The sequence below is a fragment of the Pleurodeles waltl genome, chromosome 12 (genome assembly GCF_031143425.1).
Source record: "Pleurodeles waltl isolate 20211129_DDA chromosome 12, aPleWal1.hap1.20221129, whole genome shotgun sequence".
Taxonomy (NCBI): Eukaryota; Metazoa; Chordata; class Amphibia; order Caudata; family Salamandridae; genus Pleurodeles; species Pleurodeles waltl.
Window position 1 is genome coordinate 285912833 of NC_090451.1, and position 72089 is coordinate 285984921.

General features: G+C 44.0%; 1 protein-coding gene across 1 annotated transcript; it reads left to right on the top strand.

The window, feature by feature from the left end:
- Positions 1-13417: 13417 nt before the first annotated feature.
- SMCO3 (single-pass membrane protein with coiled-coil domains 3) lies at positions 13418-58754 on the top strand. The gene is made up of 2 exons (XM_069216250.1): positions 13418-13456; positions 53729-58754. Exon 2 carries the CDS (start codon positions 53744-53746, stop codon positions 54419-54421), a length of 678 nt encoding a protein of 225 aa, XP_069072351.1. The 5' UTR covers positions 13418-13456; positions 53729-53743; the 3' UTR covers positions 54422-58754.
- The last annotated feature ends 13335 nt before the right edge of the window (positions 58755-72089 follow it).

The window sequence follows — 72089 nt, forward strand, 5'->3', positions numbered from 1 at the left end:
TACTGCATATTTTTGCTATTGTGTATATATATCTTGTGTATATTTCCTATCCTCTCACTGAGGGTACACTCTAAGATACTTTAGCATATTGTCATAAAAATAAAGTACCTTTATTTTTAGTATAACTGTGTATTGTGTTTTCTTATGATATTGTGCATATGACACTAAGTGGTACTGTAGTAGCTTCACACGTCTCCTAGTTCAGCCTAAGCTGCTCTGCTAAGCTACCATTATCTATCAGCCTAAGCTGCTAGACACCCTATACACTAATAAGGGATAACTGGGCCTGGTGCAAGGTGCAAGTACCCCTTGGTACTCACTACAAGCCAGTCCAGCCTCCTACACTTGCCAATAACTCTCAGAAAGGAAAACAATGAGGAATTGCAGGTCAGAGAGGTGTCACCTCCCTACTGCAAGAAGCCACTAGGGTTTAGCCCCAAAATGCAGGCTTCAAAGGAGAAGGCGTCATTGAAGGACAGATGTGCAACACCGGGGGGGGGGCTGCCTCATTGTTTAGGTGGACAAACTGGCATGGGAAGCAGAGAGGGGAAACCAGTTGCCAAACCGGTTTCCCCATGGGCATGTAGCCCTGAGGTAGCCACACCCTCGCCGTGGACTAGTAAGGTCCAAACACTGAGAGAGGGCTCTCGCCATCTTGGGAGAGGGCAGAATGCTACATCCTGGAAAAGCCAGATGCTACACTTCCCAGAAAGCACTCACCAGGTGTGAGGGAACCTGTTAACCCATTGGCTACTTATTACATCCTGCCCTAAGGGAACTTTCCAAGCATAAAGGAAGCACCCTTGGCAAGTAGACCTCAGATCTCAACCAACTTGGAAGAAGGACCGGAGAAGGACTTGCCTACTGCAACGAGGGACCAGCAAAGAGGGGCTACACCTTTGAAGACTGCACCTGCTGCAGCAGGTGACTGGTGAAGAGAAGGATTGTGCCTGCCATGTCCGGGTCAAGGAGAAGCTATCTCCAGAGCTCAGTCAAGCCAAGAGACTCCAAGGGCTAGCCGACTAGCCTTCTGTATGCAGCACAGGGACACAACAGCTGAAGAAGCCTGATGGGGCAAGTCAGTAGCCCAAAGACTTCAAGTCACCACCACCACCACAGTGCAGCAGCAAGGACCAAGACTCAATGTTGGGAGTTGCACCTGAATTAACTGAACACGAAAGTACTGTCAAAGAGTTGCTGGGACCCTCAGAATGTGAGTTGTTCACCCAGGAAGGATTGGCCTATGACCATGGCACTGGGGGGTGACTGGTAGTCCAGTGGTGACTGGACTTCTGCCAGACCTGAGAGGACTTTGTGGCATGTTAACCCTGTAACCATGACCCTCATCACCATCGTGGCATGCAGAAGAGACTCTGCAGGAAGACCCCATCAACTGCATCACATCCACAACATTCTTCAAGCATCTTCAACTTCCTTCATCCCTTGCATCAGGGCCACTCCATAGGAATCCACTGTTATGCTGATAAAGAGCCTAGAACTGCTGGAGGACAGTTTCTTCTGTTAAAGTAGCTGTTCTTGAGAAGCATGCTGGTCCCCCTGACTAGCTCCCTGCCAGAGGTGGTCACCCCAAGTACTTATAACTGACTACACTGACGTTTTTCCAAGCTTTACTTAAAAAAGTTTCTAAGTGTCAAAATTATTGAATTTGCTAAAGCGTGGTTGAGTGAAAATGCTTTGATTTCTTAATTCTTGTAAAATCCATATCTCAGGAACCCTCTGGTGGATCTTTTTCATTCTAGTGTCTACATTCTTATTAAAACACATTTTATTTTTATAAATTGGTGCCGGATTTTTCAAGTGTTGTGTTGACTTCTTAATCAATTGTTTTGGTGCTGTTTAAATGCTTTACACTTGTTTATCTGTGTAAGCCTTGCTGCTCAGTGCCACAGCTAACCTGCAACCCAGGGTTGAGTTGAGGGTTTGACCAACAAAACCTAAGGGTCCAAATGGGGTTGGTAAGTTTATTACATGGTGAGGTTGCACAGTTACACTATATAATATATCTCATTTCTTCAAAAACCTCCTAGTAGCTCAAAGTATATTTAAGAGTATTCTCCATGTTGATTGTGGAAAAATACAGTGTTTATATAATAATGCCCCATGGTCTCTGGTACAGATGTCTACGACCGACATGGTAAAAAGATGAGGACAACAGGTACTGTGCAAAACTTGCCAATGGGATCTACCTATGTTAACCCCAATAACCTGTCCTCTTCTATGTATAGTACTTATAATTTTTACAGTAAGATGGTACCTGAAAGAACCTCCCTGCTAGGCCCTGGTTCAAGGCTGGGTTTGGAAAGATTTGCTATGTGGAACGTTTTCACTAACTGGGGTGCATTAATCTGTAATGCTGTTTTCCCATAATTATTCTTTAGGGACTTGAAACAATCCAGTCTATATTCTACAATGTGCCTCCAAGCTTATGAAAGCCAAGGATTGCTTGTACTTCATTACTGATTTCAGAACCAGAGACTGCAGGTAGAGGAGGCAGCACCAGGCAAGTTCCTGATGGGCTGGTTTAATCAATCAATCATTGGCATTTATAAAGCGCGCTACTCACCCGAAAGGGTCTCAAGGCGCTGGGGGGGATGGGGTTATTGCTCGAACAACCAGGTCTTGAGCTGCCTTCTGAAGGAGAGGTGGTCCTGTGTTGAGCGGAGATGGCTGGGGAGAGAGTTCCAGGTCTTCGCTGCGAGGTAAGAAAAAGATTTGCCTCCGGCGGTGGCTTTGCGGATGCGGGGGACGGCTGCCAGGGCATGTCCGGTCGATCGCAGGGTGCGGGTGGGTACGTAGAAGGAGACGCAGTGGTTGATGAGTTTGGGTCCTTGGTTGTGAAGGGCTTTGTGTGCGTGGGTGAGGAGTCTGAACGTGATCCTCTTGCTGACTGAGAGCCAGTGAAGCTTTTTCAGGTGTCCGGAGATGTGGTGGTGGCTCGGGACGTCCAGGATGAGGCGTGCAGCGGCGTTCTGGATTCGTTGGAGTTTCTTCTGTAGTTTGATCGTGGTGCCGGCGTAGAGGGTGTTGCCGTAGTCCAGGCGGCTGGTGACGAGGGCGTGGGTGACGGTCTTCCTTGTGTCGGTGGGGATCCAGCGGAAGATCTTGCGGAGCATGCGAAGGGTGTTGAAGCATGCCGATGTGACCGCGTTGACTTGTCTGGTCATGGAGAGGGAGGAGTCCAGGATGAAGCCCAGGTTGCGGGCGTGGTTGGTGGGTTGGGGAGTGCTGCCTAGGGCGGGGGGCCACCAGGAGTCGTCCCATGCGGTGGGAGTAGGGCCTAGGATGAGGACTTCTGTCTTGTCGGTGTTGAGTTTAAGCCGGCTGTCCGTCATCCAGTCCGCTACTTCCTTCATTCCTTCGTGTAGTCTGGTTCTAGCAGAGGAAGGGTCGTTGGTGAGGGAGAGGATGAGTTGAGTGTCGTCTGCGTAGGAGATGAGGTTGAGTCCGTGTTTGCGTGCGATGTTTGCCAGGGGCGTCATGTAGATGTTGAAGAGGGTGGGGCTGAGGGAGGATCCTTGTGGGACGCCGCAGATGACCTCGGTAGCTGTTGATCTGAAGGGGGGAGGCGGACTCTCTGAGTTCTTCCGGTGAGGAACGAGATGATCCAGTCCAAGGCCTTGCCTCGGATGCCGGCGTTGTTGAGGCGCTGTATCAGGGTGCGGTGGCATACCGTGTCGAAGGCTGCGGAGAGGTCAAGGAGTATGAGGGCCACGGTCTCTCCCTTGTCGGTCAAGGAACTGATGTCGTCCGTGGCTGCGATGAGGGCGGTCTCGGTGCTGTGGTTGGCCCTGAAACCGAACTGCGAGGGGTCGAGTGATTCGTTGGTTTCGAGGAAGGTTGTCAGTTGAGTGTTGACGGTTTTCTCGATAACCTTTGCTGGGAACGGGAGGAGAGAGATGGGTCGGAAGTTCTTGAGGTCTGTGGGGTCTGCTGTCGGCTTCTTGAGGAGGGCGTTGAGTTTGGCGTGTTTCCAGCTCTCGGGGAAGGTGGCGGTGGTGAAGGATGTGTTGATGACGTCTCGGAGATGGGGGGGCGATGATGTTGTCGGCTTTGTTGAAGATGTGGTGGGGTCATGGGTCGGCGGGTGATCCTGAGTGGATGGAGTTCATCGTGCTGGTGGTTTCCTCGGTGGTGATCGGGTTCCAGGCGTGGATGGTGGTGCTGTGGGTGGTGGGTTCTGGTGGTGGGTTCACGTTTGTTGTGGTGAAGCTGTTGTAGATGTCGGTGATTTTGTGGTGGAAGAAGGCTGCGAGGGAGTCGCAGAGGTCTTGTGAGGGGGTGATGGCGTTGTTTTCGGCGTCGGGGTTGGAGAGTTCTCTGACGATGCCGAAAAGTTATTTGCTGTTGTGGGAGTTGTTGTCAAGTCTGTCTTTGAAGGATGATTTTCTTGCGGTGCGGAGGAGTTGGTGGTGTTTCCGGGTGGCGTTTTTGAGGGCTGACATGTTCTTGTCGGTCTGGTCGAGGAGCCAGGTTTTCTCGAAGGTGCGGCATTGTTTTTTGGAGTCCTTGAGGGTGGAGTTAAACCAGGAGCTTCTTTTGTGGTTGGCTCCGTTCGCTCGGGTCTTCAGGGGAGCCAGGATGTTAGCGCAGTCGGAGATCCAGCTCCTGAGGTTGTTGGCTGCTTCGTTGGGGTCTGAGGTGCTGGTGGGCGGGTTCTGGGCGAGAGCTGATGTGAGTTGGTCGGCGGTGATTTGGTTCCATTGTCTTCTTGGTGGTTGTTGAGCGTGGTGGTGGGTTGTGGTTTTCCTGTAGCTGAAGTGGATGCAGCTGTGGTCCGTCCAGGAAAGTTTGGTGGTGTGGTTGAAGGAGATGTGTTTGCTGGAGGAGAAGATGGGGTTGAGCGTGTGTCCGGCGTAGTGGGTGGGGGTGTTGACCAGTTGTTTGAGTCCAAGGTTGGAGAGGTTGTCCAGTAGGGTGGTGGTGTTGTTGTCGTTGTAGTTCTCCAGGTGGAAGTTGAGGTCTCCTAGGAGGATGTAGTCGGCGGAGGGGAGGGTGTGTCTGCTGACGAAGTCTGCGATGTCTTCGCTGAATTTGGTGCGTGGTCCGGGGGGTCTGTAGATGAGGGTTCCTCTGAGGGTGGTTTTGGGGTCGCTGTGGATTTGGAAGTGGAGGTGTTCAGCGTCGGAGAGTGTGTGGTCGGCGTTGGTTGTGATGCGGATGGAGCTCTTGTGGACGATGGCGATGCCGCCTCCGGTGCGGTTGGTGCAGTCTTTCCTGATGATTTTGTATCCGTCAGGGATGGCTATGGCGATGTCGGGTGCTGAGGAGGGGTTCATCCAGGTCTCAGTGAGGAAGGCGATGTCCGGGGCTGTTGAGTCGATGAGGTTCCACAGTTCGATGGCGTGTCTGTGGATGGATCGCGTGTTGATCAGGATGCATTCGAGGTTGTGTCCGGGGGTGTTGTTCTTGTGGGGTGCGTTGGGGGTCCGTAGGCAGGTGAATCGGCAGTTGCGGCAGGTAAAAGGACCGTGGGTGCATCTCGGGGTGGTGCGGCAGCAGCCCGGCGCTCTGCCGGTGTTGAGTTTGGTCAGGGCGGCGGTGTCGTAGGTCAGGCGTGGGAGGTGGGGGTCGCGGGGGCCAGGGGTCGTGGCGCTGGGCGCGGTCCAGGCGCGGACAGGCGCAGACGGGCTTGCCTTAGGCGCGCCTTCGGGGGCATATGAAAAACTGACTGCACAGTCATGAAGGATTGAAGTGCAGCTTTTACTGTGGTATTATGAATGACTTTAGAATAGTGGACAGCTGGTGAAACAGGGCTGAAATATTTGCTTGCCATCTAGGCGTAGATGTTTGGTCAATAGAAAAACTGTCTCTAGACTTGTAAGTGGGAGTAGTATGTAAGTGTTCATCTGCATATTTCTTGTATAATTCTTTTGCTGTTGAGTGAGGATTTTTTACTTCTCTTTGTACAGCTGTGACAGAATACATTCTTTCATCTACTGAGGGTATAGGGCAGCAGCAATCTGAATCCCAACAAGAAAGCAAGGAGAATCGACTTGTACACAGAAGAACAGTGATACAGCTGTTGAAGAAGGTAAGACTTTTTGTGATTGAAATTTAGTAGGCCATACATGTTGCATACCAGTGTTTGATCCTGTATATGACAATGTAAAAAGTGATCTGTGAGTTTGATTCATTTGTTCTATTTTCCAAATCGGCTGTGAATAGTAAACTGTTGACAGACGTCAGAGACTATCAAATCTTATGATATGCTGGCTGCTGTGCTGGATTGGGAATAAAACCTCATATGGACATAAGATATACAACAAAGCACCCTACATGGTGGTGCAGAAATCAACAGTGTGGATGTCATAGGGCTTCATTGTCATCTGCTGCTGATATCTGCTATAAATCAAGTGAAAAGAGGAGGTCATCAGGTACTTTGGAACAATGGCTAATATCTGTTCAGGTTACTCCTGTAACCGCTTATTAGACTTGGCACCCTTGGCGTGGTCTCCCCTAACTTTATGCCTCTGTTTCCCAGGTTGTTGATGTGTGCTGGACTCTGTTTTGCTGTTTTTGTTACTCTGGGCACCTTTCCACTGCTATTCAGTGCTAAAGTGCAAGTGCTCCTATGTAAAATGTATGTGTAATAGGATTTCCATGATTGGCATATTTATTTACTGGTAAGTCCCTAGTACAGTACCCTAGAGGTGCCCAGGGCCTAAAAATCAAATGCTACTAGTGGGCCTGCAGCACTGGTTGTGCCACCCACATTAGTAGCCCTGTAAACATGGCTCAGACCTGCCACTGCAGTGTCTGTGTGTGCAGTTTTAAACTGCCAATTCGACTTGGCAGTACCCACTTGCCAGGCCTAAACCTTCCATTTTCTTACATGTAAGCCACCCCTACGGTAGGCCCTAGGTAGCACCATGGGCAGGGTGCAGTGTATGTTTAAAGTAGGACATGTACTAATGTGTTTTATATGTCCTGACAGTGAAATACTTCCAAATTTTGTTTTTTAAGGCCTATCTCTCGCATAGGTTAACATGGGGGCTACGTTTAAATGTGATTAAAGTCTAGATTCCCTTTGGGAGCAGACGGATATATGGCATTTGGGGTTTCTGAACTCACAATTTAGAAATACATCTTTTAGTAAAGTTGGTTTTGAGATTGTGTGTTTGAAAATGCCACTTTTAGAAAGTAGGCATTTTCTTGCTTAAACCATTCTGTAACTCTGCCTGTTTCTGGATTCTCTGTCTGAGTTAGTTTGACAGTTGGGCTGTTTTGCACCTCTTTCTAGACAGTGACACAAAGGGCGCTGGGGTGTATAGCCTGCATATCCTCATGAGCCATCTGTGCTAGGAGGGAGGGAAGGAGTGGTCACTCACACCTGAAAGGGCTGTGCCTGCCCTCACACAATGCAGTCTCCGACCCCCTGGTGTGTGTCTGGTGCCTGGCCTAGGCAAGGCAGGATCTAACAAACAAGAGAGACTTTCCTTTGAAGTAGGCCCACTTCAAAGGCAGAAAGGGGTATAAGAAGGGCACCCAAAACCCTGAAAAATTAGATCAGTTCTGGAAATCAAGAGGAATCTCTGCCAAGGACAAGAGCTGAAGAGCTGAGGAGGAGTGCTTCCCTGTCTGTGACTGTGCTTTGTGGACCTACCCTGCAGTTGCTGCTTCTGCCTGTGAAGGGGGACAAAGACTGGGCTTTGTTGTGCATTCCTACTTGTGAAGAAATCTCCAAGGGCTTGACCTGAGCTTGCCTCCTGTTGTTGAAGTCTCAGGGCCATCAAAGACTTCACCTGCCAGCACCTGGACTCCCTGCTGAGACTCCTGCCATGCCAAGTTGTGCCCTATTTAGTTCCTGGGCCCTTGAAAGGTGAAGCTGGAAGACAAAGACTGAAAATCCATGCACAGACTGCCGTGCGGGTAAATGTTCAACGCAGCTTCCGAGACGTGGCTGCGAAACGACTCGCCGCCGGCTTCGCAGCTGAAATCTATGCTCCACCTGCATCATGGCTGGAAGATCGACGCAACGCGGCTGGAGAAACGATGCACCACACCCGCTGGCAGAGGCTGTTAACGTCACAACCCCACATAGCGTGGTTTTCTGATACCGTGCAACTGGAGTTTTGATGCAAACCTTGCTGGGTGTGGAAAACCAACGCAAAGCCTGCTCGGACCTGAGGTGCCTGTCCGGATCGACGTATCGCTCTCTTGCAGAGAGGAAAAATGACGCACACCGACCTGACCGGAGGAGGAACGACGCACGGTCTCACTTGTGAGTGAGAAATCGATGCATCATTGGCCTTTTCCGATGCACACTCACCTGTATGGTGATATTTTGACGCTACCCAGGTACTTTTGCACGCTAACAGTGTTAGCACCGTTTTCTAAAGGATTAAAGACTCTTTTTGCTTTTTAATTCATAACTTGACTTGTGTATGGTGGATTTTTTATGTTTTGGTCTTGTTTAGTTTAGATAAATATTGCCTATTTTTCTAAATCTGTGTTGTGTCCTTTTGTAGTGTTTTCACTGAGTTACTGTGTGTGTTGGTACAAATACTTTACACCTAGACTCTGAACTTAAGCTTGCCTGCTCATGCCAAGCTACCAAGGGTATGAGTGGGGGTTAGCTCAGGGTGATTCTCCTTTACCCTGACTAGAGTGAGGATCCTTGCTTGGACAGGGGTTAACCTGACTGCCAACCAAAGACCCCATTTCTAACACTGCTTCTCTTCTGTGTGTAGTAACAGCCTTAACAATGGATGGTGTCTGACTCTGTCTCCATATCCAAGCAATGAAGTTCCAGGTTCTAAACAAGCTAACAAAGAAACTGAACCCGGATCTAATTTAGGAGCTTGCTTCTTCTTGCTTTACATTGTGTGAGTATTCTGTTGCCCTTTATACTGTCTGAACTGGGTTTCTGCCACAAGACTTGGTACAAAGATTCTTTGCAGTTGCTCCAAAAATTATTTAGTCAACGTAGGGTTGAGATTGGATGGAAAGTCAAGCATATTATAGTCTCTCTCCTAGACTGCCTGTAAAGTCTCTAATGGCTAAGGTTATCTATGTCTTGTAGCTTAATTCAAACACAAATTTACAAACCCAAATGTTCTGGCTATCTTTAGGTAAAAAAGTTTCTTCTGTCATTGGTGATTTTGGTTGTTTGGAAGTGAGAGATGGTAAACGTGAAAATGCATCATCAATAACAGAGTCCATGATAAATGGGTGACTCATGAAATAGATGATTAAGAGATGACTGAAGACATAAAAGGATCAATGAATGAGTGAGTGCACGGATGAATGGATGAATTAGTGGGCTCTGAGTGACATCATTCACTCTTGTTGACTGTTTGATGTCACTCAGAACCCTTTAGTGAAAAACATCCCTGTTAATCAGTTATTGATCTATAATTCCCTATAATCTAATAGGCAGCAAGAATGGGTCAAATGTTAGATAAAAAAGATGGGCAAAGCTGTAACAGATGTCCAGCAAATGATATAAAAATAGGTACTATTGGAAATTGGGTTACTGGTTGGGGGGTGAAACCGTATTCGAGCAGCAACCCCAATCTCTGTCAAGGTAAACACATGCAAACCCCAAATTAACCTGTGCTTAACTCTCCAGTAACTTGCCATGAAGCAGTTATGCTTAATTTAGGCGCAATGTGTAAAGTATGCAGCACTTCAAACAGTAATAAAGTGAAAACACAACAGAAGATAAATCCCATGGCAATTCAGAAAAATAGAGTGACATTTAATAAATTATTTGAGATTAAAAGATGGCATGGCCAAACAAAATGGCCGCTTAAATGCTCCTCTCGGCACTACCACTGGCATATAAGTAATCCTGACATAATTCTGTGCTATCCTTTTTTAAATCCTCACCCAATGGCTTCCCGCTGCATTGCTGACACAACACATTGTGCCATAGACTTTCTGAAGGGTCCTTGAGCCACCCTGTGGAACAGAGTCAGGTGTGCCCCTCGAGGCTTGGGCCAGTGCCATCTTCTTCATGGAGGCAAAACGGGCCTGGCGTACAGTGAGGAGGAGATACCCATAAGTTGTGGATCCTTGCCAGATTTAGACCCTTGGAAAGAAACTGGATTGCCTCTGGAATCTGACTGCAAGACCTGAGACCCGGATTGCCAGTTTGCTGTGAAGTTCTTCTCAACTGGTCAACCCCCATTGTGGCACCATAGGAGGTGAGGAGGCCTGTAGGCAGTGCTGCTGATGAAACTGAGAGAGGGGAGGACATGTAAACCCCTGGGGCGTCTATGACTGGCTGCCGCCAGAGCTGGGCTGTGTGGTGAGCTGCATACGCTGCACCGCAGTTCCTGGGAATACCCCAAGGGTGCCATCCTGTGGCCTGTGGGGACTGCCTCATGGCATGTCGTGGAGTGGCTGGCATGGTGTTCAGTGTGCGCTACAGCCCCCGCTGCCGACCTAAGAGAAGAGAAGCTGGTGGTGAATTGGGGGCCCCTTTACGCAGATACTGAGGCCTTCTGAACATTTATTTAACTCTGGCTCACGTGCTCCAATAATCGTAAGGTACCCAGATACTTACCACGTGCACATGTTTGACTGCCATGAACTCCTACACTCCTGGCCATTCTCGTATTCTGCCTGCTGCTGCTATTGCTTAATAATGTGCTGCTGCTGCAAGGCTCCCAGCGGAGGAGTGCAGGGATGGCCCTGAATATTGACTGTGGGAGACTGGATAGCACTGAGGGGCCCTTGCCCCGGAGGGAACATTACTGACTGGTGCCCCATTTGCTAACACATGTTGTCGTGTGCAGACTTGGACATCGACAGAGCTGGCTCTCTCTGGGTTGCCTGCAGTGATCCCTCTGTGAAGTCACGGATCCAAGGACCTGAGATCAGTGGACTGTTTTGTGAAACTCCGTTTCGAACTAGGGGTTGTTCAACCTCTGTGGGGAAATACTGCTGGATTCCAGGGACCCTTGCTTTGTGCACAAAGTACCTGGTTTGAATCAAAATTACATGCACAGAAACCGTAGAGGAGGAGATGCGTGGAAAAATAAGGTGTGCATTGGATTTTCCTACGCGGCACAGACTATGCGTTGTTTCTTTCCACGCTGCAAGGGGCTTTGCGTTGATTTCTGGCATGCAGTCTTTGGTCCTCACTGCAGGGTTCTTTTCACACCCAGGGACGATGTGTGGAAATCCTGGGCTTGCGGAACACCACATCGACTTAGCATTTAAAGGTACTTGCGAAGCCTTAAACTCCACTTTTTCTACATATAAGTCACCCCTAAGCTAGGCCCTAGATAACCCATAGGGCAGGGTCCTATGTAGACGAAAGGCAGGACATGTACCTTTGTGTTTTATATGTCCTGGTAGTGGAAAACTCCTAAATTTGTAATCCAATACTGTTGATCTGCTCCTTTCATAGGCTAGCATTAGGGCTACCCTCATATACTGTTTGAGTGGTAGATTCTGATCAGAAAGGGGTAAACAGGTCATATTTAGTGTGGCCAGAATGAAAATAGAAAATCCTGCTTATTGGTGAAGTTGGTTTGTATATTTCTATTTTAGAAATGCCACTTTTAGAAAGTTAGCATTTCTCTGCACTTAAAATCCATCTGTGCCTTACAGCCTGTCTCCAATCAACGTCTGGTGCTGGGCTGGTTGACATCTCCCTTGTGCGTTCCACTCAGACAACCACAAACACAGGACACTCAGTCACACCTGCACTCCTCTGCATACTGAATCGGTCTTCCTGGGCTGGAAGGGTGGAGGGGCCTGACACTTACATTTCAAAGGCTAGTGGCCTGCCCTCACTCAATAGAATGCCAAACCCCCTACTGGGACCTTGGCAGGCAGACTGTTACTGAAAGGGGAATGTGTGCACTTCAAAACCACTCCATGAAGTTTCCCCCACTTCAAAGGCATTTTTGGGAATATAACTGGGACCCTGACCCCACCAACTCAGACACTTCTGGACCAGATCCTGCAACCTGTCAAGAGTAACTGCCTGGCTGCCCAAAGGACTCACCTGGGCTGCTTTGCGGTGAAGGACTGCTGCCTTGCTGTTGCCCTGCTGCCTTGCTGGCCTCTGACTTTGCTGAGAAGTGCTCTCCAAGGGCTTGGATTGAGCTTGCCTCCTGTTTTCTAAAGTCTCAGGGCCAAAAAAGACTTAATCTCTTCAAGGAAATTCCTTGTGCACCAAACATTGACGCACGCCCTGCCGGAAACGACCCACAGCCTGTCCTGCGATGAGAAAATTGCTTCATAGCCGAACCGGAACAACACAGCCCACCTTCCAGAGTGAAGATTGACGCAGTGCCTGCATTGCAACCAGAAATTCGACGCACAGCCCTACCGGATGGACGCACAGCCGAGCCAGAATGATGCAGCCCGACTTCCTGAGTGAAGAATCAATGCAACACCTACCGGATTGTCACAACGCCTGTGACTTCGTCCCGCACGCCCAGGATTTACACGCATCGTCCCTGGGTGTCAAAAGAACCCCGCATCGCAGTAAAGACCCATGACTACGTTCCGAAAATTGACGCAAAGCCCCTTGAAGCGTGGGAAGAAACGACGCATCATCTGTGCTGCATCGGAAAATCCGACGCACACCTTATTTTTCTACGCATCTCCTCCTCTGCGGTCCCTGTGCGTGTAATTTTGACGCACACCAGGTACTTTGAGCACACAAGAGACAACTGTAGATTTTTTAGATCTAAGACTCTTTTTAATCTTGCAAAAGTGATATTTCAACTTGTGCTTATTGAATCTTTATTGTGTTTTACCTTAATTTTACTAGATAAATATCACATATTTTTCTAAACCTGTATGGTGTATTTTTGTGATGTTTTCACTGTTATTGCATGATTTATTGCACAAATTCTTTACACATTGCCTTCTACGTTAATCCTGACCAGAGGGTGGGGACAGGATAATTTGGATTGTGTGTGACTTACCCTGATTAGGATTGTGGTTCCTATTTGGGCAACGGTGAATACCTCTGTCAAATAGAAACCACATTTCTAACAGCTGTTCTTTGTCTTTTATGTCCTTACTAGTATTTTGAGTCCCCTACACTCACTTGACAAAAAGTGCATAAGAGCTGACAGGCCACTTGTAAAATTACAAACTAACAACAGTTAAATCATAGATATTAGTCACCGCTTCCCACTCAGGCGTAGAAGTGTGATAAAGAAGATAACAGATTCTGTTCACATATACTTTTATCCAACTTTTCTCATGGTTTTCTTTGAATTCATGGGATTTCGAGAATTACTTTTCCTTAGTCATTCTGAATTAGTTGATTTAAATTTGGCACCGGTTTTCCTACAGTAGATCTGGCAGGCAGCAGGACCCAGCACCAAAGAGAAAATGCTCCAACAGCCTGAATGGTCAGCAATATCGCAGCACAATGAGCACAAAAAACAACAGAACGCCAGGATACGCCTGGAGCCATTTATGCCTGGGCTGATGCTGAGCTGGCGTTGAAGCGCATAAGGTAGGACATGTTGTATTATTTTGCAAACATGTGAATCTGGAAATCGTAATTTTAGGTACCACAGAGTAAAAGCCAGAGGCCACTTGCTCTAAATAGATTCAATTTCACAATTTGCCTATTAATTTCGATGTTTAATTTTCAGAAACGGTAATTTCCACGGATTTTACGTATTTATTTTTGATTTACAGATTGATGTATTTAGTTGAACTTCTGTAGCGCTTTAAATAAAACTAAATAATTTATATTCGTGTGGAGCGCAAAGACACAATTAAGTTATAGTTTACATGAATACTATTAGCACTGTTTACACGCCTTCTTATCAAATGTCAAAATACACATTGAACAAGTTCGTAGACAATGCATGTCAATACACAATGTTGGGATATACAGTATTTTCCAGACTTGTTTTATACACATTACAATCTGCTAATGCAAATACAAGTGCAAACAAAACTGGGAACACGGTGACAGCGTTTGTTGTTCACAACTAAAGCTCTCTGCAAACAAAAACACATTTCCTAAAATATACCAACAAACACGAATATTATTTTCTCTGAAAAAAATAGTATTCGAACAAAATAGTCCTGATTTGTCATTGTGTTTCAGTCTTTTTTTGCGCACCTTGTAATCAAGATATATTTTTATTATGTTTATCCAGTCCCTGCTGTGCTCTCAACATCGTTGTTTTGTTCAACAGAAACCTAATAATAGTGTTAAAAGGCTAAGATTAAAACGCATAACCGCTGATGAACATCTGCTGCCCATTAAAGTTTTAATAATGTGGTACTGGTATCATAGTAAGCAAGTTAATCCATCTCTGAGCAGCTGTTCTGTTTCCCAGTCACCGTGAGGCATGCTGTGCAGGAGGCTTCTACCAGACACGGGACCGGTTAGTTAATTCAAGAAGAGAGACTGCACAAGCCCAGCTCCTCGAAACGGAGTTAAGCAGTTAGCACCTGTATCCACTTTTGATGTTTATAATCTCGGAACCTTCAGCGCCAAATGTATTCATGAAATGTTACCTATGGGTGTGTAGAAAATATGAATTGTTAAACATACTTATTCGAAAAAAGTTACAGCTTCACAATTAATTTGAGAACTGCAGTAAAAGTGGTAATAAATCAAAAATCTACCCCAACATATTTGAAGAAATTTTGAAAATGTCCTTTTTTTTTTTTTTTAAATCTGTTTATTAAACTTAATACAAAACAAGGCACAAAAGTAGCAGTACATTACGTATGATTTGGTGAGAAAACACCTAGTTTCTCTCCATATGCTTTTCTTAACATTTGTACATTACACTGCACAACACTGCTGTATTTTAGTGTACTGGGAAAATGTACTTAAGTAACACCCTTAGGATTCATGGCTCAAATGAGGGAATACAGAGGTTAGGACATAATTGCACAATAAATTCCAACATCGAAGCACACTTCTATGGTCACCAAAAATTTGAGCTTGTCCAGTACTGGTCCAGTCATGTTTCTACAATTCTAGTCAGATTCATATGGCTAAAAACAGGACTAATGCATTTATCAAACAATAACATAAAATAGTGGGCACAATGTGTAAAGCACAGTAAGTGACACATGATCAATTTAAAGAGATCCAGATCTCTGCAGATGAAAAGCAGTCCCCATCTACGTTGAATTTAAATGTAATAAATGCTATATCCCCCTTGTCAAAGGTGAGAACAGGGGACTTGAGAAAGGAAATACAAAACCAGAAGGGAAGGAAAGAATGGTATGGCTCAAGCACAGAATTTTGTACTAAACTTTCGGTATGAAGACAGAAAAGATAGTTTCAATAAGTTCAATATCTGATTGTTGGTGAAGAGAGTAGTTTCAATGAAAAAAGTGTTTGAGCTGTGACATTTTCAAGATCCTCCTGAGATTTGTTTTGTTTATTTGCCACATAATGGGAATGACCAGAATGTAGATAATTTGTGTACTAAACTGACAAGATTCTAACTAGAACTGAACTTACGCAGCTCAGATTGATCTACAAAGGAGTAATGAAACTAAAGTGGCCTTTCCCAGAGTTAATCAATCTGCATGAAGAAGTGCTTCGAAAGGAGTTCCATGTACGTTTTTGGAATGCTAATTTGAACTGGAATTTGCTTAGTCCTATCAGGAAGACCATAGTTTCCACATCTTCCTATATGCCCTGTCAAGTAACAAAGGGCTACTCTGATGGGACAGGCTGGGCTAATAATGGTGCTTTTGGCCATGTTGTTAACATGTTTATGAAGGTTGAGGGATTATGTAAGTATAAAAATAGATGTGTTAGGTGGTTGGAGAGCAGTCTATGATCTTTGTAGGGCTCAGTGAGTTCTGGAAAAGTATAAAGGATAGTTGGGGCAAAGGGAGTAAGAATTCCGTTTTGCTGGGATTGAGTTTGAGATGATATTCAGAAAGAAGGTATGAGTTGGAAAGAGGAACCTGTGGCTGGCGAGAAACTTTATTGATATCCCTCGGGGTTCAAAATATATGGTGAATGTATGGGCTAGGACAGATTCATGAGGCTCTCACTGTAATATTGATACACAGTTAGAAAAAGAAGTGCCTGCTTTGATCTGTTGTGACTGATTTGTGAAGAAATATTCAAATCAATTCAGAACCTTGTATTTGAGACCCATGCAGTTTCTTACATTTTTAACTAGAATGTCATGATCAATAGTATAAATAGCTACCAGCAAGTAGAAACAATGTAATGGAATCATCAGCATACACAAGGCATCATCAATGATTTGCAAGATAGTTGTTTTAGTGATAGAGCCTGTTCTGAAACCTGACTGGAAACACTGAAAAAGGGTATTTTCATTGCAAAACTATTTCAGATTCGTGTTAATGCAGCTTTCAAGACTATCAAGGAAAGGAAAGGTAGACCAACCAAATACTGGAGGAAAACTATTATGATTACCCAGGACAGAATTGTTTTTTAAAGAGATAAATTTTACCAAAGTTCAGGTAGGTCAGAATCAATTCCTGAGACAGAGAGTGATAAAAATAGATTGGTGTGGCAGTTGAGTATGCAAGCTTGGTAATGGTAAACAGTGTATAATCTGCAAAATGATTGGAGTGTTTCAGTGAATTTTGTGAATTTGGTGATAGTATTAAGAAATGCTGGGCTTGCTGTAGAAGTTTGCAGGCGTTTTACTCCATCACAACATTGACGGATGTCCTGTCTGCCAAAATTGGACATAATGGGATATAGATTTCGGCGGACAGGACGTCCGTCAATCTTGTGATGTAGTAATCCATCCGCCAAATTCTAAATCAGGCCCTCAGTCTGGGATAGGTAAGGATTCACCAAACATATAGTAGATAAATATTCAAGTTTATTCTGTACATTAGATTACCTACAGTTTACAGCTGTCCAATTCACTCCTGCCTTAATCCACTAGAGAATCCATTCCTCCTACATTCTAAATTCTATATTACATATGCAAAGTTCTACCAACTCTACACATCTCCCCCCTTACACATACACATCTCAATTGTCAACAAGAAGGAACAAATAGAGCTTATGTTCTTACAACTCAAATGCATTACTACATAAATATCTCTAAGAACATATGGAATATATAAGACATCATAATGACATGTAAAGACGCAGCAATGCATGCACATAGCAAATCATCCATAGCCACAAATACAAGTGCAAAAGAATTATATAATGACAACTAGTACTATTATTCTTCTTCATCATCCATAACGCTTTTTAGACACTTGCACACATTCCCCAAACTCCACACAGATCCATCCTCCAGAATCACAACACTGCATTTTACCTCTTTCACCTTGATTGGTTGGGAAAACTTACTTTCCCCTTTCCTGTCAATTTTTCATTTTCTCACTGCCACCCAATCACCCTTCTTTATGTCCACTCTTTATGCCCTTCTTTATGTCCACTCATTTGACACCTTTCTTAGTGTCATAATATTTCTTAGGTTTTTGTTGTTTTTCTGTCACACTGTCTTTTACAGTACGGAGGTCAACCAATGCACACTCTTTACTTTTTAACCATTCTGGAATTTCCTTCCTCCCTGTTTCCCTTCCTTTAAGGGAAATGAAAGGTGATACCCACGTCATTGAGTGAGGCAAAACTCTACATGCCCAAATCAATTTCCCTAACTGCTCTTTCCATGGTAACTCATTATCTAAGGATAGTTGGATGTTCCCCATAATTAGGTGATGGACTCGCTCAACTGATTTGCATATGGCCTAACTGGGGTGGTGTTGTGGGCAAAAAAACACTGGATTAAAGCCAGATCTTTGTGACTGGGGGTGAATGTTTGCATTGTTAGGCATTCCATCTATCATCTGTTCGTTTCTGCTTTTGCATCATTCTTTGGAACACCACTGAGGCCGATGATAAAACGAAAGCCATCTTGCAATAACAATAGGCCCCCATCAGTGTAACAAATGATGTAAGATGTCTGAACTTTCTTGAGGATCAATCTGATGATAGGCAGCAGACACATTGATGGCACTGAAAATGTCACCACCTCCCATTGCTGTCAACATCTCTCAAATATTCAGAAGCAGTTTCCTATCAACCCACATGTTTCTATTGAAGTCACGTAAGTCAGTGCACAGGCAAATCTTCCCCCCCTCCTTAGGGGCCTTTACAATGGGTGCTAGCCACTTTGAGGACCCAATTAGCTCAATTATCCTTTGTTCCAATAATTTATTAAGTTATTTTTGCTAAGGCTCTCTCATCAGGTGTGGGATATTCCTCACTTTGTGAATAATTGGAACAGCACCTTACTTAAGCACAATTTTATGTGAGAAGCATTTCAATTTGCCTAGACCCTCCACGGGTACTTCAGAATAGCTTTTCACTATACGACTCATTAGTTTCTATCACTGTGGTCATACCATATATTTTTGCGGGCAATACTGGTTGTTTGACATTAGGGTCTAGTATTATATTAAGATCCTTTTGATGACGCCAGCCAACAGATGTGAACCCTGCTTAGGGTCTGAATGTTGTAATCAAATATTCCTTGTTGGCAAGTAGGAGTCAGGTAGCCAGTTCAAGTAGGATAGAGGTTGTAGATTTTTTTAAACGGTTACTGGATAAGTAACAAGTTACTTAATAAGGAAACCCTACCAGGAACATCATCCTCTCTGCCCAGCCCACTTTCTCTCTAACTGTCAGTCCTCCAGTCACTCACCAACATTCCATGACATCAAACATTGCCTGATCAGAGCAGAAAACAATGGAGGTGTTCAAAGAATGCATCACAAGCAGAGAAGATTATAATACATCTCCTCCCTTTAGAAAATAATAAAATGCAAACATGAAACAGAAGATAGAAAATAATAAAGCACAAGAAGAAAACATAGGAGACTCTATCTTTGATAATACCTATAAATTATTCAACTCAATAAATGTATTCACACAATGGTTGCACCTGACCACATCCACATAAAACCAAAAGCCCATCTATATACATTTCCACTGGACCCATAGAACACCAGCTATTACTCAACCAGGCAGAAACAGTCAAATGAAATATTAAAGCCACAAAATGGGTATCTTTAAACCCTCACTCAACCCAGAACAGGGCAAATTCTGCATACCACAATGGGTTTCTTCCAACCCTCACTGTAGCTTTAGGCAAAGGTGTCTTTGAACCCTCATTCTAGAAATTTGCAATGGATATCTTTCAACCCTCTTCCAATCTGTGGCAATAAAGAACTTCATGAATTTATCAAATGGGTCTCTTTCAACCTACACAACACCGAACAGTGGGTATCATGTAAACTTAGCAACAGGTCTCGTTCAACCCACACTAAATCCCACAAAAAGGGCATATCATGAATTTATCATGGATCTATTTCAACCCACAGGCATTCCAAACAACAGGGCATCTTGTGAACTTAGTAATGGACTAGCACTACACATTGTTGCAGGCTTAGGAACGATCACCCTCTACTGCATACTCTCACAGAGCTAGAGACTTAAATAACACAATACATCTATCATATGCATGCATAACATGGATGTCTTTTACTTAGCACTATCGCAGGATCAAGGTCACATTTCATACGCTCACTCTTTACTGCTAACCATCCACAGAATCAGGGGCACAAAACCCTGACTCAACCGTAGTCACTTCCACTCCACAAACTCCTGCACGATCTTACAGGAGCACAAACGCAAAATTAAAAAATAGTTTTGGCAAATGACAACATCAGTAACACTTCAGCATAACTTTGCACAAAATTGTTACAATATGACTAGACTTAATATGTAACCATTCATCATTGCATGCAACACATATTTAAAACATTGTCCTGACAATTTCACTCAAAGTAGCACAAATGAAAACATATAGGGGGTTATTCCAACTTTGGAGGAGGTGGTAATCCGTCCCAAATGTGACGGATTTACCACCAGCCGTATTACGAGTTCCATAGGATATAATGGACTCGTAATACGGCTGGTGGTATATCCGTCACTTTACCGTCACTTTTGGGACGGATTACCACTTCCTCCAAAGTTGGAATAACCCCCATAATTTGGAAGCAAAATCAGCATGACATTTGTTTTAGAAAAGAAATGGCAAACCCAAAGTCCTCCACAATGGTGATCGATATCTCACCCGAATATGCAACACAGAGCCCATGAAAGTATATGGGGCAGCAAAATCAGCATGACAAAAAAAAATTACCATGGCAGGTACTCAAAGTTCTCCACTCTGGTGAGCAACATCTCACCCAGACTACATAGAATACCCTGGGTAAAGATCCAATACTTAAAGACACATTACAGTTCCTTAGATGCTCAGTTTACCCAAAGTTCTCCACTCCAGTGAGCCACATCTCTTCCAAACTACACACAATTCCCTGGGTGTAGACACATTGCAGCTCCTTAGGTGCTCAGTTGAATACAGTGCTAAAGTTGTGAATAAAAACGTGCCGGTGTCCAAACCTCTTCCCTTAAACACGTGGCTACTGCAATTACATTTGCGAACATGGAATACTAAACCAGCGTATTCCTGAACCCATCTCAGGCCCCTTTAATCCATTTACAGCCACTCCCTGTTCCTCCAGCTCACTCCTGCAGCTTTCTTCTTTCTCACTTTGTGGCCCTTTTTCGTTTTTCTCTCCTCCATCTTTCCCATGTGTCTTTTGCTTGCAGTAAATGCTAGAGGCAGAAAAATAAGTGCCAGCCCTCAAAAATAAGTGATGGTGCTCCACACTGGAAACAACAAGCACAAATTAAGCTCTAGTTGAATGTCACAAATGTATACATCACACATCCCACCAGAAATGCTGACTGCAAGTCATTCCACTCTACAGATTAGATCAACTCTGTATTATGTCCAATTGTGTGCATGCAACGTTCAGCAGGCCACTTCTTAGGTATTCATAGTCAGTTTAGTATCAAACCAATTAAATACACATCTGACTCAGTTTCCACCAGGCACAGCAGGCTTGGCTCAAAAACAGTGACTGCTTAACAGTGTCTTTGTTCATCTGTGCACAGTTAAGTAGAGCACCCTCTCAGTCTGCAGGCTGTCTGATGAGAAAGACACTGGTGGGTTTCAGGGTGTCTTCTTTTCCTCTTCAAGCAGCTCTTTTCTTCTCCTGCATCTTCAATGTTCCTTCACTTCTTTGTGTCATGAGTTAGAGGGTAAATAACAAGTTACTTAGTAAGGAAACCCCACCATGAGCAGCATCCTCTCTGCTCAGCCCACTCTCTCTCTAACTGTCAGTCACCCAGTCACTCACCAACATTCCATGGCATCACACACTGGCTGAGCAGAGCAGAGAACAATGGAGGTGTGCACAGAATGCATCACAAGCAGAGCAGATTATAACATTGTGCTTTGCACGTGTGGCTTCAAATCCCATCCTCGTCACCAGTTATGTAAGGATTCACCAAACATATAGTAGATAAATGTCCAACGTTTTTCTGCCCATTAGGTTACCTCCAGTTTACAGCCTTCCAATCCACTTTTGTCTCAATCCACCAGAGAATCTATTTCTCATACTTTCTAAATTATATATTACATATGCAAAGTTCTACCAACTCTACACATACTTCTTTGGCACACAATTGCTGGGAGTGCAGGATTGGAAATGTTAGAAGGTAACTTTAAGTACAGGCCATAATTCTTCACTTTCAGGTTAGAGAAGCAGGCAAGTCCTCAGATTTCTTTTCAGATCATATCCTCTGAGGCTGTGAGAGGGAAGAGAAATGTCCATTAAAGGCACCTGTGATGTATAGACAGATGCAGACAAAGGGCTCTCTATGGGTTCAATTGAACTGGTCTCATCTCTGACATCAGCAACTGATGTATGATGAGGAAGATGCCTAAAGTGCAAAGAGTCTTGCATAATTTACTTTCCAGGACAGTGAGCAGCCACCATGTGTCCTTTGCTAGTTACAACTTCGAAAGGTTCAGCATCAGAGGGAGCATCAGATTTGTGTTTTCTCTGTTGTCACACCAATACTCGATCTTCATTGAAAACAATGTTCTTGGCACAGCGACACTTGTCGGCATACGCTTTCATCTTTTGTTCATGACACTAGTCTGCTTGGCGAAGTTCACCATCTGTTCTAGATCTTCTGTTGGTTCATCATGGTAACTTGATCATCATGGCTCCCCTGAACATCAGGATGGCAGGAACTTCGTCTGTCATTGAACGTGGAGTTGATCGATAAGTTTGAAGAGTAACATGGAGAGCTCATTGCAGATCAAGCTTCTCCAAATTAGCACGCTGGCTAGTCTTACTGAGTGTGCTCTTAAAGCGTTTGTCAATGCCATTTGCTTGTGACCAAAGAAGAGTGCTTTTCTTATACTTCACAAAGCATCATCGATGCACTGGAAGAAACAGAGAATAAAAAGATTTTCAAATATCTCAAAAATCTTTCTGGAGATGATATGAAAGTCTCTGAATTCTCAATAGTTGAAAGGAGGGCTGTTGTCAGACTTCAGAATTGAAGGAACATCCAATATTGCAAAAATGCCATCTAACCTCTCAATGACTCTTTCTTGAGTAATAGGTGAGAGATCTTCTACTAGTGGAAAAAGGGAGTATTCATTAATAATAAACCATCAGGTGATGTCCACTGACAAGTGGACCAAAGAAATCAATAGTGATTTTTTTCCACACATGTTTTGGTAAATCTGACATCTTCAAGGAATGTTGAGTGATTTTGGAAGATAAGGAATTGCACAAATGACAGGCCATTGACTCTCTTTCAGCTCTCTTGTCAAGATGAGGAAATCAAATTTTATCCCAAATAGCGCGTTTTAGTGGCATCAATTCCAAAATGTCCTTCAGGGGCTAAAGAACCTTCCAGAACCTGGTAAGACAATACCTTCTTGAGTAACAGACAGTTTGTCTTCCATGTTTTTGAACTTCTAATATTTACTGTCACATGTGAGAAGTCTAGTGTGCTGTTTCCAGGATTGATGTGCAATAATGACTTTTAGCATCAACATGTTACTATCTTTACTTGTTGCAGTAATACTTTGTTCCACAGAAATAGTATCAGCAGAGATGGACTTTACAGTAAAGTTCATTTAGCCTTCAGCGGCTTTGGAATAGGAACCATGATACTGTACTGGCACTCATAAAAAGTAGTTAGCAGTGTTTTGATCTTTCCCTACTTGGTGCACAATAGTATAGTCATATTCCTGTGGGTGTAAACCCCAATGTTCATTTCTAGGAGGTATCTTGGCTTTTGAATTGCCAAAGATGGTAAGCAATGCTTGATGATCAGTTACAACAGTGAAAGGTTTTCCATAGAAGAGTATGTGGAAATGTTCACAAGCCCACACCACTGCTAAAATGTATTTCTCAGGTTGTGACGAGATCCAGTTGAGTGCCTTGTCGCGGATTCCAGCGTTGTGGAGGCGTGTGCGGAGAGTGTGATGACATACCGTGTCGAAAGCTGCGGAGAGGTCCAGGAGGATGATTGCTGCTGTTTCTCCTTCGTCAAGCATGGTCCTAATGTCATCTGTGGCAGCAATGAGTGCAGTCTCGGTGCTGTGGTTTCTGCGGAATCTGGATTGGGAGATGTCGAGTACCTTGCTGTCTTCCAGGAACCGGGATAGTTGGCTGTTTACGATTTTTTTGATGACCTTGGCTGGGAAAGGAAGGTGGGAGATCGGGCAGTAGTTCTTGGGGTCATCTGGGTCTTCCTTTGGTTTCTTCAGCAGGGCGTTGATTTCTGCGTGCTTCCATCTTTCTGGGAAGGTGGCTGACTCGAAGGAGCTGTTGATGGTTTTGCAGAGGTGGGGGGCGATGATGATGTTTGCCTTATTGAAGATATGGGGTGGGCAGGTGTCCGATGGTGATCCGGAGTGGATGGAGACCATGGTGGTGGCGGTGTCCTCTATGTTGACGGGGGTCCAGGTGTGGAGGAGGTGGGTGTTGTTTGGACCGTTGGGTATGGGTGTTTGTAGTCAGCTGGTGGGTCTGGTGTTTGAAGCTATTGTGGATTTCTTCTATCTTTCGACGGAAGTGAGTTGCAGAACTCCTGTGATGGCGGAGGTTCGTTGGAGCAGGTCCTGGGGGTGGAGAGCTCATTGACGATGCCGAAGAGCTCTTTACTGTTATGAGCGTTGGCGTCAATGCTGGGTTCTGGGGTGAACCAGCTGGCCTTGATTCTGTGGGAGGTGCTTGAGGGTTTTTTGAGCGGTGCGAGGGTGTTGGCGCAATCTTCTATCCAGCGATGCAGGTTGGTGGTGGCTGTGTTGGGGTCAGGGGTCCCAGGGGGTGGGGCCCGGGCGAGAGTGGAGATCAGTTGATCCGTTGATATTTTGCTCCAGTTGCGTCGGGGGGTTGTGTGCGGTGGTGGTGAGTGACTGGTTTTTGGTAGGAGAAGTGGATGCAGCGGTGGTCTGTCCAGCTGAGTTCAGTGGTGTGGCTGAAAGAGACGTGGTTGCTGGCTGAGAAGATGGGGTCAAGTGTGTGGCCTGCAGAGTGGGTAGGTGTAGTGACGAGTTGCTTGAGGCCGAAGTTGGCGAGGTTGTCGATTAGGTTGGTGGTGTTGATATCGTTGTTATTTTCTAGGTAGAAGTTTAGGTCACCAAGGAGGATGTAGTCTGTAGAGGCAAGGGCTTGGGAGCTGATGGCGTCAGCGATGTCGTTGCAGAACTGCGGTCTGGGTCCAGGGGGTGTGTAGACCAGTGTTCCTCTGAGTGTGTTGTTGGCGTTGATGTGGATTTTGAAGTGAAGGTGCTCGGCGGAGTTGATGGTGTCGTGGGAGTTGGTGGAGACTCTTATGGTTTTTTTGTGGACTATGGCGATTCCTCCTCCTGGTCTGTTGATTCGGTCTCTTCTGGTGATCTTGTAGTTTTTCTGGTATGGCTATGGCTACGTCTGGTTCTGAGGCCGAATTCATCCAGGTTTCGGTGAGGAATGCGACGTCGGGCGAGTATGTGGTCAGGAGGTCCCAGAGTTCAATTGCATGTTTGTGGACGGAGCTGCAGCACAGATGCCCTGAAAAACACAGATTTACAAACGTTTTCTCTTTAATGTTGTTTGTAAGGCAGAAGGTGAACAGTTGCAGTGAAGAGGCCCTGAACCAAAAGGGGAATGGCCTTGTGACTTTAATGCAGCCCAGTGCATCCAGCATTAGTCCTAGTGAGCTAAGTGTGAGTCAGATCCTGCGCACCAATACATGCATTCACAGAGTGAAGTTTACACTGCTGCCTGTGATGTGTCTGGTGAAGCATGTTAAAAACCTTTTCAATGTGCTTGAGCGAATGTCGTGAGTGAAAAATAAATGAGGGTGATATACGTCTACTGCGCCGCCCAAGGCACCTCGAGCTCCGCTTGAGAGCATGCGAACCCACGCACTTCCTCTGGCTTTTTTTTTTTAGCTGCGCTGTCTTATGCCTTACAGTACCTATGGTTCGCAGCATCCCACAATCTCCGTTGTAAAAGGGGCATGGAAACAAGAACTCATGAGTACAGCACCAGGCAGTTTCACTTTATGTGAATATTTCCCTGAAGCTTACCAAATCCGTCAAAAGCTGCGCTCAATATAGTTAGAGGGTGCACCTTTTATTTACATTTGTAAAGATGGAATAACTCATGTGAGTTAATGATGAGCACAGAGTGCACTGTGTAGCAGGGGGCGAACCAAGCAGAAAGGCAGAGGACAAGACCGACTCTCCATTTTCTAGTGGGCAATTTTCTCTCTGGTGGTCATTACAACATTGGCGGTAAAAGGCGCTTACCGCCGTGCAGAAGACCGCCAATACACCGCCGCAGCCGCGGTAGACCGCCACAGCTATTATGACCCACATCTCGGAATCCGCCGAAATTCAGACACCCACACAACACCGCCACACCAAAGGTCAGTGATAAACATGCGGAAACAAATCCTCCACCTCCACGCCAACAGAAACACGCCCATGCTATTACGACTCACCAATCCACGTGGCGGTCTTTCAACCGCAGTATTCCATTGGCGGTACACATCGCCGCGCTCAAAATACACACACATCTCCAAAACACCGCCACATTGGACAATTCAAAATACACACACCTGATACACATACAAACAACACTCCCACACACCCAACACTATATAAAACACACACCCACATCACCCACAAACCCCTACGACCACAAATTCTGAAAGAAGGCCAGAGAGACAGCACAGCAATTGACAACCCCATCACACAGAGGCACACAACACCATCACCCACTCAACTTCCAGGCACAAAACACCACACACCACTACACTCACCACACTCATCAACACATACACCACCCCACACATCACACACACCACCCCATGGCACGCCAAAGACACCCCCGCTTCTCCGAGGAGGAGCTCAGGGCCATGGTGGAGGAAATCGTACGGGTAGAGCCACAGCTATTTGGCTCACAGGTACAGCACACATCAATAGCCAGGAAGATGGAGTTATGGCGCAGAATAGTTGACAGGGTCAACGCTGTGGGACAGCACCCAAGAAATTGGGAGGACATCAGGAAGAGGTGGAATGACCTACGGGGGAAGGTGCGTTCCACGGTCTCCAGGCATAACATCGCGGTACAGCGGACTGGCGGCGGACCCCCACCTCCTCCCCCACAACTAACAACATGGGAGGAGCAAGTCTTGACCATCCTGCATCCTGAGGGCCCCCACCCTACCTGCATGCTATCACACACCCCCACCCTCACACCCACCCTTTCACTACAACTCATCACTAATGTACCCATAACACAAACCACACATCCCAACACCAAGCCCTGCATGACACAACTAAGCATGGTCACCCCTCACCAAAGCATGCTCACTGCACATACCCAGAACACCCCCCCAACCATCATCACACAAGCCCCCACACAGGAATGCTTGCACTGGGGTTCACGCACAGCCACCCATTGCACACCATTACACACACACATGCAATAATCATGATCTTATGCCCCTGCAGGAACACGAAGGACCATCACCACACCAGAGGGTCCAGACAACACCACTCCACCCCCAGAAGAGGCCCACAGTGACGAGAGCAGCTCTGCCCTACTGGATCTTGATGACCAGCCCGGACCATCGTGGGCCTCAGGACAGTCAGTTCCCCTTGCACAGGCACAGCCGAACACCTACCTTCCACCCTCTGGTAACACCAGCACAGCACCCACCCAACGGGCCCAAACCTCCCTACCCAGGAAAGGTCAATCAGCGGTGTGTCCACCACTACAGGGCACCCAGGGTAACCCACCCTCCCAACAACAACAGGGACCTGGGGGCAGTGGTAGTGGGCACACGGTCCAGGGGACGGAGGCCCAGGAACACAGGGGAACTGGGAGGGCTGCTGTGCGACAGGGGGAGGACAGGCCAAGGGAACCAACTCTCCACGAGGCCCTCTCCTCCATCATGGGAGCGTACCACCTCTCACAGGAAAAGATGGCGACGGTCCTGGACAAGTTGCAGGAGACCCTTCGGCTGCAGGTGGAGCAGTATTTGGGGTTCAGGGAGGAGCTCAGAACCATCAGCTCTGCCCTGGGCACCATCGTAGGGGTGCTGAAGGACATACAGCAGACCTTGAGGGACACCTTGGTACTCCAAGGGGCCCCTGACACTAGCCAGGACGATGAACTGCCCACCACCTCCGCCGGTGCTAGTGGACAGGACGCCCCGCCACAGGACCACCACACCAGCACCCCACCCCCTGCAGACGGACAACCACCACGCAAGCGGTCCCTGAGATCCAGGAACAGGACAGAGCAAGATGGCAAGACCCCCGCCAGGAAATGAGACCACCCTGATTGTCCTCCCACTGTCCCACTTTGTTACCCTGTCCATATTCGAACTGCCCCAGCTCCACTTCCTATGCCAAGATGGGCAGTGCACCTGTGAGACTAATAGACTGGACTCTGCGATGGACATTCCTCCACCATCCCCCCTCTCCATTTTACCACCCCTCCAATAATTAGCACTTAAATAAACACCCTTGAAACACAAAACAATCTGGAGTCAGTCTATGATTTCGTACTTTGTTTTATCAATGACAGTGTCATAATGGCTGTACCATTGTAAGGCTAACATACCTATGTCACAAATCACAAGCCCTTGAAGGATGCAAGCAGTTGACACGTAGGTTACCACACCTGTGATACCGTAATGGAAGGGTACAGCTCAGTTAACAAATTGTGATTGAAATAGACAAACAGGATAGAGGTAGACGTGTGACAGTGAATGTAATGTAAAATCTGAAAATGTTCTCACCTGTGTGTCACTGGAAATATTGCTGTATGACTGACTCCCTGTTGTCGTTTTCTTCTTCCTCAGCTTCATCCTCATCACCGTCCACAGGCTCCACAGACTCCACAGCTGCTACAACACCGTCATCTGGATCATCCTCCTGCAGAAAAGGCACCTGGCGTCGCAAAGCCAAATTATGGAGCAGGCGATGATGATGTCGCACACCTTCTTCGTTGAGTAGAATAGGGATCCACCTGTCATATGGAGGCACCTGAACCTGGCCTTCAGGAGTCCGAAGGTGCGATCGAGCACCCTCCTAGTCCACCCATGGGCATCATTGTACCGTTCCTCTGCCCTGGTCCTGGGATTCCTCACTGGGGTCAATAGCCAGGACAGGTTGGGGTAACCAGAGTCCCCCAATAGCCATACCCGGTGCCTCTGGAGTTGACCCATCATATCAGGGATGCTACTATTCCGCAGGATGTAGGCGTCATGCACTGAGCCAGGGAACATAGCATTTACCTGCGAGATGTACTGGTCTGCCAAACAGACCATCTGGACATTCATGGAATGATAACTCTTCCTGTTCCTGTACACCTGTTCAATCCTGCGGGGGGGGACCAGAGCTACATGGGTCCTATCAATAGCACCTATGACGTTGGGGATATGTCCAAGGGAATAGAAGTCACCCTTCACTGAAGGCAAATCCTCCACCTGAGGGAAAATGATGTAGCTCCTTACGTGTTTCAGCAGGGCAGACAGCACTCTGGACAGCACGTTGGAAAACATAGGCTGGGACATCCCTGATGACATGGCCACTGTTGTCTGAAAAGACCCACTTGCAAGGAAATGGAGCACTGACAGCACCTGCACGTCAGCGGGGATTCCAGTCGGATGGCGGATCGGTGACATCAGGTCTGGCTCCAACTGGGTACATAGTTCCTGGATAGTGGCACGGTCAAACCGGTAGGTGACGATGATATGTCTTTCTTCCATTGTCAACAGGTCCACCAGTGGTCGGTACACCGGAGGATTCCGCCATCTTCTCATATGTCCCAGCTGACTGTGCCTACGAAGGACAACAGCGAAGAACCAGTCACTATTCCTCCAGGTATGTACCCACAGTTACACACAAGACTACACCACTCACGAAACCCTTCCTGTATGTGTGTTGAGTGTAGGCCTAGCTATGTGTGACGCAGTAGTAAATGAAGCCATGTGGGCCCCTGAAATGGCGGCTGCCTGACCTCTAAACTGGGACAATGGGATTGTGGGGTAACTGCGCTGGCGTTGCACACCGTCGCGGTAGGCGGTCGTAGACCACGGCGCAATGCTGTATTGGTTAACAGTGGACCCTATGGGTCCCAGGAGCCAATGAACAGGTGCGCCGGCGGTGATGATGCGCACCGCCGCGGACGTCACCACCGCGGACGTCACCGCCATTTTCTAACTGTTCAATCACTAGATACCTGACCTTCGACAGGAGAGGACCTACACTGCTAGTGCTGCTGTGTCCTCGGTCTGGAAGCGACGATGGCTGCTGCGTCTGGGGAAAGGGCCCCTGCCTTCACTGCACAGGAGTTGGAGAAACTTGTGGATGGGGTCCTCCCCCAGTACACGCTACTCTACGGTCCTCCAGACCAACAGGTTAGAATACAGGGAGCACGTTGTATGGGCTAGGCCTGGGTGGAGAGGGCTGGGTGGAAGAGGGAATTGGGCAGAGTTGATTGAACATTAATGCATGCAAATGAATGGGCCACATGGCCAGAGTAGGGAGGGGGCCCCTCACAACGACGGTGCAGTTGGTAATGACTGTTCCTCTTCCCTTGTGCATGTCATGTAGGTCAGCGCCCACCAGAAGAGGGACATCTGGCGTGAAATCGCCAAGGAGGTCCGGACCCTGGGGGCCCACCACAGACGGGGCACCCACTGCCGGAAGAGATGGGAGGACATTCGCCGCTGCAGCAAGAAGACGGCGGAGGCTCAGCTGGGGATGGCCTCCCAACGTGGGAGGGGTGCCCGTCGCACCATGACCCCCCTGATGTTCCGGATCCTGGCGGTGGCCTACCCGGAGTTGGATGGGCGCTTGAGGACATCACAGCAGACACAAGAGGGTACAACCTCATTCTGTGGACTTTGCGTGCAGTGGAGGTGTCTGGGTGGGGGAGGTGGGCTGTGGGTGTCCCTAGGCCAGGGCGAGTTAGGTAGGCAAGGCCCCTCCGTTATGTAGGCCATGTGGCACTCAACCCCACCTCAGCAGAGTGCCAAGTCGAGGTATATTTGCCCCTGTGGCATCCATGTGCGCAGACGTCCACCATTGCTATGTAGGCCATAACCCAAAAATTGCGTGTGCAGAGTGCAGGATCACGGCATAATGCAGGGTGCTGCTGCGTCTGTCTTGTCCGCCAACGGCAGCGGAATACCATGCACTAAAACTCTCGTTCTTCTGTCTCCCCCCCTTTTCCTGCTCTCCCTGTCCTTTTGTACATCAGCATCAACAGGCGGAGGTACAGTGGCACCAGAGCACGAGGGAGCTGCATCCCACATGGCCATGGAGGGCCACACCACGGACTCTGAATGCACCAGTGGGACGGAGGGCGAGGGGAGCTTCACGTCGGCCACCGGATCACCAACCAGCGACACGGACTCGTCCGCCAATGGGAGCTCCTCTGTGGTGGCAGCACCATCTGTGCGCACCACTTTTCCAGGTACAGCCGCCACCTCCCCTACCAGCAGCCCCTCAGCGTTCGCCCCGTGCCCGCTCACCCAGGAGGGTGGGCATCACCTTCGCCCCAGGCACCTCAGGCCCTGCCCCAGTCACCCTGCTGCCCTCAGTGAGGAGGCCATTGACCTCCTCAGGTCACTCACTGTTGGGCAGTCTACCATTGTGAATGCCATCCAGGGTGTAGAACGAGAGTTACAACACAGTAATGCATTCCTGGAGGGCATTCATTCTGGTCAGGCTGTCCATCAGCGAACCCTGCAATCTCTGGCCTCAGCACTGATGGCAGCCATTGTCCCTGTGTCGAGCCTCCCCCCTCCAACTTCCTCCACCCAGACCCAATCCCCTGTACCCCAGCCCATCCCAAGCACACCTACAGACCAGCATGCACACAAGTCAACACCCAAAAGTAGCTCAAGCAAACATAGGCACCACACATACCACAGGCACTCACACAAGCATCACACCCATACAGACACAGCAACATCCACTGTCTCCACTGTGTCCCCCTCCTCCTCTTCTCCCTCCTCCCTCCCAGTCTCGTCTACACACACACCTGCATGCACCACATCTACAGGCACCAGGAATCGCACCAGCACACCCAGAACCACAAGCCACTCACCTGCACTCACCACCTCCACTGCCATTTACACGTCCCCTGTGTCCTCTCCCAGTGTGTCTGTGACGCCCCCTCCCAAAGTACCCAAACGCCGGCAATCACTCACCCAACATCCATCCACCTCACGACAGCCTCCTGTACCTGCACCTGCACCCAAAACAGCTAAAGTAACACCTCCTACAACCACCTCCTCTTCCTCCACTCCCAGACACCCTCCAGCTACCCATCCGAGTGTTCGTCAGAAACTGTCCCTGTGTAAAATTGACCTTTTTGTCCCCCCCCCCAATTCATCAGTCCCGTCGTAGCGCCTCAGCCAAAAAGCCTCCAATACCAGTGGTGCAAGTTCAGGGATTGTGGAGTGCACCAGCCACTAGGGCAGGCAGTAGGACCCGGAGCCAAGGCACTGGCAGCCCACCCCCTGTAAAGGCTCTAAAATTGGAGAGTGGACGACGGGACCGTGTTAAGACTCCTGGTGGGACAACAACTGACCTGTGTTCGGAGGGGATTGGAGAGTCAACTGTAACTCCACCAAAGGTGGGGAAGGTCCACAGGAAGTCTTGCCAGCCTGTTGTGAGTGTCACGGCGTAGAAGTGCGCCATCATTTCCGGCGGTCCAGACACAACCGCCAGCACCGTCGTCACTGGTCCAGAGACCACCACCAGAGTCACAGCCCAGGAGGGCCCAAGTATCGTCACTGGTCTAGAGACCACCGCCAGAGTCACAGGCCAGGAGGGCCCAAGTATCGTCACTGGTCCAGAGACCACCGCCGGAGTCACAGCCCAGGAGGGCCCAAGTATCGTCACTGGTCCAGAGACCACCGCCAGAGTCACAGCCCAGGAGGGCCCAAGTATCGTCACTGGTCCTGAGTCCACCGCCGGAGTCACAGCCCAGGAGGGCCCAAGTATCGTCACTGGTCCAGAGACCACCGCCAGAGTCACAGCCCAGGAGGGCCCAAATATCGTCACTGGTCCTGAGTCCATCGCCGGAGTCACAGCCCAGGAAGGCCCAAGTATCGTCACTGGTCCAGAGACCACCGCCAGAGTCACAGCCCAGGAGGGCCCAAGTATCGTTACTGGTCCAGAGACCACCACCAGAGTCACAGCCCAGGAGGGCCCCGGCTGCCACAGCCCCGCTGGGCAATGATGGAACGTCATGCCACACACCAATGCCCAGTGTAGGGAAAGTCATGCCACACACCAATGTCCGTACCAGAACCGCTATGGCAAAGCACCGCTGAACAGGGCAAAGACCGCCATGGTGAAGACCACTGAACAGGGCAAAGACCGCCATGGTGAAGACCGCTGAACAGGGCAAAGACCGCTATGGCAAAGCACCGCTGAACAGGGCAAAGACCGCTATGGCAAAGCACCGCTGAACAGGGCAAAGACCGCCATGGTGAAGACCGCTGAACAGGGCAAAGACCGCTATGGCAAAGCACAGCTGAACAGGGCAAAGGCCGCCATGGTGAAGACCGCTGAACAAGGCAAAGACCTCTATGGCAAAGCACAGCTGAACAGGGCAAAGGCCGCCATGGTGAAGACCGCTGAACAGGGCAAAGACCGCGATGGCAAAGCACCGCTGAACAGGGCAAAGACCGCCATGGTGAAGACCGCTGAACAGGGCAAAGACCGCTATGGCAAAGCACTGCTGAACAGGGCAAAGACCGCCATGGTGAAGACCGCTGAACAGGGCAAAGACCGCCATGGTGAAGACCGCTGAACAGGGCAAAGACCGCTATGGCAAAGCACCGCTGAACAGGGCAAAGACCGCTATGGCAAAGCACCGCTGAACAGGGCAAAGACCGCCATGGTGAAGACCGCTGAACAGGGCAAAGACCGCTATGGCAAAGCACCGCTGAACAGGGCAAAGACCGCCATGGTGAAGACCGCTGAACAGGGCAAAGACCGCTATGGCAAAGCACCGCTGAACAGGGCAAAGACCTCCATGGTGAAGACCGCTGAACAGGGCAAAGACCGCTATGGCAAAGCACCGCTGAACAGGGCAAAGACCGCCATGGCAAAGCACCGCTGAACAGGGCAGGCACCATGTAGGAATGAATGGACCGCCACATCAGGCATCCTTATCCCATGTGCAGCTGGGACAGTGACAGGACAAGAACTTTCACATGGAGACTCATCCAGTCTGGGCACCAGTCCCACCCAGTACCAGTAGAGAACTGCATCTACTTGAGAGACTGTAGCTTTGCACTCCCCAGGATAGCACCGTGGGCAACCCACCCACTGTAGAGACTTGAGAGACTGTGGCTTTGCACTCCCCAGGATGGCACAGTGGGCAACCCACCCACTGTAGAGACTTGAGAGACTGTGGCTTTGCACTCCCCAGGATGGCACAGTGGGCAAACCACCCACTGTAGAGACTTGAGAGACTGTGGCTTTGCACTCCCCAGGATGGCACAGTGGGCAAACCACCCACTGTAGAGACTTGAGAGACTGTGGCTTTGCACTCCCCAGGATACGTCAATGGGCATGGTGCCCCGTCGTGGATCTGGCTTCGCATTCATCTGGCTGAGGTGCCCCCCCTTCCCTTCCCCCTGAGGTGCCTGTAGTATTTCTATCTGATGCCCCGGCAGTGTTCTCTCCGATTGTGGTCAGGTGTCGTTTGTGGACCTCGGCCATGCATTTTTGGACTGTTGGTGTACGGACATTGTTGTGTACATATCTGCACTACTTCTCGTATTGTATATAATTATGAGTGATTTTCTAATATATATCAGTATATTTTTGTATGACATGTATATTGGCACATTATAATGTTTGACCGAATTTCGCATTGTGTTTTCATTCTTCCGGGGGGATTGTGGGTTGTTCTTGTGATTTTTGTGAATGCATTGGTGTGTATGTTGTGATATGCGAGGGTGGGGGTATTTGGTGGGTGTCCCCCTAACTTTTGCCTCCCCCCTCCCCGTGTCGTAGGTGCAGTACTCACCAGTGTCTTCTGCGCCTACGTAGCTGTTGTTCGTAGAGGAGCAGAAAGACAAGGGCAGGGAGTATTTGCAGCTCTGGTTCCATGGAGTCGTCGTTCCTCGTGGGATGTGTTCAGGTGAGCATTTTCCCATAGCAAAAGCTGTTTCTGCCGTGTTTTTATCCACAGTGAATCCGCCCCGGAAAAGGTGGCGGATTGGCGGGTTGTAATAGTGTGGGCGGTACATTGTCTCCCGCCTGTCTGTTGGCGGTAACCGCTGCGCTGTTTATCTGTACCGCCGTGGCGGTCGGAGTGTTAAAGTGGCTGTCTTTGTTGGCGGTTTCCGCCAGGGTCATAATTACCTTTTTTGGTCCGCCGGCCTGTTTGCGGTATTTCCGCAGCTTTAACACCGTCCGCCAGGGTTGTAATGACCACCTCTGTTTTGAACAATAGGAAGTACCTTACACAATGGCTTTTCTTGCTGAAGCTGAGAAACATTATCGAAAGCAGAATACTAGTGGTGTAATCTCAACATTCAGCTAATCTTTATTATATCTTACAATAATTTTCCTACTCGGGTTATTCTACTAAGGAATGCTGTTTTCAATCTTTCATTAGTTCACAATGATCAAATTTGTGATATTTCATCTGCAACCATTTTTATTTATTTTTAAGATGGTTTTTATTGAGTCAAATACAAGAACATTAACTTAATATTGCCAGGACAGAGATATGCAGTTGTGAATATATATGCATAAAGAATATTGTACTTATAAATGCATATTAAACATGTAAATAAATTAGGCTTATACAGCAATATGGTATCAAAGACTCCAAGTTTGAATGAAGAAAGAAGAAAGAGAAAGGGAGAGGGAGAAGAGCTATAGGGATAGAAAAGGGAATCAAGTGATAGCCATGTGGAGAGAGAGGTAATAGACATTAGTTACAGCGAATGTAAGATGAAATAAATATATATAAGAAGAAAAACAGGAAATATATTGACATTTTTAAAAAGGAGGAGAAAAATCAATTTCCTTCGCAGTGCGTGAGAGATAGTTACTTAATGGTAACCATAGCTGATGATGTTTGAAGAAAGTTCCTTTTGAATCAAGCTTGTAGCTGTCAAGTCTATGATGATAACATACAGAATTCCACCACTGTCTGAGAGTTCTCCGCAGATTTACAGTTAGAAGTAATAATAGAGATTGCAATAGAAAGCACAAGGTCCACCAATTTTCCAAGAGGCCTGAATGAACTCCAGATATCGTGTATGCCACCCAAAAACAGTAATTCATATGACATTGGTAAGGAGATCTGAGCTATTGCTGAAATGCAAGACCATATTGAGGACCAAAAAGTAAATAGGGATTGGCAAGAAAAAAACATGTGAAAGTCAGTACCCTGTTGAGTGTGGCAGTGCCAACGATTGTCATTTTGTGCAAGTTTGAGTTTGTAAAGGTGTACAGGAGTGAAGAAAAGTCTATTATCAAAAAAATATAGGGTCTGCGTGAGGCTTGCAGTGCGTGCAGTGGAATGTATCTTATACCATATTCTATCCCATAAAAAAGTTGGCCAAACAGCACCAAGATCTGATTCCCACAATGTCTCAATAGGTGATTTGAGTCTAGGTGAAACAGATGTTCTTAAAAGTTTATAAATTCCAGCTGCCCTAGGACAGTTAGAAGTTACAATCGGGTGTGGAGATGATGCAAGAGAAGAATGATTATGATGTATAAGTTTATTGAGGGCCTCTTGGACCAGAGTAGAAAGAATGATATATTGGGATTTCATGCGAATAGGGAGAGTATAAATGTCTGAGAGAGTTGTAAAAGGGATGAGAGATTCTTTATGATATAATTGGGAAATGAGAAGAATACCTTTAGTCATCCAAGCCTTCCAACACAAGGTTTTACCTTGTTTCCTAAGAGAACTATTATGCCAAATAGGACTGTTAAGGAATTCATTAATGGGAGTAAGATGTGAAATAAAAAAAGGTCTCAGTAAATTGACTGAATGGGAGATAGTGCTGGGCAACCAGAACTTTGGGGGGTTAGACATAAATATAATGTGTTTATGGGAAAAGGGAGAAATAAATGTTTCTTCCAAAGAGAACCATAGCTTTTGAGGGGCATCATTGAGTGTAGATAAATAGGGAAGTATTTGCTTAATGCCAAAAGATTTGTGAGAAGTTAAAAAGTCAGGAAAATTAACTCCACCTTGTACTTTAGGAAGTTTTAATTTCGAGAGAGAGATTCGGGATTGTTTACTGTTCCACAGGAACTTGGATAGAATTTTATCAATTGAACTAAAAAATTGTTTAGGTATTTTAATAGGAAGCATCATAAGGAAGAAGTTAATGATAGGGAGAAGCGTCATCTTAATGGTGTCCAAGTGGCCCCACCACATGAGATATAACGGAGACCATTTCTGTGTGAGATCTACAAGCTTTGCAGATAAGATTTCTAAATTAGTCTTTAATGTATCCTTGAGAGTAGTGCAGTACCATACCCCCAGGCATTTAATCTTAGAAGAATTCCAAGATAATCCTGCATCAAGGAATACAGAGCCAGTGCAATGAGCATTAAGTGGTAAGACCACTATTTTGTCTCTATTAAGTTTATAGCCAGATACATCAGAATATAAGTTGAGCTCATGCAGGAATGCAGGAAGAGAAGTGTCAGGGTGAGACATGAACAAAAGAATATAATCAGCATATGCCATATATTTGATGTGTGCGTTATTAATTTAAAACCCCGTAAATTGTTCAGACGTTTTTAATTGGTATAGAAAAGGTTCAAGATCCAAAATAAATAGTAAAGGAGATAATGGGCATCCCTGACGAGTACCCCTTTTAAGAGGGAAAAAGGAGATCGGATACCATTTGTTATAACCGAGGAACATGGTGAGGAATAAAGAATGGATATAAAATGTCGGAATTTAGTACCTAGTCCATGCCATTCCAATGACTTCGACAAGAAACCCCAGTAGACCCTATCGAAGGCCTTTTCCGAATCCAGTGATAAAGCTGCCAGAGGAATCTTAAGTTTAGATGCCTCGTTAATAATATTTTAAAAAGTACAGGGATTATCTGCTACATTTCTATTAGGGATAAAACCAGATTGATGAGAATCAATAAGGTCAGGTATATATGGGAGTAAACGGAGAGCTAAAACTTTGGCATAGACTTTACAATCAGTATTAATTAAAGATATGGGTCTCTACTTTTTACAGTCAGTCGCATCCCGATCTTTTTTGGGAATAAGACAAATCATGGCCTCCGTAAATGAGCCAGATGCAGAATCTGACATTATAAAGTGATTAAGTAATTGAAAGAGTTTGGGGAAGAGAGACTTAGAAAACTGAATAAAAATTCTACTGTGAAGCCATCTGGGCCTGGAGCCTTACCCTTGGGGAGAGATTGTAAAGCTGTATATAGTCAGTAAGTTGTAGGGGTTTGTCTAAAGATGAGAGGTCAATCTGCAATGGGTCTCTTGGTTTGAGATTAGAGAAATATTTGTTGAGAGATTCAACTGTTGGTGTGTGTTCTGGAGTGTATGGGTCCTTATAGTAAGAAATGAAACACAATGCTATATCTTTATCTCTAAAGTGTTTAACACCATTGTTATCTGTGATAGATTTAATAGTTGTTTTTTCTTTTCTTTGTTTCAAATATTGAGCTAGAAGAGAACCAGCTTTATTGTTACCACCACAATATCTGGCATTTATTTTCAGGAGGGTGGCACATGCTTGTTTAGTGGTATATTGGTTAAACTCCATTTTAGCTGAGACTAGTGCTTCAAGATGTGATTTACTAGTTTTGTGAGTATAGTATTCATGTGCTAGGGACTTTATATTTTCAAGGATGGAAGTCGATTTTTGTTGAGCAGACATTTTTTTTGAGTGAGCGTAACTTATGATAAAACCCCTAGAGGCTGATTTGAATGCATCCCACACAAAATGAAATGACAGTTGATCACTATCATTGATGTGGAAGTATTCTTCTATAAACTTACTGTAGGAAGCGATAAAAGTAACATCTGAAAGTAGAGAGTTATTAAACCTCCATGAAGATGTTTTAGAACCATTAAGAAAAAGATCAAGGTCAGTAATCACAGGTGCGTGATCTGAGATCAAAATAGCACCTATTTCAGAGTTGACCATATGTTGCAATAGACCTTTACTCAAAAAGATATAATCAAGCCTAGAATGGGACTGGTGGGTAGGAGAATAAAAAGAGTATTCCAAGAGGTCAGGATTGCATATTCTCCAGGAATCAGAGAGAGAATGCTGTAAAATAAAGTTTTTAAAAGCTTTGTGGGAGGCATGTGGAACGAAACGTGACGTGGAACGTCTGTCCAAAAATGGATTGAGAATTTGGTTGCAGTCACCACCTATTAGTAAATTGTTTGAGGAATGTTCAGAGACAATATGTGAAAGATTCTTCCAAAAATTTGGATCGGGATGTGTGGGGCGGTATGTATTTAGGATAGTAAGAGAAATATTGTCAATTGTAAATGTAACAAGTACCCAGCGACCTTCTGTATCTTGATGCTGAGAAATTATGGTGGGTTTGAGAGATTTATGACAGAGTATAATTACCCCATTTTTGTTTGTGGTGGAAGGGGAGTAGAAAATGTCCCACATCCATTGTTTTTTAAGCTTAATTGCCTCAGAGTCGTTGAGGTGAGTCTCTTGCAACAAAGCAATGTGGCATTTCAAACAAGCTAGGTGAGATAAGACACGCTGATGTTTAATGAGGTGTTTAAGCCCCTTAACATTCCAAGTAACAGTTCTAAGTTGCATAACAAGAACTATTAATAAACAACTGCTGTAACAAGGATAAAACTAGGCATATCAATTTTGCAAAAGCTAAGAAATGGAAAAGAAACAAGATAGTAAAGAAAAAGAAAAGGAGTAAGATGACCTCCAGAAGTTGTATATACATGGATGTGGCAATATAGGGACTGAGGTCTACGAAAGCTAAAGAAGACAAGATAGAAAGTGAATACCCCAAAAGATAGAGGGACAGCGGAGAACCTGAAAAGACAGGCAAGAGTGGCTTCAGCACAAGACAAGTGATATTAGATATTAAAACATATGAAGGCGAGTTTCATGGAAGAAAAGAAAAACATACAAACGAAAAATGTACCATTCAGGAGACCAAATAACGTAATAACTACAGTAAAAGAGTATGACATGAAGAACAATAAAAATCAAACCTTACCAGTGGAACGTGTAGGAGAACAATTTGGATGGTGAGAAAGGGATATGGTTGGGAAAGGAACATGAGGAGTGCACAAAGAACACTATCAAAAAAGAAAATAAGAAAATAAGAAGATGCAGAGAAGGAAAACCATGGATATAAATACTAAACATAACCATTACTATTAAACTGTCCAGAAAAAAAAAAGAAAGGACATTAAAGACAAATTAAATTCTATCTTCAAGTAATTGCAGATGCTCCTAGTTCCATTGCTTCTGTTTTGTGTTAGTTAATAAAAGTTTGTAGTGCCGAAGGTTCCTCAAACGAGTAAGATTTGTCCTTGAATGTAATTTTGAAAAGGCATGGGTGAAGAAGACCATATTGAATATTCAAGGATTTGAGTTGTGGATGTAAGTCCAAAAACTGTTTGCGACGTGCAGCTGTAGCAGGAGAGAAGTCTTGTGTGAAAAACACTTTATGACCTGACCATAGCAAAGAGCCCATCTTTTTGGCTTCCGAGAGTACTTGCATCAAGTCAGTAAATTGGAGAAAGAGAATAATAATGCCTCTAGGATGTGCACGAGGGCCAGTTGAAGTATGTGGACCTAAACAATGGGCCCGTTGGATAGAGAGGGGAGAGGTAGAAGGCAAGCGAAGAATTTAAGGTATTGTTGTTTGAAGGAATGCAACCATGTTAGAGCCTTCCAAACCTTCTGGAATCCCAAAAAGGCGAAGATTATTTCTCCTATTTCTATTTTCTAAGTTTTCAGTAAGCCTTTTAAGTTGAGCTATGTCCTTGGAGATCTGAGGATTGACAGTGTTACAATCTTCAAGGTTACTGACTCTCTGTTCCAGAGTACAAATTTGTTGTTCGTCTTGGGACCATTTCTCCTCAATACGTTGCAAAGAGGCATTAGCGTCCATCATAAAGGGCTTTAATGCACGCAATTCCTCCATGACATCATCTAGAGTAAGATGTGTAGGTGATTTTGAGGGAGAATCAAGGTCTTTTTTTGGGCGCTTGACAGAGGAGGTATTAGATGTTTTTTTTGCAATTGCGCCAGCAGCATGAGATGAAGAGGCGCTATCCTTGAAAAAGTCTGTAGCACTATCCATTGGTAAAGCTGATGGTAGAGAAGATTTAGTTATATGTGTGCGCACCACTCGAAGAGGATTATTAGACTTGGAGGAAGAGGATGACTGGCTGCTCTGAGAATTATGTGGTCTCCCCATAAAAGCCAGCAGCAATTTGGTAATAGGAAGCCAGTAATGTGGAGGTGATGATGAAAATATATTACGATGAGAAGCTGCTGCGAGAAGTTTCCAACAACAGAGCAAAATATAATAAAAAATATATAAATAGAAAATTATTCTCTCAGAACAGGCATGACAGAATGCCACAAGAGCAAAGCACTTTACTGCACATAGTCAAACAATTGGTGACTAGTTTTAAGGGAACCTTCTGAAAAGGAAAAATCCCCTCCGTCAAAGGAAAGCATTTACCATGTTATGAAGAGCAATTTGAAAGAGCTCCTTGACAACAAGAGCTGCCAGTGAATACTGAAAGTTGAAAACCTCAACTAAATGTGTTTGAAGAGAGAGGTCAAAAGTTCAGCTGGCTGTCAGAAGGTAATAAATATTCCATTGCAGAGGTAATTAGATTTGTAGAATTACATCCAGGCAAGCAGTTAAAAGTCAAATAGAAACATCTCTGTGAAAGTTTAGGTTTGTGCAGAGGCATATGGAGTGAAATGCAAATGATGCAGATAAATAATTACCTCAGGCCCTCACATGAAGTCTCTGAAAAGACTGGATGTCTCTGTAAGATAAAGGCATATTTATATAGCAGTGCTAGAGTGCTCAAAAATGCTGAAGAAATTAATCATTTTGAAGTGAAAACATCTTCTCCTTCCAGGAAGTGCTGAAGCCTTAGGAGCTCTAAAGAGCAGTGCTATCTTGCGTGACCTCCAGCCACACCCCCCACAATTCTGTTTTTATGCCTTCTATTTGCACTCTTACTCTTCCTCTTCTTCAGAACTGACAACAGCAGATATTATTTTTATTTTATAACTAAAATTGACCCATGCCCCTTCCACACCGTCAGTATTTCATTATCTGCCCACTACTTCTCTATTGTATGTTACCAATTCAATCTACATCTCTTATCACTAAGCTTTCTCACTTCCATGCAATCACTTTCACTTCCTTGCCACTTCCTCAGTCCTCTAACTGTGAGGTTGAGCATGCCAGCAGACAGGCACCTTCATATCCTCCTTAGAATACATAGGGCCCGATTTAAGAAAAGTGGCGCTGCACCCAAAGCTGCGCCACTTTTCTCGCAGCCCTTAGCACCCCCCTAACACCATCATGTGTGCACTGTATTTAGCATATAGCATACGGCGCACCATGGTGGTAGTTAGGGAGCTAGCGTAAAAGTGTTGATGCTAGTTTGGTGCTTTGCAGGATTAGCGTAATTTATTTTTACACTAATTCTGTAAAGCACATTAAGGCCCATTGAAAACAATGGTGTGCCTCCTTTTAACGCCTGCTGTTTACAGGCATTAAAAATGCAGCTAAAAATGGTGCAAAGAAATCTTTCAGATTTCATTGCACCATCTTTTCACCCCCCCTAATGGGGGAGCACCCACCTTGCATATATTATGCCTGGTGCAGGCATAATGTGGCGCAAGGGGTTACAAAGTGCATGCATTGCGCCACTTTGTAAATATGATGCAGTGTTTTTGCAATAATATTGCCACATTAGCATTAAAAAAATAATAATAATAATTTGGCGATATATGGTGCTAGGCCCTCTTAAATCTGTGCCATAATTTTAGGGTTATCCCCATACCATCCCGGGAGGTGCTACAATTGGGTCACAGCATCCTGACCATGCTCTGTTCCGTTCAAACCCTTTTGGTTTTAAAGTAAGATAGGATTTTTCCTTTTTATCTGGGGCTCACCTTATTTGCCCACAGTAGCTACTAAATGTAGAGGCATACAGAAGCAGTCTAGTCAGCAAGCGCAATGGTGTAATATGCTGTGCTTGAGAGGACCTCAATTTACATGGCTGTTTTCCTGTAAGGAGCTCAACATTTTAATTGCACACATCCAGCTCTGCCGAAAATCAGGCAGCCTACCCTTGAGAGCAGCGAGTTGTAGACAGGAGGGGGAAGCACAATTTAAACCAGTTGTGTTTTGTGCTGGAGACATGCTCAATAAAAATGTGATAATCAGTCTTTGTAGAGGGGTGGAGGAAGTTCTGTGAGTGCCTAACTCCAATAGCGACAGGCATGCTGCTGCACTAGGCACTTCAATGTGTGAATAACAGGAAAAGGCAAAGATATGGATTCTGCTTTTCCTGGGCAACAACATCCAGTGAAATGTTCTGTTTCTGAGTAAATTAATGCTAAAAACTGAGGTCCAGGTTTGATGCAGTGGCATTAAAAGTGTTGAGGGTAATTGCCCTGACCTCTTTCAACAGTGGTGGTATGTGAGTTCTATTGGTATTACCCTTTAATTGCAAAAAGGGCACAGACTATAGTTCTGCTTTGGGTTCCCTTCATTGTACAAAAAGGACCAGGTTCTTTAGGCCCTGCATTCACCAAATTTTCTACTAAGCATGTTGCCATCAATGTGTTCATCCGTTTAGTGAGTTAGAAATTAAAAAGGCGAGGAGGTTCCACTATTCCAGTATATCACACTCGAGTTGGTATTACTGCCTGGTGTGAATTTAAAGGTTGGGGGTTGGATGCTATATTTTTGTAATTTTAATAAAGTCTGTTTCTGGACAATATACAACATGACTACTTGGTTGAATTTTCCCACCTGCCTTCAAAGCCTAGGGCGTTGAAGACTTCATTACCCAAGCATCCCAAAAGTGCCTGGCTCTTCATCAAAGGAATCAAAACGTTCTCGAGAATCTGGTGTGCTGGTCCCTCCAAAAACAGAAGGATAGGACAGTTTTCAATTCTTTCAAAGTTGTGGTCATGAATGAGTCTGAATACATCCTGTCCAACAGCCATTGGATAGTTGAGACCCATGCTATTTAAAATGCAGATAATTCAACCCATCATTGCATTTCTGAGGTCAGAAGTGTCTGCCTTTGATCAAACAGCTGGATGTCTACATTCACATTACTACAAGGCCAGTGTGAACTCTTTGGCATATTGGAATTTCATGTCTTTCAGTTTGGTTTGAAGTCTTCTCCTACAAGATCGCCAATAGGCTGGCTCAGTTGGCAGAGTATGTGCATAAAAAAGAAGTTTTCATTCATCCATACATGGATTTAAATCTGGAGACCTCTCAGATACTCTAATCTGCTAGGGATAGTTTTGATACCTTTTGCTAATAAAAGCTTCAGGATGAACCAGGAGTCCTGGAATTCTGACATATAAATTGCTTTAAGTCCGTGAGGACATTAGCAGCTAATGTTTTCAAAGTCCCCTGTTGTATGCTTACATCAATGGCTTCAAGTCCAGAGGATCACAGACAAAAGTTTCTTCATGTCCCATGGTTTGCCTTCATCTCAGGCTGCTAGTCTACATATTTCTTGTCCTCTGATCCCTAAATGTTTGACACTTTGATCATTTGATGAAGTTGACAGATACAGACTTGCTTCTCTATCAGATGTGGTGACTTGGCTCAAGAACTCTCTCCAATGGTTTGAGCCCGGTCTGAACACTGCTGACGGTTCTGGCAACAAACAACAGAAGGAAGGACTGGACAGCACACTTGGGGATTGTAATTCCCACAAGATTGGCGCTATTATTACATTGGTTCACCCCAACCATCAGGAACCCTTCGATATTATCTAAAACCAGTGGAATGATGTGAGTGTTGGACTGGTTTTCTGTAAAGGACACTTAGGTTTTGTTCTTTCTGCTTTGCCAACTTGTAATAGCTGATGAGTGTCTTCTCTCATTCTCCTCGTCTCTATCAGCAACCATTATAGACGTTTGTTGTGCATGGAAATTGAGTGGCAAGGTCTCCTACAGCAAGATCACTCTCAGGATATGTCTATGTGTTCCAGGAGTGTTCCTTGACAACAACACACAAGTGATAGAATCACAAATGTAACTGCCTTAAAGTGTCTCGGAAAACTCTTGTGTGACTCTTTGTGAATTTACAATTTTAAGGGACATTTATGTATTGGGTTTATGTGTTTAGCAGTTTTCTTGTTCTGGGAAAACTTAACAATAAACAGGGTTTTCTATTTCCTCAAGGCAGATATTGACTCAATTACCCATTATGCAAATGTAGACTCCACAGTTTTTATGGTCTTGTTATTCATTTAGGTTTCCGTATGCTGCATGAGATGTGTAATTTGTACAAAAAATCTACAGTGTTACCATCTTGAACCAATGCAGTATGAGCCTCATGTAGAGTTTGGCAAAGTAAGAGCACCTCCATAAATTGAGGTTTTTCCAACTTGTGGTTTTTCCATCTCATGTGAACGTTCACCACTGAGTTCTCCTCCTGGTAGGAAGGGATCTCTTAGTATGACTGGTGATCTTACACAAATTACCTAGAGGCAGCTTTATTGGAAAATAATTTGGATTATCTGAAAATTGGGGGACATTTTATTCCAACACTCCTTTGTGCAGACAAAGCTGTTCTATATGGCAAGGACCACTATGAGTCTGCAAAAAACATTGATGCCTTTGTTGAGTTTATGTCATCTCACGATTTAAAAGTGAATCACAATAATTCCTTTGTTATGGTGTGTGGCCATAATGAACAACAAAGTCAACAAAGTCAAAACCATTTGTGGTGCAGGGTAACATCATTGCTAAAGTTCAACATTTTTCCTATTCGGTGATTCTTTTCAACTCACATCTATCATTATTTTGAGAGCACAACAGATGAGAAGAGCGGTAGAGGCCCTCTTTACTTTTTGCACCCAAATTGGGCCACAAACCTGTGAAGGAGTTGTTAACGCTTCATAGAGCAAAATGTCTCTTGATTGCCACTTACAGGGCGGGTGTGTGGAGCCATGCTAGTTGTAATAAGATAACAGAAAATAAATGTATTGCTTTTGATGGTCCTAAGTATGTCTCAACTTTGTTTGCCATTCAGAATTAAGGCTGGAGTATATTGAGGATCGTATTGGCCTGGCACCTTTGCTGCTGTGGGCCAAAATGTGGCTCTCCCCTGACCTAGATTTTTCTAGGTCCATCATTACAGATTGCCTCACTATGTCAAAGGCTAAGAAGATCCCATGGTTGGGATATCTGAAACGTGCTTTTGGGGAGTTGGGTTTAATCAAGTTTTTCGATAATCCTCTTAAACCTTCGCAAGCTAAACTTATAATTAGGTCTACATATTTTTCAAGGGCAAGTGTACTCCATCAACAAGATTTAAGTAAACAAAGTTTATTAAGACTTGGCAATATAAGCTGTTCTAATAATCAATTGCATTTTTATTTACTTTAATTTTCGAATTTGCAATACAGATTTTATTTAACGAAGTTCCACTGGGGCACTGTTCACTTTTTGGTAGCCTTTCCGAGCTAATATGGTGGGTCTGGTATCCTTACGCCATGTCTATTCAATCTACACTGCACTGCATATTGTTCTGGGCACTTAATAAAACCTTGAGATCCAAGTTTGTGCTATAAATTTTGAGGGCCCATCAACCATGTTTGTATAGAGAAGGTTTTAATTATTTGTGCTCGCCTGAGTCCAGAGAAACTTGTTATGCAGTTTTACATTTTATAAGAGGAACACTTACAATACGAAAACAGTATGGTTAACTTTGGCACATTGAGGAACCTTATAAACAGTTACCATCCCCTGCTTAGAAATAATTTGCTTTTGTCTATGTATATTTATTTATTGTAGTGGGCTTGTTTCTATGCAATCCACACTTTATTGTTGCCAATTGTTGTTTTTTTTATTTTTTGTCTAGGAATGACTTTAACGTTGTATATGTATTTCTATTTCTTTAGGAGGTCTGGCACAATTAAAATCTTCACTTTATGAATTTGCAATTTTGTACTGTTAAGAAAATGTTGTGAGATGTTTGATAGGAAAACAGTTGTTGTTTGCGCACCTTAAAATACGTTTTGTGGTTATTTCAATGATGAAGTGTTGAAGTTGAAGTTTTGTGCTTTTTTATTCGTTTTTCAATCAAATAAAGTGTTTATGATGATGATGACTAGTGGCCTCTGCTGGTGGGTGGAGGTGCTCCACTGATCTGGAAAGCTGTTTTGCTACCCAGCTATGGCTTAATGCTCCTTTAAGGTTTTATAAAGATGTGAACTTTGACAATGCTACTGCTAGTGGTTGTAACCTTTATTCCGCAGCCTTGAAAATTAGGAGTTTCATTTATCCAGAGCCTTTGCTTTCTTTCAGAATGTATGAAACTCTGAGCTTCTCCTTGCTTTGCTGCTAAGGTTCTTTTAGATCATAATCGGCAAAATGAACTGGCTTTCCATTCAGTGCTACTAGTCTATGGTTTAGACCTGCATCTTTTGGATCTGGTTATGACAACAGGATGAAGCCCTAGTCTGCAGTGCTTAGCCAGCAGGGTTATCGTGTTCATATCCTGACTTATTTGAACAAGTCTTGCTCCTAGTATATATAGTGGGTCATTCGACCAGGGGTGAGGCTACTTCCTGGACTGAGTGTGGAATATTTACAATGACTGATATGTTTAAGGCAGTTCATGGACATCACATACCACCTTTGGCCTCTTTTCTGGAATGGATGGAAAAACCCACCTTCATTAGTTCCAAATTCACTCTGCATCTCTTTGAAAATGCTACTGGTTCTTGATATAAGGTTTGTAGTGCTGCAGCAGATTTGTACATATATGTTTGCTTGATTTTTTGAGTGTGCTTTGTCAAAGATACAGTTGCAAAGATTCTTGGAATTCAGGTGCCCTTCATTGATGAGGTCCTTGTATGGCATATGTAGTTTGCGATTTCTCCTTGTTATGCCTGTCAGCCTTATGGTGGCCTTCCTCCAAACTTTTTGCTCTACTTCTCCATTTTTGCTAATCTATTTTTTGTTGGTCTTAGAACTCTTTGCGCTTCATCTTTGCTAAGCAGTTCTAAAGTGTGTGTTCTCTCCCCTGTAAACATGGGAACATTGGCTTGCACGCAATTTGCACATTTCATTTACTTTGTAAGTCCCTACTGAAGTGGTACTGTATGTACCCAGGAACTGTAAGTTAAATGTTACTAGTGGGACTGCAGCACTGACTGCACCACCCAGTAGGCTTTTAAACATGACCCAGGCCTGATATTGCAGCCTATACGTGCACTTTTGAACTGCCATTTCGATCTGCTAAAATAAACCTTTTGCCATCTCAAGCATTCCTTTTTAATACTGTTAGAAATTGGTTTCTGGTTGCCAGAGGTTTGCACTCTGTCCAAGTAGTGACCACAATCCTAGAAAGGGCAAGTTAGATAACACACAAAAAGTTTACTGATTCTCACCCTCTGGTAGATTGACACAGAGCAGTCAGGCTACACTAAAGAGGCCATGTGTAAAGTATTTGTGCACACATACAGTAACACAGTGAAAACACCACCAAATGACTCCACACCAGTTTAGAATAATAGCCAATATGTATCTGAGTCACAAAAAACTGAAATGACAAAAATCCAACATACACAAGTCAAGTTATGAATTTCTAAAGGTTAAATTGAAATGTAGTGCTTAGAGGAAAATAGCTCCAACTGGAACTATCTGGTTGTGCTGGATCAAGGCAAATCCAAAAGTGCAGTCCAGCCATGAAGGAGTGTGGGCCACGTACAAGAGTCACGCAGACCTGCTGACAGCACCTTTGTTGCGCTGAGGCTCAGTGACGATGCGTTGATCCAGAGGAAGGGATATGTCCTGCTTGCAGGCAATGCATCATTTCCTGATAGGGCAGCATATTTGATGTGTCGATGTCCAGAAGCGATGAGTACTGGTTCTGATGCATTGGTGCTGCGTCAGCCAGGCCAGGACTGCATTGTAAGTTGAGACCTTTGCATCGCATAGTCAGTGGGCGTCTTTTCCAAGTGACGTGCTGGTGTCTTTTCATCAGTTCTTGTGTTGCAGTACCACACTCACCTCTAAGGGCCCAGGATTGGATTTGGCACCACTTGGCAGAGCAGGGCTTTCAGCAGAGGAGTCCAGGCGCTGATCAAAAGATGCATGTGAAGTCTTTGATGTCCCTGAGACTTCAGAAACAAAAGGCAAGCTCAGTCAGACCTTTGGAGAAACCTTAGGTTGCAGGATGTAGAGAGTTTGAGCCAGTCCTCTCACTCTCAGGCAAGATGTAGCACACAGCAGAGCAAACAGCACAGCAATCCTTCTTCCAGGTAGAATGTCCTCAGTCCAGATGTGTTCTTAGCATATGGTGTCAGAGGCCTTGTACTTATACCCAAATGTGTCTTTGAAGCGTGGAGACTTCAAAGAATGCTTTTGAAGTGCCCCAATTCCCTTTCAGCCCAGTCCTGTCTGCCTAGAGGTATGTGGGGGGTTATCAGTCCTTTGTGTGGGGTCAGGCCACTAACCTTAGAAGTTTGAGAGCCCTTCCACCCTTCCTGCCCGGAAAGACCCATTGGTCTTTGCAGCTGGAATGCAGGGGCAGTTGAGTGTCCTGTATTTATGGGTGTCTGGATGGAATGCACAAACGTAGCTGTCACCTAACCTTTCATTGACCAGACGTGGATTGGAGGCAGTCTAAGGCACAGGATGGTTAAAGTAAGAAACTGCCAGCTTTCTTAAAGTGGCATTTTCAGACCTAAACTTTAAAGACCACCTATACCACAAGATGTGTTTTAAAATGTTAGCCCAGAGACACCAAACTCCTTTTTCTATCTTTTCCCAATCGGAAATTACACTTAAAAGTTGTTTTAAGGCAATCTCCAGACTAGCCTCTGGGAGAAATAGTCCTTGGAATAGTGAAATTAATTTAAGAGTTTTTCATTACCTGGACATGTTAAACAGGTCCAGGCCTGCCAATTGGGTCTCTTACATGTAATAAAAAGGAAGGTTTGGGTCTGGAAAGTGGGTATACATGCCAGGTCCAAATTGCAGTTTAAACTGCACACACAGGCTCTGCTATGGCAGGCCTCAGGCATGCTTGAAAGGATACTGTAGTGGGTGGCACAACCAGTGCTGCAGCCCCGATAGTAACATTTGACTTACAGGCCCAAGGTATACATAGTGCACCTTAATAGGGACTTACTAGTAAATCAACTATGTCAATTATGGAGAAGCCAATGTTACCATGTTTAGACACAGAACAAGTGCACTTTAGCACTGGATATCAGTGGTAAAGTGAGCAGATTCATAAAGCCTACAAATACAGGGTCAGAAAAAGAGGAGTAGAAATACAAAAAGTCTGGGGATGACACTGCAGAAAGGGCCATTTCCAACAAATACAAATAAGTTACCCTTCGGGTACTCCCTACACAGCCGATAGGGAAGAGTGCAGTGTATTTAAAAAGTAGGACAAATACTTTTAACTGTTACATATTCTGGTAGTGAAGAACTATTACATTTGTTTTTCCACTACTGCAAGACCTACCTTTCCCACAGGATCACACTGAGTTGCCTTCTTTCACTTACTAAGTGCTAACTTTCATTTGGGAGCAAGTAGGAATGTCAAGTTGGTTGACATGAATTTAAATATGACATGAATGCACTTATTTATTGTTAAGCACAGTCAAGAAGCTGAGAACACAACAAAAGATAATTTTGAGAGATGTTAGCATCCTCCACTCCAGTAGGTGGGACGCCAAGGCTGGCTTTAGTGCTGGTGGCGTCCGGTGCAACAACATTTTTGGGTGCCCCCACCAATGACCTCCTCCAAAGATTGCCTCACTATCACTTTCCAGCAGTGCCGCTCATCTCTCCATAGCCCCTCTCTCACATGTATTTAATTTGTTTTATAACATCTGTTATAATATTGCAGGGTACCAGAGCACTTTACATCACATACAGAGACAATGAATGATACGTGTTTAAATCAGTGTATAGAAAATGTTACATAAGACAAAGGAGAGAACAAGGTGTATGATTCAAATGTCATGCATACTGGTAGACATGTGTTAAGAGTGCTTGGTCTGGAGGAGCACAAACTCAGGATTCAAATCACAGTAGTTAGGGTTGGCTTTACTAATAGTAACTTATTTCTACCCAAGCAACCCTTTTTAGCAACATTAGGATAATGAAAGACTGGAAAGAAACATAACTCTCTAACCGCTATCATGCGGTTTGCATGCAGCTCTTTGATGGCAATTCACAGCTCACTGTGCTATATTACGATTGTAATAAAAAGATCTATAACAAAAACAGGAATCTAGTGACCTATCCACATAAAATACAGTTCTGTGATGTGCATGCTACACGTTCTTTGCAGCAGGCATGTTAACCATCTGCACTACTTTTGAGGAATCAAGACTGCCACTAGGCACAACTCCGACCCCTCTCTTGCAGGACCACTAATCACCAGAGTAATCTTGAGATTTCTACTGTTGCCTGATAACCCATAATAATTTGCAAAACATAGTGCCCCCCCAGCTCAGCGCTAAACATGCCCCCAGTAACAAATCTGGACCTCAGGAACAAAACTGGCCCTCACTCTTCTGGCCTCCGGGGGCAAGTGTCTGATGCCAAGTATAACAAGTCAGACCCTTGACAGATCAATCAATCAATCAGGATTTATAAAGCACGGCTAATCACCCGATAGGGTATGCAGGTGCTAGCTTGCTGTTGAAATATTTTAGCCTAAATCCAAAATCTTGCAGCTTAAAAGTCCATTTGTAAACTTGGGACAGACATTTTGAAGCCATTCTCAGCTGGTCAGAATGGTGTGTGAATTGTGCCCACAATTCTTACAAGGGCCTATAAATAATTGTGAGGGTGTAGAGTGGCGTATGCAGAGACTATCACCTCTCTTTCTTTGACTCGGTAATTGAGTTATCAGTTGCTAAGGTCATTGTGGATGAAGCAATGGATAGTTCTGAATAGTCTTCTAAATATGTTGGCATATGTGATAATGAATTGCTTGGACAGTTCTACTGGACTTCAGTAGTTTCCCTTAGGGAATATTCGTTAGTCAGTAAAATCGTTGAATGTTTCCTGGCAAATTGGTATTTTTATTTATTTATGGTGAATGTTTTTTTGTGGAAATATGTTAGGCAACCGCATATTATTCCCACATATTATTCCCGTTAACCTAAGAAAGAGCACAGTTCTCCCTTGTTACCAGCAGACCTGTCATTGGCTACAGGATACACAGTCCATGCTTTAGATAAGACAGCTTTGAAAATACAGTTACCACGGAAAGCCTCTTTATTCCGTATTAAACTCTGAGGCATCCTTGCCTTGCAATTAGTGAAATGTCTGCAAATTTCAGTCTTGTTGCTCAACATTTCTCCCACAAATCAGGATGTTGATGCATTATCCATTGGACAAACATTGCAGCGCACTCCGGCCTAAAGGGTATTCCCTATATCCACGAGAGGCAAGGTTTTCCTAGAAGAACCACTGAAAAAGGTTGATAAATGTACTTTAGCCATAAAAATAATTGCATGCACAGGAATGCTTAGTTTGTGGAGCTATGGCTTGGTAACAAGTAGTCAGCACTCTGACCATAGCCTACCACTACACGCTTTGAGTCCTGAAGCTGAACATTCATGTACCTCATTCTCCAGGGCGCACAGCATGTAACTAGTACCAGATAAATCTGTTGCTTGAGGGTGGTCACAGGGTGGGGGTCCAGGCAGGTCTTTTCAAACAACACCTCATTGCTCACTTTTGCCAGGTTCACAAATACTCTACCTCTTTCTTCTGAACCTGAAAGAGGGAGTTTGCAGGCAGGTGGAGGTGATGTGTACATCTCCTGAGTGAATTAATCTTTGCTTTCATTCACGTCTGAAGGATATTCCTGTAAAAGTCCGTCTTTACTTCAACCTTTGACCTCCTCCTAAACTGCCTATTTCATCATTCTCACCTCTCTATCGTTGACGCTCCTATAATAAAGGCAGGATTTCATCGAAAGCCCATTTTCTTCTACTCACATCATTTCAAGGACTAATCCATAATTATTTCTTTAATATTAGTATTCCCTAGTTGCCCTCCTGCTTCGGAAAGACAACTTCCTATCCTCAGTGTCATATGTTCCAATGTTGGTGGCAGAATGCATTCATCTATGGCGCTGTAATCGATGGAACACATACTGGCCTCAGTCATGGTTCAAACGGACCATACTTATTTCTTCCACCTCCAGACAGGTCACAGCTCCAGTTGGAGGGAACTGTTAAAATCCATTGAGGGAGCTGTGTTTATTGTCTCATTCATTTGCTGATTTAATAATTGATAGATTGATTAATTCACATTATACAATTCCCGCTTGTTTTGTTGAATTCGCCTTCTTCTCTCTCTTTTCAAACTCTCTTCTTCGGCATGGTCCTTCCCAGTGCTTTAAATGGGCAGGCACTGTCAGGTACTGAGTACCTGCACTTGATTAATTTGGAAGAGAAAGTACCTGCACTTCTCGGCACTGCTTCAATACATTTAATGGAAGGGTACCAGCACTTCTCAGAAGCCAGCAATTATTCTGGCGAGTGAGTACCTGGACTTCTGTATTTCCATCTTTCCCATGCTCTTGTCCTCCTCATTTCCATATCTAATTTCTCGAGTATTTCTCTTTCCCTTTATAACTCGTTCACAATCACAGCACAAAAAACGATGAACTGTTTTACATAAATAAATAGATTAATCCATTAAGAGTGCATTTCGCAGTTCCAAATTAATTCTCTCTGTTGGAGAATCCATTCAGTATTAAGTAGATTCATTCATGCTTTTTCCCAAATACTTTTCTCTTGAAATAAAATATTCCCAGGCTAATTGTTATAAGGAATGAGTTTACAGAAGGGAGTGAAAGAATTCAAAATACATAAATACACTGTTCTGCTGGTACAAGCAGCGTATCGTTACTCATCTTAGAGCTGTGAGCCTAGGATAAATGCTCATTTTCTTTAGCAACTCCTTGAAATAATTATGCTTGATAGGCACATTGTAAAAATGTCTTCTCTGGTCTGCTCCGAAAACTATATTGATGACCATTCTAATGTGTTTTATTTCTTTTTTATTGTTTCAGTAACGTGTAAACAAAATGACTTTCAGACATCTCCTATACCCAAACAACCCGAAAAGAAGGGATGAAGTAATCCATCTGCACCAGGAACTGTTCAACTGCATGTCAGCAAACGTGGGTGCCACTAACAGACTGATTCAGGTGCTGAACAGCAACCTGCATTGCAAACTGGCCAAGATTGACTTGCAATACGATCGCAGCATCAAAGAAAACTGTGACATGTTCATCCTACGCATGACGGAAATCCAGCAGGAGGTGCAGAAGATCGACGAGAAACTGAAGGCAACCCTAGAGCCTAATCTGTACCAGAAGCTTCACGACATTAGGGAGTCAGAGCCTGAGAAGATAGAAATTGCTCAGAAGGTTCTGTCAGGCATTCTCGGCCAAGCCACAACTGCTGCCGGTGCCATTATTATCAAGCTGATTGGTTCAAATGTTACTACTGTAATTGTAAACAAACTTCTTGCCCTCTTGGCTCAGATCAGTGCCTCTGTGCTTGGCACCATTGGTGTTGCTGCTTTCGGTCTGGGAATTGATGTTATTGTTGGTGCCATTTTGGGGGCAGTCGAGAGAGATCAGCTTGAGGCGTCAATTAAAGAATATGAAAGTTACTTAGATGAGTTCAAGCCGGCCTCCGAGACATACCAGAGTGCAATAAGGAGTATTACTTTTCAGCTGGAAGAGAAATTTCATTGATTGGTGAAGGCCATCTCTGCTGGACACAGTCCATGCTCATTTTGCTCTTTGCGTTATCCACCCTTTCAAGCTTCCCCGATCATTTTTGGCCATATAAAAATCAGTTACAAATCTCAAGAACAACTGTGAAATTGAAGTCTGTTCAAGACAATTGATAACACAGGCTTTTACATATAGGTCGATGTCATAGTTTTAATAAGATTGGGCATTTGGTTTGAAAGTAAAGGTCTCAAGACTAGACTGTAATGAACTTGCTAACTGGACTCCATCGCATTTTATTATTGGCTGTGATGATCATGTTGATGGAGACATGTGCTTTGCACTAAGACACTGACCAGTGATATTCAGTTTCCATGTGATGCTATCTTGATATTGTACCAGGATTTCCTAGGGCCATTATTCGTCCAAAATTCTGTTAAGTGTGGATATGCCCTTTCTATCAATATTTAGAACTGCTGTATAACTTTCTCTTCTCCCATGCACATCACACACAACCCAGACGTGGAAGGCATACATGCAAGGTATACCTTATACAGCCATTTCCCATGATCTTACATTCAGGCCACACTCCTGTTACAAGTAAAGGTGACATAAGTGCCATTGGATGATCTCCCTTTAATTATAAGGCCTATTCAGAAAGTTTCTTTTAGCCTTTAAATATTTTGTTTGCATAATTCAGAAGAATGGGGAAGTGGAGGTAGCTATATTTCCGCTGTTATTTGTGGCTTACAGTATTATCTTCTTATTGCATTTGGTGACATTTCAACATCCATTATTTAATATCTTGCTATTTTGACATATTCTGTCAAAATCTACTTTCCCAAAATATTTTTGCAGAGGTAAAATTATTATATGCTTTAGTACGTCACCATAAGTGGGATGAGTATGCCCAGACGTGGGTACTGTGCACACTGTGTCACTGGAACCAAGCTATACTCTAATGATGATCCCATAACAAGGGCAAAACCAGCTCTGGGTTGCTTGTGTTCTGATTCAATGAGGCCCTGACTTGGCAGTTTGGGAGTTTGGGCTGGACTGTTCCCACAGGAGTAGGAGCAAGACTTATGTACATACAGCTGGGTACAGACTGAGGTGGTACGGTATGTAAACAAATAATGGATTGGGGTGTTGCCTGAATAATTACCAGTGGATGAGATTAATTCAAGCATTCTGTCAATCACTTTTTGTATCCTTCAGTATGTCACCCTAAGTGGGATGGGTATGCCCAGGTGTGGGTCCCGTGCACAATGTGCCATTTGAACCAAGCTATACTCAGCTGATGAACCCATAAGAAGGGCAAAATGGCCCTGGTCTGCTTGTGTTCTGGTTCAGGGATGACCTAGCTAGGCAGGTCAGGCTGGACTGCTCACTTTGGAGCAGAGTCAAGACTGATTTGCATATATCTGGATTCAAACTGAGGTGGCATTGTATGCAAAATAAATAGGGATTGGGATGCAGCCTGAGTAATTAATTACCAGTGGCTGACATTAATTCAAGCATTTCATCCATCACTTTTGTTTACTTGTCAAATTATAAGCATGAAATGCAAAGGATTGTATTGCTATGTGTCAGAAAAATGGAGATAGAGATACAGGTGGGCAGTGCTATTAGGGCGCTCATGTCTAACGAAACAACACTTTAATGGGAAATATTGACAAGCGCTGAGGGCCTCATTTAAAGGTGAGTGATAAAGGGATTCCCTCATCATCAGACAGCCCATCTTCCCACCTATTGAATTCCACACCTCATTCCCACATATAACTTGCCCATGGCACTGGAATGACTGTATTAAATATTGTAGGACATTGAACACTGCTTTTTCTCCTGGCCAGGGATGGCAGATGATGCTTTTGGGTAGGAAACTAAAAACAATATCCCTGACGAGCAACATGCTCATAGGAGACTCCTAGCAAATCAGAGACACTGATGGGCATATTATAGTTTTTGCCGCAAAACTGCGTTAGTGCAGTTTTGCAGCAAAATCCTTAGCACCGGCTAGCGCCATTCCATAGCAGCAGCCGGGTGCCATATCTATGGAATGGCGCATGCTGGTGCTAAGGAGAGGCTAGAGTCTAAAGAAAAGATGCTAGCCAGGGGGTGCGGTAGGGTAAAAGACGCTAGTGGGTCAGAAAATGACTCTAGGCTGGTTAGCGGCAATAAATATGCTGCTAACCAGCCTAGCGTCATTTTCTGAAGCACTATCACCCAAAAATTACTCCTGTCTTAGTAAAGACAGGTGTCATGCACACCACCCTAGTGGCTAACACAGGGGACCAGTGTCCCCTGGGCAAGCCCATACGACCCAATGCCAGGCAGGGGGCCCCATGTAAGGGCCTCCAATGGCCCATTAAAAAAATACCTATACTTACCGAGGATGGGGTCCCCCATCCTATGGTGTCCCTCTGGTGTTGGTGGAGGTGTTGCTGGGGTTTGGGGTGGGCATCTGTGGGCCCATTCCATGGTGGTTGGCCATGGAAATGGGTCCACGGGTACCCTAATGCCTGGTTTGACCAAGGCATTAAATAAAGATCCTAAGCAGGCTTGGTGCCAATATTTGGGTCTGCCTACTCTGTGCATGTCATTTCTGTGCCGGAGTATAAATAAGGCAGTAGGGGGTTAGTCTCATATTGTGGACAGGAATGCCTACCTTGCATCTAATTAGCACAAGGTAGTTTGCCATATTCACAACATGACGCTAACTCCAATATTTTGACGCTAGACGGGTCTAGCGTCAAAATATAAATATGGAGTTAGCTCAGCGCAATTTTAGCATTGAAATTATTGACGCTAAAACGGTGCAAGCAAAGTATAAATATGCCCTTGAATTTTTGCTTTTAAAAAAAAAGACTAACCCTCCAAAACACACACACACTTTGCGGGCTTCTCTAAGAAAAGGAAATTCAAAGAACACCAAAAGAGGCACTTGTCACCAAAACTGGAGGCCACATGACTGCATTTTTGGCAGTATCCTCCCCTTACCAATGTAAGCATTTTCAGTGACCTCTTGATACGGTGGTTTGATTACCACGTAGCCAGCGACGTCATGGTCTCTGCTGCTCCTGCTGTCTCCCTTGTTAAATGTGTATTTCCTTAGAGTCATGAAATCTAAGTTTTCATCCACGGTCAGAAAACTAAAATATAACTTGTCTTCAGAGAGGTCCCCATCTATCACCACTGCCAGAGCCAAGGTCAAGATTCCTGCTGATATATTGTGAGTCATTTGTGGAATTTACACAGATTTATCTTGTTTTGACATAAAAAGAAAACCGGATGTGCACCTAAAATACTGAGGTAATTGAAGAGACATTTCCCTGCAACTGCAGGGGCCCTATTGGCAGAAAAATCTCAACATAGCCCAGGAATCAGAAACTTCAGAAGATTTAAAAATATTGTATTTCTTCCGTGATAGAATTTTGCGAGGACTGCTGCCAGTGGTGTGGGGAGGCGGGGTGTTGGATGCTCCTCACACTCATTCCTGCTACACATAATCTTCACCCTCTGGCGTTCTCTTTAAGAACGCAGTTTTCGCTTTAAAACGGGAAGCAAGCCCAAAGTTGCATGGGAGATGTATGTGCAAAGTAGCCGGTTGTTCTTTTAGAGTGCACCTGCAGAACATAGCTTTGAAGGTGAAGTATTATTCAACTTAAGTAAAATGACTAATACCCACCGATATCGTCCCCCATTACCAGCCATTATGAGTTTCCACGACCAAATTCGCAACCAATACCCAGGTCCTAAAATTACCGGGCCCATTCCTGCATATGATTGCCAAATTCAGCCCACCTACCGGGCACCTACTCCACCTGCTTTCAACATGTGGAAAATGTCTGTGGAAATGCAATGTGTTTCAGCGCCGCGGTCGGGACCTAGCAAAACTGGTAATCCAGAGGGGTGGAATTCCCCAGTGAGATACCACTCCATCCAGTCTACAATGAGAGCCTTCCGTCAATTGAATAAAAATGTACACCCTAGAAATTATAAAACCACAGAAGATAATTTCCGAAAATCAGTCCATTTGATCATCTAATTCCAAACCACATATTAGCGCTGCACGCTTTATTTGGTTTATTTCTTCTCTAATATTCATTTCAAGGTACTCCACTCTCGGACATAGTTGCTACCCTGGATGAACAATGGCCAAAAATATAGTTGGGCATAGTATTGTTTATGAACACAAATAATGTATCCGCCTGTGAGTGTGTAAATGAAGGAGTATTGCAAATAGCTGATTTGACTCATTACAAGAAGTAAAAGGCTACAGAAATGTAAGCGACTATTCACCTCACAATCCATTAACACCTGCTAAAGTTATCTTTCCATCTGCCCGCTTTGCAGACTTATAATTAAAGAAACGCTTTTTTAAAATGATGTCCTCGGTGTAAGAATTATTCTTGATATGTATTTATTTTCACTCTCTTTCAAAGATACGCAATTTCAAGGTAATGAAATAGTTTTAACCATCCCTGGATGGAGAGCTACCTAGTTACCTAGCAACATGCTAGTAGTCTTCAGAATCAATGCGCCTATCCAATTTCGAAATTGTCTAGCTTTTTATTGTTATCGGTGATTTAAAATCAGTTTTAAAAAGTGAAGTTTCAGAGACTGATATCTCATCCAATCGGGGCGTATCTTCATGGTGTTTGGGGCGCTACACCCTCCCAAATAAATGTATTTTCTGCAAAAAAGTAGGGTACGGGTGCATTCAGTCGGATGTGGTCAGGTGTCTGTCGGATTTCAACAGTAATTTTTACATACACACAGACAAAACCGCAAATACACTTTCTTTCCCTCTCTCTTTTCAAAGTCTTCAACAAGGGTGGTTATTCCACAAAATAATGTGTTTTCTCTCTGTTACTCCTACCAATCTGGATTTGTATTCCACTGCCCCTATAGCCCCTCTCTGGCACCCTGTTTGTCGTATAATGGCCGAGTTTAAGAAAAGTGGTGCTGCATTCCAATGCATGCATTGCGTCACTTTGTAAATATGGTGCTGTGAATTTGGCCTCGTTGGGCCACATTAGTGTAATAAAAAATGACGCTAAAGTGGCTCAAGGAGGGGCTAGGCCCTCTAAAATCTGGGCTCATGTATTTTAACATTCTATGCCAGTGCCATTGTTGAGAAATCAGAAGCTCAACCCCCCCACCAAAGCTACGCCCCTGCATCCAACACAATTAAGAATTACAAGTTTAAAGTATTTAAGGTGAGTTATAGAACTGGAATTATCTGCTTCACCACTAGGCTAATTGTGTCTTGTTAAATGGAGTGATGTTGACAGGGAAAGAACCCCTTTTCCTAATAAAAACTTTACTTCAAAGTTGTTTGCCTGTTCAACGGAGCTTACAGGTTGTTGGGACCTTCTTGAGATTTGAGTTTATAACGCAGCTGAACAGCAAGCCAGAATGCCGCTAGACTTGTGAGTTAAACACCTAGTAAAAAATGTTCTAAGAGCCACACCGTGGACTACACTATGCTCTATGATATATATTTAGATCAGATTTGAAGTGGTAGAAACTTCAGGTGTGATTTAAACTTTGGGGCCATAAGTAGATCTCCCCGCATGCCTTGTGGAAATCCCTGTGCCTTTGCATTGGCCAGTGATGCACATGCTCTGAAGGCACTTCTAAATGCCGAGGTGAGTACCATGTTTCAGTCCATCAGCAATCAGTTTTTGGTTTACAGAAACAACTTTACAAAACTGGAGTTTGTTTTATAAAACGTCAGTAGCCTTAACACATAGAAAGTGGCTATTGTTTGTTTTTCCTTTCCCGTCTCACCATGCCTTGCATGGTTGTCATAGGCAGGGAAATCCAGTGAGTGTCCAACCGGGCTAGAAATGTCAGGGTTTGTGTCAACATGACTTGGAGGCAAAGTGGTGGAAAGGCTGCAAGGTCAAGTAAGGGATTTCTACAGCAGAACCAGTGGAAGTGACAATTGCAGAGTTGGTTGATGGGGCATCTACTTCTAAATGAGATCTTGAGAACTGAAATTTGAAAAAAACTGAAATAATTTAAAACTACTGTAATCATGTACTGAATATTTTTAAGAAAAATGGATCAAGTTCCAGACACAGTCAACTTGTACTGTGAGCATCCTATCATGAACATTTGTCATCTTTTTATCACCGAAATTTCAAGTACAGGGTGACATTATGGATGTGATGGACCTGAAGTGTGTGAGGGCTGAAGAAAATCAGGAGAGGATGTGCACCTTCTGTTGTCTACTTGATTGCAAAAGAAAAAAGCCAACCAAGGATAGTGACTTGGGTTCCCGCTGTTATGAAGAGAATGAGGAGTTTCAATCTGTAGATGAATACCTCTGCTTTAGAAATTGAAGAGAACTGTGACATAGGGCCTCATGTATGTACCTTTTTTCTCATTGCAAACGGCCCGATTCGCAGAATTGGGCCGTTTACGACGAGAAGAAAGCATTTTGGTATGTACAGACCCATTTTTGCGATTCGGTAATCTATTTACCAAATCGCACAAAGAGGTTGCGAGTCGCAATTAGGAAGGGGCGTTCCCTTCCTAATTGCAAATTGCAGTCCTATGTTCGATTGTTTTGTGACTGCCACAAAACAATCGCAGTTAGCACCAGTCACAAATTGGTACTAACCCATTCGCAAAAGTGAAGGGGTCCCAATGGGACCCCTTCCCCTTTGTGAATGCATGTGAAAACATTTTTGCAGGGCAGGCAGTGGTCTCATGGACCACTGCCTGCCCTGCAAAACTGAAAAGAAAACTTTTAATTTTTGTTTTGGAAATGCATTCCATTTTCCTTTAAGGGAAATGGTCTGCATTTAAAAAAAAAATACTGCTTTATTTAAAAACAGTCACAGACATGGTGGTCTGCTGACCCCAGCAGGCCACCATCCCACCATTCCCAATGTGGTCGCAAATTGCGACCTACCTCATGAATATTCATGAGGTAAGTCATTTGCAACCCTGTTGGGAATCGCACACAGTGTGAAGTACACTGTTGTACATACGGTTTTGTGACTCACAATATGCGACTTGCAAATGAGTCGGAAATTGCGAGTCGCAAAACTCAGGGTCGTACATCTGGCCCGTAGTCTGCTAAAAGGTCATAGGTGAAAATCTATAGTTCAGGCTATAGAGGTTCTTCCGTAGCTTCCTGAAAAGATGTGTGTTAAGTCATGTGAAAAAGGATGATGTCCACAGCTTGCCCTAGAAAATGTCAGCTCTGTCTCCTTGTTTGTAAGTGGATGTGATCAGAAACTAAGTGAAGGTGGATCATGGATTCCTGTTGGTTCTCTAGAGAATATCTTATTATAATACAAGCAGGAGCCATCATCACTAGGCATTTGAAAGTTAGGCATAGCATTTTGATCTTTATCATGGACGCAGCCAAACTTGAGGGGGATCCCCTGCAAAATACAAACAGGGTGGCCTATATGCTCCAGATCCATTCAGGAGCTCTTAGGCCTGGGTGCACCACCCATGCACAGTGTGGAGGGGACCCCCTGAAGCTCAGGGCCCCCCGCAGCACTGTAGGGGCTGTGGTGGCTATTGTTAGGCCAGTGCCCCACAAGGAATGAATTCATTCTTTTGAAGTTCGGAATGGCTGATAACAAGATACCCTGCAAATATGCTTGTGGTGTGTTAAAGGGCAGATCCTTGTCTCATCTATTTCATAATAGTGAGTGGATGCTGCTTTAAGGTCGATTAACCTTTCAACTCATTTCGATTGTATTGATTACCACATTGATTAACTTATTGATTATTGACACATAAAACAACATTAAATAAGAATAATAATCACCAAAGAATTAATATATAACGCACCATGACCCATTTGGCCCTGAATAACTACACCTTTTGGTATCAATTAAAATATTTATTACCCTATATTAACAATGCTAAGGTCACGAAAATTATTCTCAACAGCAAATGGTACAAACAAAGAAACATCACAGTCTGATGGACTGGACTGAAAAATCTTAGTTTAAACAGAGAAAATAAAACAATGAACTCAATAGTTAGAAAACAAATCAATGACATGAATAGCTGTGTAAACGAGATTAAATACATTTGATTCAGTAATAAAACAATGTCAAATCATGGGCATAGAGAAAACACCTCATTAACCTCAAATTAGCATTAGCATGTTGGCCATCATGCAAAAGGTTTAGTAACATTAATTTAGAAAACATCTAGCTATGACACTATCAAACATAGCAGCAGAAATTAAAACAGTAGCAGCTGGTACCTGTAAAACAAAAGACAAATACAATACACAGAATTCATACATTTACCTCTCCTTAAGGTAATCAGCAATTAGGTTATAACTTCATCAGGTTACATCAGGACAGGGGCAGGGAAAGGGGTGACAGTTCAGAATTTGGACTCTAAGTTATCTGAACCATCATGTTAGTTATCTAAGGCAGGCAGCATAGCACAACAGGCTCTAAGCATTGAGTGCTAAAGTAAGCACCAGCATCATTGCATGGAGCATAGAAAAATAATTCAAAATAATGAAAATACCAGAATGTCAGTGAACTGACTGGTAAAGCATGAAATGTCAAAGTGACAGATCATAATAATGAGAAGTGAAGTTTCTGGAAACGAGGAAGTAATGAGCCCCCAGTGTCTGATTCTCAAACATTGTTTTTGTTTATTTTTTAGTCCTCATACACCTCCAAGAGTTTGTCACACCTTCAACCCGCAAGCTTTCCACTTGCCCTGACCAAAAGTATGAAAGTGGACACGCAGCCCAAGGAGACCCATCTCACCCACTCAGCCTACCTGGGGTCACCCTCGTGGCTGGCGCGGATGAAAAATGGGGTTTGAATCATAGGATTATAACCCGAGGGTAGTGTACCTTTGGCAGCTCCGATAGGTGGTGGGGGTGGAGGGGATCCCACTCCAAAAGCAGAGCCCATAACTTACTTTTCTTCTGCCTCCTCTCGGGGCCACCCGCCCTTAGGTCCAGTTTAGCCATCTTCAAAAGAGCTTCAAACCAACTCCCATGCATGGGGGGGAAACCATAACCCACTTCGAGCAGATCTCCCTTCTAGCCAGAAGAATAGCATACAACAGCAAGTTCCTCATTTCTCTTGACCAGCCCTTCCGATCATGTAGTTGTTGGGTTATCTCTCAGTTCTTCTGTCGAGTCTTGTAAGGATTCTAGAACCTTGTCTCGAGACTCGACATACGACAGGGAGAAACGGTTGGAAGGGCGACGGTGGCGGAGGTATTATTTGCTGTTCTGCATATTTGTAGATTATACTGAAATTAAAGAGTACTTACCAGAAACGAAGACTTTTCATTGGCGACGAGTGATTGCAGGACAGCCGGACCTACGCGTGCACCTTTTGAGGAGTTCTACGCGCGGCGTCTTCAAACGGCCTTCAGTGTTTCGATCCTGCTGAGGGGAGTTTTTGCATCTCCGTTCTTCGAGGAGCCTGCAACCTGCCTTTCTTCATCTTCATTGATTTTTGGGCTGTTTGACACATGGAGGTTTCTGCGCGTGTAGGATCCAGCGCGCGCGTCCTCCTGTCGTTATTCACGTGTCCCGCTACGCAACGAAGACGCTGAATACGCATCTTATGAGTTACTTTGTTTCCTGGCAACGGAGACGCCAGGAAACGAGTGAATCGATCCCGCTACGCAACGAAGGCGTTGAATACGCGTCTTATGTGTTACTTCGTTTCCTGGCAACGGAGACGCCAGGAAACGAGTGAATCGGCCAATTCATTTGCGTGTAGAACTGGCATTATTTCAAATGTTTAAATGGAGAACATCAAATATTTGGAGCAGCACAGCCGAGGAATAGCAGACTAGTCCAATAATACTTCATTTGCACTTCTACTCATTTCCTTGTTCGCTTCCTTCATTTTTGGATCAAGTATTCATCAGGCATCAACGAGTGAACCGGCCAATTTTTCGTGATTCATTTCATCTGTTGACCTGACTAAGTGGAAAGTGCCTTCATTCTGCAAGTTACTTGTTCCAAGTTTTCCAAGCATTTCAAGCAGTATAGTAGAGTTAAATTGTACTCCTTCAACCTGTTTTCTGCGGTGACGCACACCTTGCGCACCTTGTAACATTTATTGTGGTTATATTTAATATGCAGCAGTCCATTCTTCCTCCTCCTGTATTCTCTCCGGATCCAGTTTCATCAGAAGCGGATTGGGATTCCTGGAAAGAAGGTTTCGAGGCATATTTAGATGCCATTGACGGTGACTCCTTTACTCATAGGAAAAAGTTTGCTGTTTTACGTCATTGTTTAGGTCCAGAGGGCCGCAAAATTTTAAAACACATTCCACAGGTGTCTGTTGCATTAGATGTGGGTGAAGGTGATGGTGGTATTGATGAATATGCTTCTGCCATTAAGTCCCTTGGTAAACCAGTAGCTAACTATGTTGGGGCTTTAAGGATGTTAGCAGTTTCCTGTGATTACAAGGCATGTGAGGATGAAATGATTAGAGATCAACTTGTCGAGAAAACCAATAATAAGAAAGTTCAAGAGACACTATTGTCTACACCGAATTTAACATTAGAAAAGGCTGTGGAGATAGCCACTAGAATCGAGAATACAACAACGTATATGCAACAGATGAATATAACTAGTCAGAAAGATTCTCATCAGAAAGTAGCTATAATCAAACAGAAATTTAACAAATCCCAAGCAATTGCCAAAGCTGAAACATCAGTTAGGAAGGAAAATTACAAGAAAAGGGAATGTTTTAGGTGTGGTAGTTCCACACATTTAGGTAATGCAAGTAATTGCCCTGCAGTAGGCAAAAAATGTTCAAAATGCTCCAAAGTTGGACATTTTGCTAGAGTGTGTAGGGCTGTTAACATATCAGGTTCCAGTTCAAGGGACAAGTTTTTTAAGTTACACAATGACAATTTGGATGGATCTAATTCTTCCTCTAATGAGGATGACGAAATTCTTACTGTTGTATGTTGTTCTAATGAGAGTGATGTTGTTATGCTTATCAACACTAAAAGGCCTACCTGTAAATTGTCAATTAATGGCCGTGAAATAATTGTTGTAGCCGATTCTGGCTCACCTTATACACTTGTGAGTCAAAAGGTGTGGAAGGAAATTTTCAGCCATGTTGGGCTCAGGAAGTCTAGCATCAAGCCTGTGGGATATGGTGGTAAACCAGTGGAAGTTTTGGGGGAGTGTGAAGTCGAGTTGAGTTTCCAAGGTAATGTGACTAAGGGAGTAGTATATGTAGCTAATGATGATACATGTCTTTTAGTTTGGGAAGACCAAAGAAAGTTAGGTATTTTATTAGATCCCAATAACCCCGAACAAGTTATACTGAGCAAGAATTATAACCAGGTGTTATCAATTTGTTCTATGTGGGTCGATGCATTTCCAGGTGTTTTTAAAGAAGGAATTGGTGTGTTCAAGGGATTTGCACACAAGATAAAGTTAAAGGAGAATGCAGTTCACAAGGTTCATAAAGTACGTAGAGTACCGTTAGCGTTGAGAGCAGAGTTGAAAAAGGAGCTAGATAGATTATGTGATCAACGCATAATTGAGAGGGTGGATGCATCAGATTGGGTGGCCCCCATAGTAATTGCTCGTAAAGCCAATAACTCTATTCGCATGTGTGTTGATTTACGTGATCTTAATGCACAAATTTGGGTGGATTGCCATCCATTGCCTAACATTGTTGAAATTCTATCCATTCTAGATGAGGCCAGCGTGTTCAGTTTGTTGGACATGACATCGGCTTATCATCAAATTAATCTGCATCCTGAGTCAAGACATTTGACAGCTTTTGTTACTCCGGAAGGTTTGTTCCAATTTAGACGCATGCCATTTGGTTTAGCTTCAGCTTCTGCGGTATTCCAAAGGGTGGTGGATAGTTTATTTGGAAGTATGGAAGGTGTAATTGCTTTCCAGGATGACATTCTAGTCTTTGGCAAGAATCAAGCACAGCATGATGAAAGAATGGAACAGGTATTATCTTTGTTGAATAAAAAAGGGATTGTACTAGGGGCAAACAAATTTAAATTTAGTGTATCTCGTATTGATTATCTAGGGTATAAAATTTCTAAATGTGGAGTGGAACCAAAGAAAAAGCTGGTTGAAGCTATTGAAGATTTTCAGTCTCCTAGTAATAAAGACCAAGTCAGATCCTTCATGGGTCTGATTGAATTTTATTCAAGGTTCATTCCTAATTGTGCAAGCAAAACTCATAAAATTAGATCTCTTTTAAAGAAAAATGTCAAATTTGACTGGTGTCTGGAGTGTGAACAGGAGTTTACAGCCATTAAAAAGGAAGTAGCAATGGCAGTTCCGTTGAAGTCTTTTAACACAAGGGACAAAATAGTAATAATGACGGATGCCAGTCAACTTGGATTAGGTGCTGTTTTAATGCAGAAGAGAAATGGTAGGGATGAAGTGGTAGCCTTTGCTTCGCGTAGTCTGAGAGGTGCCGAAGAAACTTACTCAACTATTGAAAGGGAAGCCCTTGCATGTTGGTGGGGCATTGTGCATTTCAAATCGTATTTGTGGGGTGTGCACTTTACAGTCAGGATGGATCACAAACCCTTAGTGCAATTGTTTTCTACCTCTGGTGCGCATCGAGCCACTCCCAGAATAGCTAAGTGGCAGTACAGATTACAAATGTATAACTTTCATGTGGAATATGTTCCGGGTGCAAGGAATACACTTGCTGATTCTCTTTCCCGTCTTCCTTGCAAGAATGAGTCAGATGAGGAGGAACCAGAAGAAGATGATGTCCTGGTATGCTCTATAGAGTTTCAATTGGGTGGTGCGGTGACGGAAGATGAGTGGAGGCATGCGTGTGAAAATGATGATCAATTGAAGGAGGTCATGAAGGGCATAGCACAGGGATGGTCTGTATGCAAGTCGGAACAGTGTAAAGTGTACAAACATGTCTTTGAGGAGTTATCTATTGTAAATAACGTGTTGATGCGTGCAGATGCAATGGTTGTACCTAAGGATTTAAGATACAAAGTATTATCCTTGGGACATGAAGGACACATAGGTATGCGGGCTATGAAAAGGAGAATAAGAGAGGATTTCTGGTGGCCTGGACTAGACAGAGATGTAGAACACTTTGTGAGAGATTGTTTGGCCTGTGCTATCAGTGACAAGTCTCAGGTTGTCCTGCCATCCCCTGTTGAAGCTATTGAAGTGCCTGGGAAAGCTTGGAGTAAGGTTGCAGTGGATTTGATTGGACCTATCAATTTGCTCAATGGGCAAGTGGAGTATGGTATAGTGTTAATAGACTTTTATAGTCGTTGGCCCGAGTTTAAGTTGGAGAAAGTACCTAATTCGCATAAGATCATTGCATTTTTGGAATCTGTTTTTCTCAGAGAGGGTATTCCTGATGAGATACTTACCGACACTGGTAGTCAATTCACATCTTCTCAATTTTCTGATTTTTTGGTGCTCATGGGCATTAAACATGTTAAAACTTCACTTTATCATCCTAGGAGTAATGGTCTTGTTGAGCGCTTTAACAGAGTGATTAAAGAGAATATGCAGTTGGCCAAAGCTGGAGGGTTAAATTGTAAGGGTGAACTTAAAAAGTTGTTGTGGGCTGTGCGGACCACACCCAATGCAGATACTGGTGTGTCTCCTTTTATATTATTGAAGGGAAGAGCTCCTGGAACTAAGTTGAAAAGGAAGTGGATGGGTGAAAAGGGAGTTGATGAGGGATTGATTGAGAAAGTGAGTGAAAAAAGGATTTCTGCTCAGAATAAATACAAAGGTGATTCTAGAAAAACTATTTGTGTGAAGTTGGGTGATTATGTCAAAATCAAGAGTGCCCACATTGTTCAGAAAGGTGAATCTAGATTTTCTTATCCTAAGAAAGTCATCAAAATTTGTAAAAATGCTGTTAAATTGGAAGATGGCAATTGGTGGAATAAGGAGAGGTTGTCCCTGGCTCGTGATGTGGAACTTTTGAACAAATCTTTGAAGGAATCCACCAAAGCAAATCAAGAAGCAAGAAATGACCCACGGAAGGACAAGGATTTGGAAGGTCCTATTAAGAAGGAATGTGAGTCAATGGACATGAAAAGAAAATCCTCAACTAGGAATAGGAGGCTTCCTACGAAGTTCCGTGATTTTGTACTTTTAGTTTAACAAAATGTGTTACGTGTTTTTGTAAAGGTTTGGATGTATCTTTGTATGTGTTAAGGGGAAGGATATGTTGGGTTATCTCTCAGTTCTTATGTCGAGTCTTGTAAGGATTCTAGAACCTTGTCTCGAGACTCGACATACGACAGGGAGAAACGGTTGGAAGGGCGACGGTGGCGGAGGTATTATTTGCTGTTCTGCACATTTGTAGATTATTCTGAAATTAAAGAGTACTTACCAGAAACGAAGACTTTTCAGTAGTCTCCAAAAAATAATGAGGGGAAGATTTACAGTTATTTCCCTCCCTAAGACCTGTGACACTGTTCCAACCACCTCAGACCAAAAAGCAGCAATTGCCGGGCACTCCATAAACATATGAATATCAGTAGCGTTTGGGGCACCGCATTTAGCACACTTCATCACTTCCTCTTTTTTTATTTTAGTGAGTTTTGCCGGAGTGATGTAAGCTCTGTGTGTCACATACAAGTGGTTTTTCCTCAAATGGAGCAGCTTTTACTACCTCAAAGCACATTCTCATAGATTCTTGCCATCCTAGCTGTGCTACTTCATTCGTCATGGTGCCTCCCCACAGTTGCTCAGGCAATTTAAAGACACCATCAATTAGCTCCAGAATCTTCCAGTGCTACGCTGATACCTTATTGCTACTTGAGGAGCCATTAAAAAGATCTTCTGCTAAGGGATTTTCCCACCGCCGAGGTAATAGAATGGACTGTGCCCAAGCTTCCAATTGAATATATTTAAACCCAGTCAGAGCGCCACCAGTTTTATCCCTAAATTCTTCCCAGGGAATTAGTACTGCTTCCCTCAGAAGTTCGCCCCAATATTCCAGCCTGGCTACCCGTAATGGTTTGGCCAATGCATCTTTCAAACATTCTGGTGTGCCTGGAGAATCCCAGATCGGAGCCCACTGGTTATAATAGACTATCTTGGTGATTGTTTTAACCTGGTGCCAACATGTTGCAGCATCTTTCAAAACTTTTAACCTTATCTTATTGAAAACATTTGGATCACCAAACTTAAAAAGAAAAAGATTTGCAGCTCCATAAATAGCTCGGGTCCTAGCCTTAAACATAGCACCCATCACTGTATCATCCGGGGAAGCAAATAGCAACCTCAAGTTCCCCAGTAGGAAGGCCCATGCGTATAGTTGTAAATCGGGCATTGATAGGGCCCCCTTCTCTCTCTTCCTCCGCAATTTTTTCCACGCAATTCTAGGACCTTTGCAAACCCATATAAATTAATTTATCGCTTGTTGAAGCTTATTGAGATACCTGCAGTTCATCTGTAAAGGGATTGCATTCTGAATAAAATTTATTTTGGGCAAAATAATCATATTAACCAAGTTTACCCTCCCCAGTATCGTCAATGGGAGATAAACCCAGCCCTTCATTAAATTGACACACTTCTCAAACATTAAATTAAACTTGCTAAACTTCTTTGATTGGCTGAAAACTTCATATGTACATAAATCATCCAATCACAAAACATTAGCTCATCAGAAAATATCCCAGTACTAGCCTAAATGTTCTGTATTTCTCTACCTCTTCCCTTTTGTGTTAGCTCAAACAATATTATTATTTATTATATCTGACGTATTTCCACACTGTTCAGTGAAGATCTTTGTTCAACACATTTCAGAATGCACTTTCTGCCAGATGATAGTCGGGAAGAAGTAGAACCATTTTCCAAATCAGTTCTTCCCATGAGTAAAACACATTCCATTAGTACGAACACAGAATGAACTCATGATTAAGACAAAAGAAGCATGTATTCCCACGGAAATGTTCTTCAACAGTTGATATTTTAGCTCAGCTTGGCAGCCAGATAACTACATGCTGTGACCTTGCTTGCTTGACACACAGCAAAGAAAAAGTACTTTCAGTTCTTTTGTCAGACATTCAACATTAGCTCTGGCCTTGCTCTGCTAAAAGGCACAGCAGAAAACTCAAGAAATACTCATATTATATCAGCATTTATGGTTGCAAGGAAACATGTTCTTAAAGAGACAGAACCTAATTTGTCTTTACTAAATTAACACATTTTATAAATCATGTGCAAGCCTTTCACTCTGATGGGGGCCACTGAGTAGGCACACTTTTCATGTTAACATTTAATTTTCATCTACAGCATTTCTCATCTTAGTACATCAGTATGATTACATAAGAAATAATTATTCATGTCAAAATATCTGCACTCGCAGGTGCATTGGCCATCCTCAAATTCTCGGGCTAAATCACTTGTCCGAAGATCACTTGTTGGAAAGTTGCAAATCTTTTGCCTTGAAAGAAACGAGCCAAGTCACATTGAATATCTCTAGATGGGTAAAAACCAGCAGTTATGTCCCCTTCTAGTTGGTTTGAGGGGAAACTATGTTGGTGATTGGGCAATAGTTCTTTGATGTTAGTGTTTGACATCAATTTTAGCAATTGTTACTACTACCACATTGAGGGAGAAGGAAATATACACATTGATTGACTGGCAAAATTAAGAAGGAGATTTTGTATGCAACATCCACATAGTTCTTGAGATATGGAACCAAAATATCAAAGGTAAAATGTTTTCTGATATAAATATTGTGTTCTAAATATCACAAAAATCTTTCCAATATTTATGTCACAATATTTACGTGAGACAACATTCTGACCTAAAAGAATTGCTTGCAGCACTTTGTTTTCCTGGATGCTCCATTGATGAGGGTGTAACATACCCTTGTTTCTATTTGGGCCAGGGTGGCAGCTGGGTCAGTGTCTCAGGTATTGTTGTGTGCAGTGGAGGGAGGAGATGGTAGAGAGGGTGATTCCAGTGAAATTCATACACTTTGTGTGTCACGTTACTTTGTGGGAAGGTTGAATTACCTACTAATACCAGGATTCAGAGATGCTCTAAGATTTGGACAATTTTGTCAAAAAAATGCCACCAGAAAAGGTTGGGCATGGGCTAGAGGTAGGAGCTAAATGTGTAACCAGTACACTGTAGGTGCCTGCTTGGGTTGGTTGAAAAGGTGCTGTAAGTGGAAGAAAATATTGGTTTTCAGGAGAGAAATCGTGGAGGATTTGTTATTTGTGTTCAGTGCTTAACTAGTAAAACATGAAAGTGCCTGCCATATTGGTTTTCAGGAGAGAAATTGTGGAGGATTTGTTATTTGTGTTCAGTGCTTAGCTAGTAAAACATGAAAGTGCCTGCCATCACTGCTGCTAAAGGCTGAGGTTGCGGTATACCAAGGGTGCTTGGTTTTGATTTCATGACATGATTCTTTAGTCCTAATCTCTAGACTTCCTGCATCATTATCTCAATCATACCGGTTCTTTGCAGCCCCTGCTATCTCTTTTTGGCACTGTTTTCCTATCTTTCCTCTGTCCCTCTTTCTCCCTTTTGTGCCTTTGTCCCTGTTGTTCTGGGTGAAAGTCATATGCTGACAAATAATTCTCGGTGCTTATACATGAGCAGTGAGATCCACTATCTGAATCCACCAGCACAAACTAAGCACTGTGCAACAGCAACATGTCTCTCTGTTTTTTGGCCTTCGGAAAACATGGTGTTGTTAAGGGATAT

Excerpts from the sequence above, each read along its gene's own strand:
- SMCO3 (XM_069216250.1), top strand. The coding sequence starts at position 53,744 with ATGACTTTCAGACATCTCCTATACCCAAACAACCCGAAAAGAAGGGAT.